This window comes from Fistularia commersonii, chromosome 20 (genome assembly GCF_037954325.1).
Source record: "Fistularia commersonii isolate RoL2024-O1a breed Wild chromosome 20, RoL_Fcom_v1.0, whole genome shotgun sequence".
Taxonomy (NCBI): Eukaryota; Metazoa; Chordata; class Actinopteri; order Syngnathiformes; family Fistulariidae; genus Fistularia; species Fistularia commersonii.
In genome coordinates, this window is record NC_141303.1 from 746,437 (window position 1) to 818,525 (window position 72,089).

At 43.9% G+C, this 72,089-nt stretch overlaps 3 protein-coding genes across 6 annotated transcripts; 2 read left to right on the forward strand and 1 right to left on the reverse strand.

Annotated features, from left to right (window-relative positions):
- Nucleotides 1-27,999: 27,999 nt before the first annotated feature.
- Nucleotides 28,000-46,470, forward strand: agbl5 (AGBL carboxypeptidase 5). 3 transcript variants are annotated; one of them, XM_086166890.1, is made up of 17 exons: nt 28,000-28,495; nt 29,346-29,598; nt 29,749-29,920; nt 29,989-30,155; nt 30,824-31,001; nt 31,093-31,271; nt 32,456-32,984; nt 33,652-33,821; nt 33,905-34,040; nt 36,520-36,737; nt 37,757-37,947; nt 38,623-38,799; nt 42,070-42,212; nt 42,294-42,346; nt 43,181-43,356; nt 44,545-44,684; nt 44,765-46,470. In XM_086166890.1, exons 2-17 carry the CDS (start codon nt 29,399-29,401, stop codon nt 44,840-44,842), a joined length of 2,907 nt encoding a protein of 968 aa, XP_086023016.1. In that variant the 5' UTR covers nt 28,000-28,495; nt 29,346-29,398; the 3' UTR covers nt 44,843-46,470. The 3 variants fall into 3 exon arrangements, with proteins under 3 accessions (XP_086023016.1, XP_086023015.1, XP_086023014.1); XM_086166889.1 differs by having other exon boundaries at nt 28,015-28,333; nt 28,431-28,495; nt 42,070-42,346; XM_086166888.1 differs by having other exon boundaries at nt 28,015-28,315; nt 28,431-28,495; nt 42,070-42,346.
- Nucleotides 46,471-46,526: 56 nt separating this feature from the next.
- Nucleotides 46,527-48,420, reverse strand: ost4 (oligosaccharyltransferase complex subunit 4 (non-catalytic)). Of its 2 annotated transcripts, XR_015107677.1 has the most exons (3): nt 48,292-48,420; nt 47,178-47,329; nt 46,527-46,642 (listed from the first exon to the last, which is right to left on the reverse strand). XR_015107677.1 is itself a non-coding variant. In XM_086166891.1 (2 exons), exon 1 carries the CDS (start codon nt 47,326-47,328, stop codon nt 47,215-47,217), a length of 114 nt encoding a protein of 37 aa, XP_086023017.1. In that variant the 5' UTR covers nt 47,329; the 3' UTR covers nt 46,527-46,642; nt 47,178-47,214. The 2 variants fall into 2 exon arrangements, 1 of the variants encoding a protein (XP_086023017.1); XM_086166891.1 differs by lacking the exon at nt 48,292-48,420.
- Nucleotides 48,421-48,657: 237 nt separating this feature from the next.
- selenoi (selenoprotein I) lies at nt 48,658-57,463 on the forward strand. Its single transcript, XM_086167304.1, has 10 exons — nt 48,658-48,866; nt 50,639-50,707; nt 52,399-52,507; nt 53,104-53,178; nt 53,622-53,884; nt 54,285-54,393; nt 54,479-54,527; nt 54,610-54,790; nt 54,878-55,057; nt 56,232-57,463. Exons 1-10 carry the CDS (start codon nt 48,810-48,812, stop codon nt 56,337-56,339), a joined length of 1,200 nt encoding a protein of 399 aa, XP_086023430.1. The 5' UTR covers nt 48,658-48,809; the 3' UTR covers nt 56,340-57,463.
- Nucleotides 57,464-72,089: the final 14,626 nt, after the last annotated feature.

Consider the following 72,089-nt stretch of genomic DNA (forward strand, 5'->3'; position numbering starts at 1 on the left):
AGTCAACTTGATGGTGCTCAGATGGAGAGAATATTGTCAGAGGAGCTGCATGCAACTAATCAGGACAGGACTCCGCTCCCTGCCTCCCAAACTACATTTTGCTGATTCAAAAGGCCACTGAGACTCCGAGGTAATGGAAAATCGTGATGGGGCCATCAGAGGGAGTCAAGAAATATTGTTACTGATATTGCTTTGGTTTATATCCAATAGGCGCAGCCGAGAAATATCAGCAGAGCCACTGAAAGCCATTACGGGACTGATTTTACAATGTAAACAATTCATTGATCCCACCCTGCTGTCAATAATCGGCAACAAAGCAAGTTACAGATCAAACACGGGTTAGTCATATCTAACCAGCGGGGTCTGTTGTGGCTGTTTGTGCCTCCTGCGACCTATTTAACCGGCTCTATCTTTTCTCACTCCCTCTTCCCCCCTTCTTTCACTCTCTCTGGTCATCCTCTGCCTTGCTCCATGCTTCCTCACACATAAAATGGAGGGCGGTGAGGTTCCAATTCAGAACTCATTTGTGGTGCTGCCGGCCCCCTACCCGCTCAGCAGTTGCCGAGGGGACCCAGGGGAGCCCTATCACAGCTCTATATGCAAATGTCCTTGCACCTGGGCAACAGCATGGGCATGCTGGGACTGGGAGCTTATTTATGCAAATCTCAGGGAGACAGTCAGAGCACAACACAGAGCTGGCCACAGACACTGGTGGCCATATCTCCATGCAAGAGCTCGTAGGAAGAAAAAAAAAATGAGAAAAATCATGAAAAATACGGACGGAGAGGCAAAAAAAAAAAAAAAGGGGGGGGGGGGGAGATAGGAGTGACAAAGTCAAGAAGATAGTTTAAATATAGAGCATATAGTAAAGAAAATGTGAGGGGGTATGATAGGTGCAGCTATACTCCGCTGCATTTTCCTGGATTGTAAGGTTGGCAGGATGTCTAAAACCAATTAGAAGCTTGATTTCTAAGTTTAATTGCTTGCAGAAACCATATAGACACGTATAAACAAGCGTGCACACCACAAAGGTGCTTGTTTACCATCACAACACCAATGAAAAGAGGCAATAACACTGAATGTGTTAACGCGCGGTGGCAAAAGGAGAACAAAAGCAATCTTTGTGTCTCAGCTGGTCCTGCCTCCCGACTGGGCCGCACCACTGCGTGAGACATCACACAGGAAAACACTCCCTCTCTGCATACAACAGGCCACATTAATGTGCAAATGTATGCTAGAAAATTTCAGAAAAAGGCAAAATTACCGAGCCAAATGAGGTAGCGGCACTGAAATTGTTGCGATTATGAATAATTACGGTTCGCTTTCTGGAACTTTCCTCGACTTTCCTGTGAAACAATTAGTTCAGTGGTAAAATTGAGAACAATCCAAACGAGGTATGAAGTTTTATCCGCAATTGGAGACAGAGATGCCCATTTTCAGGTTGAATCAGTGGACTTGGAACAACGCTTGAATTCCGCCTCACTTTGTCAAATACCTGCCTCATCTCAAGAAAAGCCCCGCCAGCTTTACAATACATCCGCGGGAGCAGGTGGATGCGAGAAGTCCCATGATCAAATTGCGACGGACATTATGTCTAATGAACTTTTTTCCAACCGAGCCCATCTGGGAGTAGAGCGGGACATTCTGCGGAGAGTTCACCGGGCGAGCGTGAGCGTGGGATGTTGATATTATGCACATCCAAGAGTGAAGAAGGTTAATTTACAGAAAATCGACAGCTAAGCTCTTTCGTGAAAACTTAAATTAGCAGGCAGAACGACGGCAAGAGCTGGGCAAAATGTCTGTGTCATGTTCAGCATCATCCGCACTCCGTGCAGATGTTATGCTTAAAGCAGTCAGGGCCTTTCCAGCAGGTGAGGATACATCTTGGTGACATCTTGAGCACCTTTCAAACATGCGCGGCTAATGTGAAATTATTCAGGCTCGACACAGATGGGCCGCGCGTGAAAGCAAACAGCTGAATATGTCAGATTAGACAATAAATTGCCTTTAACAAAGAACATCAGTTAGGCAACACTAACACTTTCTAAAGTGGGTTCACAGTCTGTGTTCTATATGCTTATGTATATCATCATATGATCCTGACTGCTTGAAAATGTCTTACACAAAACAAAAAAGAAATGAACTGGAAACAAAACACATTTTGAGCGTAAACACCACAAACGTTCAACTACCGAGAATTCTTGACTCCCTTGAAACTTGAGGTGCAACTACAACCAGATAGAACCGGACCAGGCAGAAAAGCAGTTCCAAATAAACAGGGACAAAGGGTAACCGGGCTAAACATTAGCGTAACGGCTACTGTCGCGTGAATACTTATGCAAGCGCACAGCTTGAAACACACAATCTGTGGAGACAACGACAACACTTCTTCAACACTGGTCCAACTCTCAAAGGTTCGACCGCTTGGATTAGCGGGAAAACAAAATGCTACGGTATTACAGATCAGTGCCAGACAGAGACGTCTACGGGGACAGGTGCTCAGAGTCAAAAAGGGACGCATTTTAAAATACTCTGGTGTCAGGGCTCGATATTGGCTGTGGAAAATGTAATGTGAAGTAACTAATGCACTAACACCATGTTATGACTGATAACAGAAAATGAACAGACACACGCGTAGCTACTAAACAAAGTCATTTCATCCATGCACTGACAAGCACTTGCTGGCAACACATCATGCCCAGTAATTAATACTCACGGCACCAAAGACAGAAAAGAAAAACATCTATATTGTACTTTTGGTCCTCATTTGGCAGCAACAGCAGTAGTTGTGGATGTCTGTGGTTAGCGGTTAGCTAGTGGCCAAAGGCAATTTTGTAAAAACACCAAACACACACGCAATATCACTTCACTTTGTCTTGCAAAACACGGAACAACGTAAAGCAGGCACTTCGTCAGTAATGGGCTCGCCCGCCAAGTAATCCATGTTAATTTGTTGTGATTCATAGTCGGCGTGTTACGAGTCTCTACACCGGATTAAAACAGAATACTGCAACGAGTCAAACAAAGCCTCCAGAACAAGACCGACACATCACTAAACCCCACCCTTTCACGGTCACTGTCCAAACCAAAAATGATCAACCATAACTCAGCTGGAGAGCTCATTTTATGTGACTCTTAAGTGATCCAGTTATGTGAGTCTATTTTGTCAGCCCCTGCACCAATGGAAAACAAAAACAGATGAGAAAGGCGATGCCGTTCCTTAGTTGGTACAAACCCAATGGCATGGAATTTTTGTCAGTTGTCGAACAAATGTAGTAGTACTAATAATAATAATAATGAAACCATTATTTGCTGCTGCTACATTAATAATAAGATGCAATGTAATACTTGTCCAACGACAATAACTGCACGCCAAACACCAGTGTGTTAAATCGCTTGTTCGATGAAACGACTCATCTGAGCCCGCGGTGTTTACGGTTAGTCCGCGAACGCACCTCCGGTCCACAGCGGCAGCAGCCGGAGGATTCAAAAGATCCGGGTTAGCGAATTGCTGATTCGCTACGAAGATTCGAATCATTACAGCGGGTGATTTGGTGGCCGGCTCGCTCTGTTAGCTAGCGGACTTTTCAAACGGAGTAGCGTTACCCCTAAAACGGCGGTCAAATAAAGGCCACGAATGTGCTTTTTGGAGAAAGCAAGAGTCCAGGAGGAAGATAAAATCCCTGCCTCCGACATCTGAAGCCTCACGGCACAGTTTTCTTTACTCATCAGCCGACATGACTAAGGTTAGCCCGCCAAGCCTAGCTAGCTGCTACCTCCGATGTTAGCTTCAAATAGCTTCGTGTATCAAGTCATTTTCCCCCCTCGAAAAAAAAACGCAGCGTCCAATTTCTGTCTCTGCAACCGATATAAACATAATTAATTTCAGCCACTTACAAGTTCATCGACTTCTGGTGGTTTATTCTGGATTCAAGACCCGGCGACCGCTCTCTGCTGGGGGAGTTTAGCAGCTTAGCACAGCACACTCAGGTGAAGGGTCAGACGGTGACATCGCCTGAAAAAGTAGCAATTGATCACAAATTATTATTAATAAGTAATAATGATCAATGTTATTTTGAAAACAAAGCAGAAAGGCCTTCTTGACAAATTAAAAAGAAATAATAAAAAAAAAAATGTGTGGGGAAGTTGGTCTAACCATCAGTCCTCAAAGTAAGTAATGAACAGGTATATTTACACCAGGGTTTAAATGTAATCAGGTAAAAGTGACATCTAGTCGATATCTCGGCAGGGGATGTGCTCTCTCTCAGATGTAAAGAGTGCTTTAAAAAAGTGACATTTAAAGCAACCGATGTCGAGCATAATATTGACACATTTTGGGGTTGATCAGAAAGTGGTTTAATTCCCAGCCTGTGTTAAAATGTCCCAAGCGAAGACACTGAACCCCAAGTCTCTCCTGATGGTGTAGTTTAGCGCAAGTGTGTTTGTGAATGGGTGAATATTGTCCAGTGTAAAGTGCTTTAAAATGGTGGAAGCATTTATAAATTGAGACGATTTAAATGTACGCTATATGGCCAAAAGTATTTGCTCACCTGCCTTGACTCACATATGAACTTAAGGGACAAGCCATTCCTAATCCATAGGGTTTAATATGACATTGGTCCACCCTTTGTTGCTAGAACATCTTCAGCTATTCTGGGAAGGCTGTCCACAAGGTTCAGGAGTGTGTTGATGGCAATTTTTGACCTTCCAGAAGCACATTTGTGAGGTTTGCCAAGAAGGCCTGGCTCTCAGTTGCCACTAATTCATCCCAACGATGTGGGGTTGAGATCAGGAAAGCCATTCTATGAAGCTCTCTGCGCTCTGTTCTTCAGCTACTCTGAAGGCCACGTGAAGTTCGGAGGTCTGTAGTGCTTGACTCTGCAGGAAGTTGAAGACCTCTTTGCACTATGCTGACTGCTCTGTCACCTTAAGTGGCCCACCACTTTGTGGTTTAGTTGCTGTCATTACCAAACACTTCTATGTTCCTATAATATTTGACTGTGGAATATTTAGGAGAGAGGGAATTTTACAACCATATTTGTTGCACAGCTGACAGCCTTTCACAAATGTTTGTTTGAAACAGTCTGCATGCTTAGGTGCTTCATTATATACACCTGTGGCCATGGAAGTGATTGGAACACCTGATTCCAATTATTTGGAAGGGTGAGCGAATACTTCTGGCCAAATAGTGTATATAGCAGTGGTTAGCAGCAAGAAGGCCCCTGGTTCAATCCCAACCGAGGCCTGTCTATGTGGAGTTTGCATGTTCTCCCCATGTCTGCAAGGGTTTCTTCTGGTTTCCTACCTCCGTAGATTATCCAGGGGAGAGTAGTTGTATGTGTCTATATGTTGCCCCGTGATCTTACCGGTTACTGGTCCAGGATAAACCCACCTCATGCCCAATGACAATTTGGATAGGCGTGATCCGAAATTCAGGATAAGTGGTATAGATTGGGGGTCCCCAACCCCCGTTCCGTGGATCATTTGATACCGATCTGCAAAGTAAATCTTTCTTGGTACAAATGATAGTTATTTCATTAGACCTTCCGGATCTTATTTTGAAAAACAACTGTTTCCGCCGTCGCCTTATTGCCGCGCTTAACTCTGTCACGCCATTTCACACATCAGCTACCACAAGATAGGTTTTGAAAAAAATAAGTCAGAAACAAAAGTCACCGGAGAGCTTTTTCGGGAGGAAACGAGCAAACGATGAGACCGCGGAAGCATTGCAGACTGCCAGCAAAAAGAAAGCTGCTATGAAAGAAAATATCGAGATTCCTGCCTAAGTTACGGGTTCGTCGCTACAGGTGATACACGTGATGAACGGCTAGTTAATGACGCTATGAAGCCCTCAAAATCTCATTTTTATTTATTATGTATTATCTTTTATTGTAGTGAGAAATGATTGTAATTGCCCGATATAAAGTGCAATCGTTGTCTTCAGATTAAATACCGTGCACTGACACATTTTTATACATGATGATGTATAGATGATGCCATGGAGTGCCAATGGAGGTGGTACCCGTTGGCTATCATTCACAGAGCTGGGCTATCTGTCAGTGTCAGCACCAAGTGTGTGGCCCAGTTAGCATTGTGTCATCAACACTGGCCTCATAGACCCACAGTCTGGATTTACCTGACTACCATGGGTAAGCACAGGAAATTAGTAGCTGACCCACATTGGCTAAAATGCAGTTTTCCAATCATCTTTTATTTTTGATGAGAAGCTTCATATTTGAACTCAGTTCTTACATCTCCAGTTGCGAATGGGACTGGAACACAAAACCGGCAAATGGAAAAAGCGAGTCCCAGCCCAGGGGCTACAACAGAGGCGCTGAAAAATTGTGTCTGTTGTCCCAAAGGCTATTCATGAAAGCAGATGAGTTCAAAACATCCCTTGCTTGTGGTGGAATGTGTATTAAGTGTATTTGCTTAAGTACTGTACTTAAAGCCGGCCAGAAAAATGTTTTGTTCCTCCAACCGAGTATTTGACGTTCTGTGTTTAAAAATGAATATGCGAGCACATTTTGTATGGAAAATGTACATACCGACGACTGACATAAGTAAACGAGCGGCTGGTTCTACATGACTACCTCTGACCTTTGCACATCGCATTTCGAGTAATTTTCAGAATAAATGTTCCTGATTGTGCTTATACTGTAACATTTCCATTGCAGGGCTGTAAATTCCTTCGCCGCTGCTCACGGAGCTGCAATATTTACGGAGAAGGGTGCGCAGCCCGGGGGCTGACTGCCAGCTTTGATGCTCTGATCATCCGTTTCCTACCTCTCACCTTCTGGTTCAAACCCGGAGCGCAGAAGACGACTCGGGGGTAAGGCGCTTAATGGTGATGCCTCGCGAGTCTTTGCGGCGTGTTTGAGTGTGGCAACGCACCTGAGTGTGACATAAGTTGCTTTAAAAAAAACGTATACGTGTCCATCATGAAAGTCAGATGAAAGCAGTCTTTGGTGATGTCAGAGAAGAAGAAGAAAATACTTAAAGAATGGGGTTGGAAACGGGAGGGGGTGAAGACTGGTGTTGTTCTTGTGTTTGATGTAGCGCTTGACAAGGGAGAGAGTTTAGAAATCCTTGTGTAGTATAACACCGAGGAAGAGAGGTTTAATTTAAATGCACGCTCACTCGAGGCCCATGTGTATTGGTGTCTTCTGAGAATTCATCATGGGCTCGCGATAAAGCCCGGGCCTCTTGGCGAGGGCGAAAGGAGAGACGGATCGCTCTCTTGAGGTGAGATTGCCTGGTGGATGGACACTTGTTATGTAGAAATATACAACACTGATGGATTTTACCGGGGTACTTTTGGACTGGCTAGACCTCCCTGCATCCATCCTTCCATACCATATCCCCAGGTTGAATGCGGAGTGCACCGCTGGAAGCAAAGCCACGTCGATGATTCAGGCGTCACAACGACTAGGCAGGAACATTTGCCTTAAAAAGCATAGAGGAGGCGATTTCCAAAGTGACCGTGGATCTATTTAAAGCATAAAAAGATGCTGCAAACATGCTAACAACCAACTACTTCAGACCGGCAGTTTGTAAAAATATTTGTGAAAATTGCATCACATTCTCAACGTGAACGCAGCGAGAGGATAAGCTGCACGTTAAATCTATATGTGCATTTTCATTAACCAATTTTGTGTTATTTTCTGCCGGACAATAAGCTGTAAACAATGCGACAATAAATACGATGTGAACGCTTCGCAAACGGCAGGTAATTAGCCTTTTCCTCCAGCAGACGCAACATCTTGCCAAGTATAACACAAATATATTGCGGAGTTAAAGAACTATCATTCCATTTATCATGAGACAGAATCACCAAACAAAAATTATCTCAGTGGGGCAAAGAGACTTGTTTTTATTATTTTGGGTTTTGTAGGGTAATCTTTGTCTTATTATGTGTGGGAGCCATATATTTGATTCACGTTTATGGGCTGCTCGGGGCGCACGTTAAGGCTACAAACCACAGGATATTTAAGAATAAAAAAAGTCCGTCATTACGAAACCGACGCGTTATGAATTAAAGAGTCCCCGTGAAGAAGGCTCAGGCAAAAACTTTCATCTGCACCGCTCTCCTTTCTCCTTTTTTCACTGCAATTTTATGTGCAGCCGCCACTCATGTCCACGTGTTTGTGGTGAAACTCAAAGGTAGGCGGGGAGCTTATTGCTCATGTTGATCAGCGGCCTCTCTGTACTTTAGAGATCCTCCACAGAGGCAGGAAATGACATTTAAAGTCATGCAGTGGAACAGCCGAGCCTGATACGAAGGGAAAGTGAGGACTGAATAGATCCTTGCAGCGAGGCGGGGTTTGCATGATAAAGACAGTAATTCCAAGTTAAAGGGCGACCGCGGCTCAGTCGGCAGAGCGGGCCTTCCTCCCGGCAGGAGATCGGTGGTTGGATTGATTCCTGGCGCTTCCGGTCTGCATGCTGAAGAGTCCTAGAGCAACGCACCGAACCCCGAGCCGCTCCTGAAGGCCTGGGTAGCACCGTTCATCACCCAAGAGCGAACTAGAATGGTCCTCGGGCTTGATAACCAAATCTTCGCATTTCCTCGTCTCAGGTCGTCAGTCTTTTGGCGCCGGTGTGTGTTTTTGTGCTAAACTCTGATGCGGGTAAAACGGTGACGGCGCGAACCGTCGGATAGAAGGCTGGCTCGCACGTTGCCCAGCATTCTTGGAAAAGAGAAAATGAAGATAGAATTTTGGTCAAGATGTTCTCGCGTAAACTCCAGGAGCCAGCGTGTCCATTCGGAGGAGTTTGCCCGAATACAATAACAGATTTGATTCGTTGTAAATATTTGGATTATTTCGAGCAGCTTTAATCATATCACGCCATCGAAAGGAGATTAGTAACATCTGCTTTGATTTGAATTTGGGTAAGTCTGGCTCATTACTTCTTTGCACAAAAGGAGATTGCTTTTTATCCCAAACAGATATTTCCCAGCTCTGCCAGGGTTAACACATATCGTTTCAGAAAATTAGATGTTTATTGTGGAATTAATGATGAGGGATAAAAGACTCCTTTCATCTCAGAATACAACAGATGCATTATATAACGTACATACATACGACGGGCTCTCACAGATGGAAATTTGACTCCGGAAACATTTGCGTGGACCAACATCATCTAATGACACGTCGTTTAGCTTTGAGGCGCAATTCGAGCAGATCTGCAAACACAGACACTAGAACAATGGCCTTAGGTGGCTCGTGGCGGTGCTGAGTGCGTGTTTGCAGGGACGACGGCTTTACGTCAGCGTCTTCAATCAGGTGTAGCATTTAAAAACGACAGCTCGAAACCCCAGAAATCCTCGGCGTAGCCCCGTCACATTTGTTTAACCTGTGTCACGTTTAAAAGGTCGACATTCAAATTTCGGTTCTGATGCTTTAAGTCCAGGTTTCTAGCTCGAGGCTAGATAGTATAAACAATATAGTAAGCAAATGTGCCCTGCGATGTGAAATGCCGCTATATTCGGCTGACCGGTGGAGCTCTTATTTTTAAAGCTCGGACAAAAAAGCCGCGTCGGCAAGTCATTTGTTCGTTGCCTCGTAGGAAAAGAGAGACGACTGATAGAGGAGGGGACACTGTACGGAGCAGACCTTGGCGTGGTCATCTGCTCAGAGCCGGTCTTGCTCCACCATACTGCATTTTGAATTTAACAAAAAGAAGAAGAAGCTTTGAATCCGTTTGTTCCACTTTGAACACATGGTTTCATTGCCCAATGCGTGCTTGTGATAAATCATTTAATGTGTAAGACAACTCCATTTGCAAACAGCAAATTGAAATTAATGACTTGGACTGCCCCCGGTCTGTGACGAGCACATTACCGTGCAGGTGAGGTTGTTGCTTATGCTGGATGTGCCGGATGAGACCATTTATTATTTGTTTGTTCATTTCTTTTATTTGTTTGCTTGATCAAGCAATTAGCTTTTTCCCGTCGTTGGACAAAAGTGTCCTGCTTACACTCATCTGCTCCAACGTGCACATTTCCACCACTTATTACAGCACAATTGTTCATTTCTTCCTGTTTTTTCCCGTACTCACCCTCCCATACTCTCATTAAAGTCACTCCAAACTAGACCAAAGACAATAATCCGTCTGTTTCCAACCTGGTGTCCCGCAGGGTTATGGTCTATATGCTATTTTTCTTTTCTCTGAGCTAATAAATGGGGGAAGGTTTTTTTTTTTTTTTCTTCTAAATGCAGGGGATTTTGGGGCTGCCACAGTGGTGCTGGTGGCCACAGTGGTGAAGTAGGCAGCAATTAGTGTGGCGCTAATGAACCGCCTCTCATTATCAGCGAATCAACAGGCCCGCGCTAATTACGGTTAGCAGGACGGACTCGGTGCTCCCGCTGCTACGGGCTTCAAGGTCCCTCCGGAGCTGCGAGGCACCGGATGGTATGCCAGCAGCTACAGGTGCAAAGCACTCATTGGCAATATTAAAAACAGAATACAGCACAAACACACTCGAGCAGACACAGAGGAAGCCCGCCCAGACTGAGCACTCTCCCCGACTGTTTTTTGGACATCTCGTGCAGGTGCCTTTATTTGAATTCAAAGATCTGCCGGTGAAGTCGAGTATTGCACGGCGCAAATATTTGGAGCAGCATGTGGCCTTTACCGTTGCAAAGAACTAGGTCGGGGCTGTAATATGACCATCACAAGAGAGTTTGGCCTTTGGTATTCCACAACCCTGGTCTTTATATACACCGTGGATCTCCAGATAAAAGACGATAAATATTTTCCGTAAATTACGGCACATAAACCGGGCACATGAAACTGTTTCGGCAAATCCGCCGGCGTGTACGATCGTTCTTCAGATCGTCCGTTTTGCGCTCTTTGCACACACCCGCATCATGAAAACGACGCGCAGAAATGCATTTGATGCTGCTTTCGAGTTGAAAGCGATCGGTCCGGTTGTCCAAGAAGGAAATAGAGCTGCTGCACTTGAGTTTGGCATGTGTTCTGAAAAAAAAACATTTGCGTCATGTACCGTTGTAGATGTTACCGTCATTTATTTCATTAAAAGTTTTCCAAAAAAGCTTTCCTGTTACATCCTGCTGCGTTTATATCTCCCGTTTCAACGGGGACACCTGCGGCTTATTTATGTGCAATTTCTCTTTTCTTTTAAAAAACGAGTAGGTTCGGCCTATATCTAGGGTTGCTCTATAGTCCGTAATTCACGGTTAGCGTTTGACACCTTGTGTGTCATGACTGATGACTCGCGAACATTTAGGGATCTCGTGACCTCTCTTGTGGAGTCGTGACCATTTGCCCTGTTGCACAGTTACATCCCACAGCGCATCTGTCAAAGCTGTGACCCAGCTCTGGCCGGATGACCGGCCGACCTCCGCCTCGGCAGATCTCCGCCGTGCTGGCAAACCTCTGCCAACGGCTCAGACAATCGGCAAAGACAACCAGCTCGAAATTTCAGACGTGGCTTCACCGGCGCTCGGTAAACCCCCGGTCGTCGCTTGCATCGGATGCAGATCTAACCATCGCTTAGAAAGTAGCCAAGAACCAAATCTTTCCGACCCGCTTCTCTCTTTCACGTCACCTCCGCTTTCATTTCTGCCAACATCCCCGCCAAGCTGCAAGTCACCGGCCCTTTGGTTTTTTTCAAATGGGTAAAAAAAATTTTTTTAAAATAGAGTGACAACAGCAAAAACTGTGACAGTAGCAACTGATATTGAGATTAAAAGACTTCTGCGGTTCCCCTGCGGTGGAACGAGTTACCAGAGACCATCTGATCAGCGGAGCCCCTCTGAATCTATTATAGATTTAAGGATTTTGTGTGTAAATATTTATTCCTGTTTTGCTTTTAACCTCCCATATTGTCCTGGGTCCGTCAGACTCCGACGGTTGGAAAGGGCCTAAAAAGCGACCCGATACAAGTGTTAAATCTTGCACTTTACAACTGGTACTTCTCGTGCACTGATGATTCTTGTTTGTTTTTATGTGCCCACTTTTAGATGCCTACAAAACAAAGTGATTAACTGACTAAAATGGCTTGTTTACCATCTGTCTTATTGTGCGTAGCTTCTCGCCACCTCCGATGTTAAGTTAATCACGACTGGGGGTGAAAAAAAGCAACTGGCATCGTCACTTAAGCTTTAAACTGTCTGCGTCTTGTGCCGTTTCACTCGCATATCATGGGATCTGTCACATACCTACAAAAAATACACCTCTGTTCCGCAATCAAGCGTTTTTTTGCGACGCACACAGCGAGATCCATTAATCAAATGCCACTTGTAAGCTGGCGGTGGCCCTCGCCCATCAAGCACTCTAAACGCTTAATGAAAGGCACAAGTTCCAACTCCATTGATAAGGAGACTAAAGGCTTCTTTTTTTTTTTTTTTTTTTTTTTTTTTTTTCAATAAGGCACCGAGGCAAGGGAACACAAAAAGGAGCTTCTCGGTGTCAGCCCGCAGCGTGAGCCATAAGATGGGACCTGGGCATATAAAATAGACCCCCTCCTCTCCACCCATAACTTAAGCAGAGATCAGTGGCTAACACTCTTAATCCCAAGGGGGTGCTTTCTGAGCTGTAATTTAAAAATAGCGTTTTAATAACACACCACTGCTACAGTACATTAATCTCAGAATTAATTATCTACCCCACCCCCAGCTTATTTGCTTGAAAGACGCTCCTCGCCGGCATTTCTCGTGTTTTAGTTCTATTTATTCCACCAGCGAGCGGATAAAGAGATGCATGCGGGTACCGTGTTGCGTGTGGAGTGCAGTAATTACGCAGTTGCCGGTATATTACCAGGATGTATATGAGAACGGGTGAATGAGTCAGCTGCGGGCTCTCGACGGCATAACGGTCAGCGAGGTGTGCGCTCTACTTAAACGCCTCGCAATTCAACCCCGGCCGCGCGGCGTAAACGAGAAACAATTGGTTTAGGGGGCGCGTTAGATAAAAAGTGTGAGTGTAATCTAAAGATATTGTGGCAAACAGCCGGGCGACGGAGAGCGACTTCACGTTGGTTTACATTTTTATGCATGAAAATATTTTTAATCAAACGTCACTCCTAGCGATAGAAAATCAATTCCAAAGAGAAATTAAAGAGGATAGCGTTACTGCGAGCCAGGCCTAAAGGCACCGCAAATATTCAAAAACAATATTAAACTGTGATAAATAAAATATGAGCCTTCTTTGGCAATATAACATTCGAGCATCAGGGGAAGTGGGCACTTAATGCAAGTTAATGAAACGCAGGAATCGTGTTCGGAGGCGCCGCGACGGCTGACAAAAAGGTGCGGATTGTGTTGCGGAGCCCTCTGGCAGAAGTTGTAGTCTGACAAGAGATCAAGTTGAACACTGACATTTATTATTAGTCGATGAGCCGGGGATGTTAATAAAAAAGAGGCAAATCGTTCCCTTTCCTTCCCTTTCCCTTGATTGACTGACGGACTGACCTCTATTGTCAGAGCTCGGCGGCTGACAGCGATCTCCACACATACATCACCTTGTATGTTCTCGGCTGAGTAGCTGCGACGTGTGTGAACTCTGCATGAGGCAGGTGCCCCCGGGTCTGTGTATCGCAGATAACCTTTAAGGAGGTGTAGTTCACGCCTCCTGGCCCCCAGCACCTTCCCGCTATCGCATCAAAGGATCTGGATGTGGTTAAATTCAGAAGGTGGAGAGACAGTGGAGCCTTGGCACGTGTGATTGATGCCGGCTCTGCAACATTAGTATCATAAGGTGTAACGCCGGAGATAGGGTGAAGTGTAAGATTGCTTCGCAGCGCGTTAAAGGGAAATAGGAATAGGTGTGTTTCCGTGTTGTCTCTCCGCTCATCTCCCGGATAACTGACCACAAAAGAGGCGCCGGCGGCGATCGGACCCGTGGAATCGGGGATCTCGATCCGCCGCGAACCCGCCCCGCCTTCGCTGTAATCGCACACATAGCTAATCCCTTGCTCCCCTTGTTTCAATTAAGCTTTGATTGAGTTATGAAATATACGAGTCCCGGAACCAAACCGTGACAAAACGACACACATTTTTGTTGTTCTTGACATGACGCTACTCTGATTTCCGTGTCTCCTACATGACATCCTATTAATTTTGTTTATATCAAGGCAGGTGGTTGTCAGTAAAAGTCATTTCGTCAATCAATTTTTTTTTTTTTTTTTTTTCTTCGGACTGACTATTTTTCAAATGAAAAAATAAGTTGCTAATTTTGTCAGTGCTCTTTCTAGACACTGCAGGTTTAATTGCTAATTGTTAACTGGGAATGAATGCATTTGCATATTAATTAGTTAGCCCATTTGCATTTTTAATTTGCTGCCTTCAAAGGGGGTGAGATAAAAGGTCGCACAATTCTGAATAATTTAAATAATTTATGCTCCATTGGTGAAAAGAAGCTGAACAGAAGTGTTCTGCGGATATTAACCCCTGAGAGCTTTTACCGAATAAAGCACTCCAAAAATTGTTTTAACAAATCTAATTAAACGGAAAAAGGTCTGAACACACAACCACCCAGAGCACTAGGAGTTAGAGTGTGTCCTCGGGAACAAAAAAAAAAAAAAAAAAAAAACGCTCAGGAGAGAGTGATGGAGGGTGTATGGATATGGAGGACGAGACTTCCCGTCCTCCATCCGGATATGAAGGCCTCTCTTGGTCTTTTCATCATTCAGATTGATCAAATACCCCTACAGGAATGCTGATGGAGCCAGTACTTGGTAATAGTAATTCTCTCTGAAGTTAAGCTGCTCTTTGCAGTGTGTCGTGCTCCGCAACCAATCAAAGAGATGCATGTACCGTGGTGGATCCTTGAAAATTAGCCAGGACTAATTTCAGCCGCATCTGGGGCGAGGAGCTAATGAATCGACATCACAGAGAGATCCGCGGATAGTGAGTTATCAGACCCGATGCCCGTATTGATTTTTTAGGGTGGAAAAAAAAGAGGATTGGGATACCGAAGTTAATGCGCCCGCGTTCGAAGGACGAGGCTTTCTGGACAAATAAACAACAGAACAAAGTGTTCATCACGCGTACTGCCGCTGCGATGATCTGGAATTCAGGGACAGACTTACAGCAAATGCCATAACATGGACGCCTGAAAATGTCGCATGTACACATTCGTTCATTCGTTCATTCGTGGAGTCGATCCACGATGGAGACATAAAACCGTTGGCTGTTTGAGTCACACATCGGGGCAATTTAGAGTCTCCACTGAAGCTCCTGCATGTTTTGGGGCTGCGAGAGGAACCCCGTGCAAACACAGGGAGAACGTGACCCCACACAGAAAGAACAAGAACAACTTTATTTATTCCGAAGGCAAATTCCTCAACTGAATTGTTACTAAAGGAAAAAGTGTCAGGGGTACCAAGAGATAGAAGAACATCAGCCAGAAGGAAAGGAAAGGTGTACAAGACAGTGGTGAGACCAGTGATGATGTTTGGACCAGAAACTGTTCCAATGACCAAAAGACAGCAGGCAGAACTAGAGGTTGCAGAGATGAAGATGTTGAGGTTCTCTTTGGGAGTGACCAGGATGGAGAGGATCAGGAATGAGTCTATCAGAGGAACGGCACATGTTAGATGTTTTGGAGAGAAGGTCAGAGAAGCCAGACTGAGATGGTTGGGTCATGGACAGAGGAGGGATAGAGAATATATTGGTAGACGGATGCTGGAATTGGAGCTGCCAGGCAAGAGGTCTGGAGGAAGACCAAAGAGAAGATTGATGGACGTCGTGAGAGAAGATATGAAGGTAGTTGGTGAGAGAGAGGAGGATCCAGAGAATAGGGTGAGATGGAGAAAGTGGACTCGCTGTGGCGACACCCGAAGGGAAAAGCCGAAAGAAGAAGAAAAATTGTTACTAAAGGAAGAAGAAGTAAATAGAATAGATAAAAGTAGAAAATTTAGGAATTTAGGTGAGGAGAAGCTCTGGCAGGCAGCCGCCCGAGGCGACGTCCCCGTAATCTAACCCGGGACCTCCTCGCCGCGAGGCGGAAACGCTAAGCGCGGCGTCACCATTTGAGGATTTGATGATGGCTCGAACGTTTCTGGCCCATTACCGACACATCCTCCACGGCTGACGTGAGACATTTTGACATTGGGATCCCGGCCTCCGTTCGACCAAACATCGGCGTTAACGGCGCCGCTGTTTTTTTTTTTTACAGCGATTGTATCCGTCTGACCAGGACATCCGTCACGCTCAGCTACCGTCGGGTGCGCGGCCGTCAGATCCCCGGCGGAAAGTACGGAGTCAGACATTATTCACGCCGTCCTCACTTCCACTTTCCTCCGTTCCTCCTGAATGTCCATCTGCGGGAAAATTTCCATAAATGGGCACGAGGCGCTGATATTTCCTCTCCCCTCTTCTCCAACCAGGTCCCGACTGCATTGTCAGACTGTCTCCTCTCTTTTGTCCCGGTGATCTTAATTACAGGCCCTGGGCCCTGAGCAGAGAAGCCCATTTAAATCAGAACACATCCAACTTCCATTATGGGCTTGGCATTTGGTCTTTGTGCCCATGCTCTTAAATTACACGTTGCCAATCCTAGTGGGCACAGCCGAGACGAGGAGTGGAGGATGGGTGAGAGATGAGGTGAAAGGGGGCCGGGAAGGTGGGAAGGGGGGCTCTGGGACTCGGGCTTGTCGACGGAGAGACCCTCCCTCTCCCCCCCTCGCCCTCTTTATCGGCAGATAACTTATGTAAAGTAGCAGATGAAACCCTTTCCCTTTCACGTCGGCCTGATTGTCAGAATAAGCTCGCATTCCTTTGAAAAGTGATTGACCGCCTGAAAGGGTACAAATTAGGGGCCTGTTCGTCTTTTCTTCTCCGGTCGCGGGGTTTATTTGCGGCAGATTCACCCAGGCCCAAAATTAAGTGAACTCAGGCAGGAATGAATGGGAAAGCTCTGATTGAATAATTGATTTCCTTTGTGTGGCCTGTGTTTAAGAGGGATAACTAGACATCCTTTGGAGTGTAATGATTGTAATTACTGCGATGACTGGTCATGTCAAATATGACACGGGAAAGGACTGTTATTAACCTTTATTCTCCGCACAGAGAAAAAAAAAATACTAACCCGATATCCTCTTGTCTCTCCCATCTGTGTATGGGTTTCACCTCTAGTGGAGGCATGGCTGCCGGAGGTTGAATGCATGGATGAACTCATTCCACGTCTTCTTCTACTGGCCCATGAAAGGTAGATGGGTAATTGACTGTGCAGTCTGAGTCACTGGTGTGTCAATGACTCACTCGGCGAGTGAGCCTTAGGGTACTTCTCAAAGTACAATGCATTACGGCTCTACAATTTAGGTGTAAAAGGCAGGAGTTATAGTCGTGTCCGCCATTCCCGTACGCCTCGACCTCCGGAGCGGAACGGGGCCGTATAGCGCCCGGCGCGTCCGAGGGGCTCGGCGCCGCCGATATTCTCCGCGTATTCATCAAGCCGTTGAGGCGGCCCGACGCTGTGGTGATTTCCCGGGAATAAAAAGAAGTTCAAGGGGCTCCGTGTGTCTTTTCTGATAACAAATATCCTGTCACGGCGCAGAGGCTCAAACATGCAATAAACGGACAAAATGAGAGGCATCGTAGCAAACGTCTCATTTGTCTGGGATTTACGAGAAAACGCGACAGATTCCGCGGCGTAGCCACACAAAGAGTGATAATCATCAACAGGGAGAAAGACACGGGGTCGAGGGCCGGTACCAGCACGACATCATTTCCCTTATAACAATAGGATTCGCCTACTTTCTTTGTTCCATCACAGTTTTCCATGTAAAATTGATTTTCACCGCAGCGGTTAGCGCTTCGGCCTCGAGGCGCTAACGCCCTGGTTCGATTCTGAGAGGGGGAGTTTTTCTGAGTGGAGTTTGCATGCCTGCATGGGTTTCCTACGGGTTCTCCGGTGTCCTATCATGGGCTGATGAGGGAACGGTTATCTGTCTGGTTGTCTGCCAGGGTCAGGGGTACCCTGACTCTCTGCTGGTGATAGGTGGCTGATGGACGGATAAATTGATGGATGGATGGATGGATGGATGGATGGATGGATGGATGGATGGATGGATGGATGGATGGATGGACGGATAAATTGATGGATGGATGGATGGATGGATGGATGGATGGATGGATGGATGGATGGATGGATGGATGGATGAACGGATGGACGGATAAATGGATGGATGGATGGATGGATGGATGGATGGATGGATGGATAAATGGACGGCTGGACGGATAAATTGATGGATGGATGGATGGACGGACGGATGGATGGATGGCAAGAAAGTTGCTCGTTGCCGGAGGTTCATCGGAGACCCAACATCGTCCGGACGTGTGATGAAGGAGTGAACGTCCGTCTGTCTTTGCATAAAATGACCGAGAGGGAGTGAGTGTTTGTATGTCTGTACATAGATTGACCGATGGACCCCTCGATCTCCATCGGCAGCCCTCGCAACCCCTCCGGCAGACTAAACGCCATAGATAAGGAATGAAGGAATGATTGTTTTTGCCTGTAATCGCCTCAGCCTTCTGTTATTGTACTTAAATGATCCTTATACACCTTTGTGGGTAAGTGTCATTACCCCCTAACGCAACTCGACAGGGACATTTGACCTTGATCCGTCGAAGTCAGAGGACGCCGACTCCTCCCGCCCAGCCGAACAAGAGCCGCTAATGTCCTCCGAGGGAGCTCTAATTAGTTCAAGGAAGAAGAGAAAAATGCCACGCTCAATCACCCCCCAGCCCCGCGCCTTTGGCAGTCATACAATAAGGCTCATCAATACAAGTAAACACAATGTACATTTCATCACCGTGTGACGCAAAATGACATTCAACTAGTGAATAATTGTGTGTTACTTTATTGGATTTCGCAATTACCGAACGCGGTTGTCCGCGTCCATCACCTGGCAGACGCCATCGCCGATCCACTGAACCATCACTTTGCCTCGGCGGCGAGAGCGAAAGGTCGAGCTGTCGCCGCGAATCAACAAACTGCCCCTTGAACTGGCCCGGGTCAGATAGCGTGACTTCAATAATTCCAACACAGTCCAGCCTCTCTTTTTTTCTTTCCAAACAATCCAACACTTATTTGTTTGTGTGATTGTGTTTTCGAGAAGCACCAAAGGAGCAGTTTGGTGTCTTGCTGCTGCGACAGGCGAACCAGTGACCTTCGGTTGCCAAGACGACTGCCCTCGCCATTGTAGCTACGCCACCGCGTGCGACCATGATTTTAGATTTTTTGGTGCACTTGGGTTTCTCTAGAGTTCCCTGAAATTCAGGAAACGTATAGCCAAGCAATATCCACTATCATCTATACAGGGATTTGCAGCGGAAAAAGAAAAACAGTAATTTAAAGCGGAGTTGTAAAAATACCTTTTAGAGGTCAGGAGGGTTAACAGGTTTCTCTGCTGCCGTGCTGAAAATAAATTGAGCTACAAATATCATTTAATTATTTTGATACATTTCCAACCAGCATCTTAACTTTTGAAGAAATAAAAACAACTCGGAAATCCGACTCCGTATTTTGGCGCGTGAAATTTGAAGACGTGTGGCCTGTTGCAACAGGGACGGATCCCACGCTGCTTCGCAGAGGAGAAGAAATGACGCGAGAGGTGGCACTTCCAGGAAGTGAGGTTCCAAAACCTCACATTTAATTCCAATTGTCCGTTTTTTTTTTAATGATAAATTTTGCCGATGTCAAATTGGTGTCAAATTGGGGTCAATCCCAGAGCCGCTCATTTTCCTGCGAGGCCCGTTTTATGTTGGGTTCGGACGGCGATATTCCACGCTAGCCTTTCCGGTTCGACGCGATCTCTGGGTTTTCTTCCCGTCAGGAGCCTCCAGCCAGGCCCAGCGGAGGAGTTTCTCCTCACCTTTATTCATTTGGACCCCCCTCGCTCCTGGAGTTAGCGTCGACGGCCATCTCTGACAGCAGAAAGTCTTCATTGGAAGGCTCTTCTTTAATTAGCTACCGCGAGCGCTCACGCAGGGAAAAGTGTAACTGGTAGGCAGAAGACAGATGGCACCCGGGAAAAGCTGATTTATTCTCCCCGTGACCCAAATGAGGCAAATCATATCAATATCTAGTTCAAATTGTTCCTATCCAAGAGCTCAGAGCTTTATTTTTACCCAGGTGTGGCTCCAGGGACGGGAATCTTCATGTATCAGTCAGACGCCCTGACACTTTGAACCGTCATGAAAATATCTCCGCATTCATCAAATGGAGATCGCATTGAGGTTTTGTGGCCAAACCGCAAATCCGCCGCCATCCCCTCGACTCCTCTCGCAGCGCCACCCGCAGGTTAACCGTCCGGATGATTGAGCGAAACGCCGGCGAGGCATCGGTGCGGTCGCTCGCGTCTCCCGAACAATGAATACGTCTGACTTCAGTGAGTTGTGCTTTAACTTCCCCTTCGTTCCACGTGACGTGCTCATCGTCCGTTCTCTCCTTACACTTCCACGGCGTGTCCAAAAGTGAGTCTTTGAATGGCCTGCGCTTCCCGCGGCTCAGACGGAGGACAGCCGTCTACCGCGGCGATGCCATTCCGAAATACCGCGCGGGTAACCCTGCCGCAACTTCCGCTGTGGCCTTCTGAGCTTCAAGCCAACATTTAAAGTCGTCATGACAACCCATTAAAGTTCATGCCGGGGGGCTGAGGAGTTCAAAAACGCAGCTGCCTCACACACACACACACACACACACACGCGCGCGCCGGCTCGAGTGGATTGAATATTGCTAAATTAAACCTACTGTGGACGTAGAAATGTTTGTATTAGGAAATAAAATCCCCCTTTGTCCATAAATGAGGCTCCAGCTTCATCTGGAGACGGTTGCCACAGTGTCATCCAGCTATTTGTGTTGCCTAATGACTTTCTAATTCCTGGGCAGCGGCGCCCCCTCCCCCGGCAGGCAGACGGGGAGCGGTGGCAGGATGCCATCCAGGAACAGGTGCTCCGCCGTGTCACGCTTATGTTGTCCGTAGGCCTCAATTACATCCTTTAGCCGCTTTTAATACGGCCAGCCTTCTAGTTGGTTCCCGGCTGCGCTTTTAGCTGGACTTTTTTTGCGCGTCAGAAGTAGAGCTGCTCCAGGAACGAACATCACGCGGCGTGACTGCTCAGGGGTCGACCGTCCATCATCTGCTCCAAAGTGCTTTTCCTCCAGGCCGCTGGAAAATGTGACCGCGCCGGCGACTATAAAGGAGGACAATTAATTAGGACTAAGGAAAAGAGAATCCCCATCCTGAGGGTTTAATTTGACGACGGACTATAAATGGACGGACTATAAAAGAAATGTATCTACGTTCGTTGCGTGTTTGTTAATTGAGCCACTGAATGAATTACGGTGGGAGCGTTTCGCTTCATCGGCGCTCTGAATTCCAACCAAAAAGGAGGAAATGCCCACCGGCGACCAACCTCCCCCTGCGCCCCCGAGCCGGGTGGCAGAATAAATGTGTGTGTAGTACAAGCAGAAGATTTGAGGCTCTAAATGCACTTCTATCACTGATAATTGACCTTTAAACATCTTGGATTGAACTGGACTTTGAGTCAAGTCAACACAAGGCCAGGATTCCATGCTCACATTTGGCCTGAAAGAAAAACATTTTTAGATAGATAGATAGATAGATAGATAGATAGATAGATAGATAGATAGATAGATAGATAGATAGATAGATAGATAGATAGATAGATAGATAGATAGATAGATAGATAGATAGATAGATTTCAATATAGAATTGAAATTTACACTGTATATATGTATTTATATTTTTGATTTATATTACATATGAAATAATAACAAATATATACATTTAATTGACAGTATTTACAGTACTACAGTGCTTACATGAATATGCCATGTTTTTCTTTTGCTTTACTTAATTTATCTCTTAATGGTGTGTGTCTGTGTGCGCATAGCATGTCTTTACACATGTGTGGTCTTGTTTCAGTATGTCTGGTTCAAAAGATAGTTATGTGTGTGTGTGTGTGTGTGTGTGTGTGTGTGTGTGTGTGATGCTTTGCTGTCCAGAGCTACTTTGTGGTTTGGATAGGAGGAGCTGTTTTTGATGGTTTTAGCCATTTTCCAGCTGCGCTGCCAGACAATGTCAAAATCCTTTTCGATTTTTGTTATTTTTAACAAACAAGGCCCAGTTTTTTGGCTTGAGAACGCTCATTTAAATGATAAGACTTGGACCGGCTTCTAGCAAAAAAGAAAAAGCTTTACATTAGAATTGTCAAGAGTGGTCATTTAACTTACTTTGTCAGGGGCAGCAGCCACCTTCATTTATTTCAAATGTTTAATAATACCCCTGCATATTCCTGATGCTGCGTAAGATATTCCCGCCCCGCCGCAACAACTGGCCCGCCTCGGTATCGACGCCGCCGTTCGCCAAACTGTCGGAAACAGGACGGACCGGGGAGACGGACGCGGGGAGCGAAGCGAAGCCTGAGCTCGGCGGCTTCGTCCGCTTGCCGGGAATTAGAAGTAATTTAGGAAAATGTGAATATCAATAAAGTCAAGAACCGACAGGAAAATGAAAAAGCCTCCACACAGCTGGAAGCCTTCGGCGAGCGGGTGATACAGATTTGTTCAGAAGAAGAGCTGACACACACGTCTCAGAAAGTCAGTCCGCCACGGCACTTCTTCTGCATCGCATTGGTCAGAACGGCAGAACGGCAGAACAGCAGTCATCCAGAAGCCTCCTCTGATCTCACCCGGGAAGGAGACAACACTTTCATATCAATACCCTGTCATCTCACAATGCTTCCCCTTTGAAGGTACAGTAGCATTGTAGCGGCTGCTCACATGTGAAACTTGAAGCTTTTATCATCCTGTTTTGGGCAAGGAGGAGATGAGCGGGAGATGAAGGACAAGATTTCTTTTCAACTCAGACCCACCAAAGTGGGGAGAAGCAGCGCGTTGACAGGTGTTTGAGGAGAGCACCGCCGGGTCAACCGGGGAACTTCACAAACCGCTTCACCAGGCGTCGGCGAGTCTCTGGGAAACCGAACCGGTAATGGGTTCTCTTTCGGAGAACCCGGTAAAAGGTTTGGCTCTGCCGCCGTCGACCAGCACCGAACACCGCCGACCCCCCCGGAGAAGGGCGCCGCTCACGAGCGGATCCTCAGACATCCAGGAAATGTTGGATAAAGATCCAGAACTTCCTTGATAATGACCACTACATACTCAGCATACATACAACATGGCTCGGCCATCGTAGGGACGTGTTCCTCCAATCAGAAAAGTCGGCGGTTCCGTTCCCGCCGGCACGCTCCAGCGTCCTCGGGCTAAACGCTAAACCAGAACTCTGAATGCGGTCCAGAGCAAAGTGCTTTGAAACCGCAAGGTGTTGAAAGTGCTGTACAGTAGACGTGGAGACCATCAACAATAACTCCAACATTCATGTGCTTGATGGGTTGAACTATCTTTTACCAGGAGAGATGGAAATTTGGTAAAGATCAGCGAAACCTCAAAAAATTAAGATATATGTACAGTTATCCGTCTTCTTCTTCTTTTCCCTTCAGGGTCTCCACAGTGAGTCCACCTTCTCCATCTCCCCATGTTCTCTGGATCCTCCTCTCTCACACCAACTACCTTCATATCCTCTCTCACTACGTCCATCAATCTTCTCTTTGGTCTTCTTCTACACCTCCTGCCTGCCAGCATCTGTCTACCAATATGTTAAGATAAGACTTTATTGATCCCCAAAGGGGAAATTCTTTTGTCACTGCAGCTGACAGATTATAAGTGTCAGATGAGTTGAATATAAATATAAATACAGAGACAATATATGTTCATAGATTATATTCATATATTGATAACATTCCCTCTCCCTCCTCTGTCCATGACCCAACCATCTCAGTCTGGCTTCTCTGACCTTCTGTCCCAAACATCTACCATGTGACGTCCCTCTGATGGACTACTTCCTGATCCTCTCCATCCTGGTCGCTCCCAAAGAGAACCTCAACATCTTCATCTCCGCACCTCCAGCTCTGCCTCCGGTCTTTTGGTCATCGTTAGTGTTTGTAGATCATCTCACCGCTGTCGTCTCCACCTCTCCTTCAGGCTGATGTTCTTCTGTCTCTTGGTGCCCCTGAAGCTTTTCTCCAGACGTTCCAACCTGCTTGAACCCGTCTCTTCGCCTCTTTTCCACGCTCTCCTACACTCTGGACCGCTGACCTCGTGCACTTGAAATCCATCAACTTCTTGATCCACCCCTGTTCCTCTCATTCACACACATATACTCTGTCTGGCAGCGACTAACCTTCATTATATATACAGTCATCTGTGAAATTTTGTTAAAAAAAAAAAAAAATGCAAGAAATGATACATTATATTTTGAGAAATTTTCTAAAATGTGCAAATGTGAGAAGTGTTTTTCATCGGCGTCGCCACGGAAACCACGGAGATATGCTCATCGTCCTGAAACAGCAGTCAGCCGCGAACAACAAGTCCCATCCCGCAGCAGGAGGATCACGCATCCCATTAGCGTTGGCAAGGAGCCGACTCCGAACGCGGGACCGGCGGTCGTCGGGAGGCCCGGTCGGGACCAGATCTCCCGTCACTCACTGCCACGCGTGCCACAAAGTCATTGTCTCGCCATCAATCGAGGGACGTAACCACCTCGGCGGCAGATGGAGGCCCAGCGGGTAGACGGGGGGCCGTGCCCCGAGCCTCCGCCCCACACAGAGTGCACGCGGTGGGAGGAAGACGGGCCACAACTACAGAGGAGCCCCAACACCCCCAACTGGACCTCCTGTGGATACAAACCTCTGGATGAAGTCCTAATGTTGTCCGTGATTAATTAGAGATTAATGTAAATATGCCACCGCTGCAGAAGTAGATGTGTTAACTTGTGGAGTCAGCTCACTATTCACTTTGATAAATGGTCTATACATATTTATGACATTTTAATATTTAGGTCAGTTCTTCCGACTGCGAGGTACTTTGCCACTAAATATTCAGGTAATTCAGACATAATTATTGGAAGATCTAATTGTTGATTTTTTTTTTCCCAGTAAGTTTTTTTCATAATTTCTTGATTACTAGTTGATATGTGTGTGTACATATATATATATATATATATGATTTTTTTCTCTTAATGTACTATTGTACAGCATCGTTTACGTGCAATTCCACGTATGGCCACTAGGGGGCTATTCTAAGGACTCTGTGACTAAATGCAACGCTTAGTGTTACAAACCAATGAAGAAAAGAAAGAACGAAGAAAAGAAAAAGAGGTTTATTTTGGATATAAATATGAATATATATATTTCAAGTGTGAAGTCCCTAAGTAGCCCTCCTATGAAGCATCCGCATTTACACCTGCATCCTAAATACATAAATAGAAATAAAATTAGCATTTATTTGAGAATGCGCTGCAATATAGAGTTAGAATTATGGTTGGTCTTTTGGAAAGGATAAAGATGTCTCCCCTCCCTCCATTGGGACGTAATGGTATTCATAAAGAGACCACCTACTGGGGTCAAAACTGTTCCTTAGCAACAACATACACACTCTTGGAAGCTACATCTAGGGAGATTTTGACAGTATCAGGATGCAAACAAGAGGAATACTTAAAGTAGGCCAATGCTGGGAGTCTGTTCCAGGAGTATCCTCCTCCATGAGTGTCTGGGTGTGCGCCCCCCCCCCGCCCCCCCCGCCCTCATGATGTTTGCCATTTATCAAACCACCATAATAATAGTAATCAAATTAAGAAAAGAGTCAAATAATCCACTTATCCAAATCTCCGCCCCTAAAGTTGACTTCTTTTTTTATTTTGCTGATAATTAACAGCAAAATCCATCAAAAGATGGGCGTTTTTTGAAAAATGCAATCCCGCTTTTCATATTTCTGTTTTGAAGAATTGCAAAAGTTAAAGTTAAATTAAAGCAAAGATTTTAGCTATTATCTGAAATTACCGACAAAAATAACAAGATTTGTGGAATCAAAGAGGGCTGATCTCTGTCTTCTGTTTGAAGTCATGGCTTTCGGAGTCGTATCTTTCAGTGTCTTTGTTTATTTCAGATTGTGTTCTTGGAAATGATTGGATCGTTCTGGAGGATTTGGGCTGATTTTCATGAAATATGTTTTGGTTTTGTTGTAGTTTCAGACTCCGGGGTGGTTTATCGCAGCTCCGCCAGACGATGGACGTCCCTCCGGTCTGAAGGTTGGAGGTTCAATCCCCGGCTTCTGCATGTCAATATGATCCTCGGGCAAGACACCATGTAATTAATTATATCTTTACATCTAACGTACATATCGTTCATTAATTATCTATTTATAGTGTAAAAAATGATAATAATGATGAAATAATAAGTGTGAAGAAAGCACTGTATAGGTTGACACCCTTTTGTGTGGATGTCAAGGGAAACTCAAGCATCTTTTGTGAATTACTCCCAGTCAAAGGAAGCATTTTGTTAAAGGTAGAGCCCGGTGAACCGCTGAGGTCATCTGACAAAATGTAATCTTCTCCACCACGGCGGTGAAATCTATCAACACTAGAACAGAGTTCTCCTGCAAATAAAGTTTTAGCCTCTTTTTTGAAGGCAATTCTCGCAGATTCTGCCGCGACGCTCTTATAAACCCACCACGTTGAGGAAGCGGAGGTCCTGAGAAGGTCCCCGGTTGGACCAGTGTGGCGTCTCCGTGTTCTTCCGGTGTGTTCGTGGGGTTGGTCCGGGTCTTCTGGGTTCCTCCCGCAGCCCGAACACATGCGGGAGCTTGACTGGAGACGTGTGAACGGTTGGGTGTCTCCACATGTGGCGGCTCGGGGCGAATCCGCCTCTCACCCCGTGACGGCCGGGACAGACGCCGCCACCCTGACCGCCGCAGGAGCGGTTTAGATAATGAATGGATAAATAATCAGATGAATCCATGAATAAATAAAGCGCTCCATTAGCGTCACCGTGATGCTAGGGGGATGTGAAGGAATTTAAAAAAAACAAACAAAAACATCCTTTTGAATCTTTCCTGTTCTCTGAAGAGCCACCCTGACAGTAGAAGGATGGTTGAAGGTTCGACATCCTCTTCTGGCTCTGCTGGCACCAACACCTGACACCTGACCCGACGGCCCGCTGGATCGAGGAGAAGGTCAGCAGAAAGGCTTCGCTGCCCTCTTGTGGCCTCCTGTGGGAGTGTCGTCTGCAAAAGACGTCGCCTCCTGCTCTGCAGGAGAGATCTTTACTCACAGGACCCGACGTGCGTAAAGGTGTCCGTCAAACGGGCACCAACTTTGCCATTCAATCCGGCTCTCAGACTCTTATTTTACATCTGATGTTGCATTTCAGGGCCTTCAAAGTTAATCTGTCAGCTGCTGAAAGGAGGCCCTCCTCTTCTTTGCGTGTCAAAAAAAAAAAAACACACTTGCGTGGAAGGCTTCTAATTCTCAAACCCAAACAGTTATTCACGTGGGAAAAAAAGAGACAGAATGTAAATAGAGAGCAGAGGAGAACAAATGCTAATGTTTACAGAAACTCTGGTATAAAATCTCTAGCCCTCCTGCATTGTTGAAACAAGTCACGGTGACATTATTAATGTGATAAATCTGAACATGTGCGTTATGGCTCGACAAGTTTACGCAGGGCCATCTCTCATTTCGGAATAAAATCGTTGAGGACGGAGGGAAGGGGGAGGGAGACCTCTAAAGCTGTTAACTTTCGAGCTTTAGGGGATATAATTACAAACACGGGGCCCCGTGTTCATGTTGTTAGGGTTTATGTTCTGTCTAATTGGGTTTTTGTTGTCGTTCTGCATTTACTGCTTATTTCCAGCTTGATTGGCGTGTTTACAACTGGCCCGGATTTTTTACACTTTGCATGAATACGCAAATAACAATAGCAGACTATGTGTTAGAAAATGCATTTTTACAACTTAAAGCAGCAGGATTTGGATAGAGTATTTGTAAAACAAAACATAAAACCCAAATGATATCACCCAGCGGAATTTAGGATCGGTTTAAACGTGACAAAAAGGACATTTGTAGTAAGAGTGCGTTTTTACAGACGCACCTGAACGCATCGTTCACAGATGGATCGAGGGGTTGGGAAGGACGGTGGAAACAAAAATGGACATCGATCGGGAAATAGCTCCTTAAAAGACCGTGCATTTGTCGACACGCGTGGAAGACGTGGCGAAAATAATCCGCAGACGATGTGACGTCGTAAAAACCGCGCACATCCCGACGATACCGACGTTTTTGATCCGCCGCGACCGGCAGTTTGGTAACGTTAGCCAAGTTAGCATCAGTTGCTTGGAAACGCAGGCTGCTGTCAACCGCAACATTCCCGACGTCTCCCGCACACCGCGCACCGCAAGCTGCCCAAGCACCGCAAGATTTTAGGTCACATTTAACTCTTCCGTGCGTCCGTAAGCCTTGCAGACCAGTTTGTTGACATCCGCCTGTTTTTCTCGAAGCTAATTCCTCCGTTGAGCCGCTGTTGTTGTCGCCCCTTTAGCTTCAACTGAAATCGAACAGCAGCCATTGTTGCGCTTCGCTGGACGGGAGCGCAGACATGACACGGTAGGTCATTCAAAAATGTGCATTTTAAACTCATAAATGCCTATTTTTTTCGGTCATGCATGCGAGGAAATGTCTTGTTTTGAACCGGAGCTGTATTCTTTTGGATGACCTCGGGTCGTCGCTGTTCGGTGTCGGCACGGTCTTTGCTAAAAGGGATTTAAACCACATCGATGATTTCACAAACGCAAGAAACGTAAAAATTGTTTTTTTCTAGCTTTATTTTTTGAATATATATTGACAGTGTGCAATGCTTTCCATCAGCTAGTGCAAACGAGTGCATTTGCACTGCACACTTTGCTCAAGTACAAATATCCCCCAGTTCTGTGGGATTGTTTACATGGCTCCTTTGCTTCATTTCACCTCAGAGGGACATATTATGCTTTATTTCTTCAATGCATTCGCGCCACTGTCCTTATTCCGTGTTACTTTGAAGATTGCATTTTGTCTCTCACCCACAGTTCGCCGTCGGTTTCTTTAAAGTGACTTGCAACATGGAAGCAATGCATCCAGCAAAGCCTGGGTTACATCATAGTGGGTTTGTTTGAGAAGTGATGTGGCCTGGTAACCGTCCACTAACATGGCAGCTTGTTGGGACGGGGGTTTCTGAAGCGCCAGTTGAAGTACGCCAATGTCGTCCCTCTCTGTTTCGTCCCGCCCGCACTCAGCGTCTTTCTTGAGTTATTATGAGCCAAGCTGTCACGCCGTTGCACTGTAACAGCCAGGATGAGTCAGGATTTGAAGTGACTGTATCAGATAATTCAATTTGAGCTTATTTCTCTCATCCGCCCTCCGCCCGCCTCACCAATGGTAGCTTTGGATCAGCTTTTTTTGTTTTGTTTTGTCTCGAAAGGTGTTTAACGTCCCGCCGCTAAACACCCGAGGGCCGGAGCGAGGGGAACGGCGATGGAGGCTCGCTTTGGCAACGTGGTGTTCAGCTCCAAGTTCGACTCGGGGAACCTGGCCCGGGTGGAGAAGGCGGAGAAGGGCAACACCAGCCCGTCGGACGCCGCGCCCGGCGCCCTGTCCGCCCCGAGCCCCGACTACGAGTTCAACGTGTGGACGCGGCCGGACTGTGCCGGCACAGAACACGAGAACGGAAACAGGTGACTTCCTTTCTGAGGTGACGGTGGAACTCTCCGGGAGCTCCGTGTCGGGTCGCGCTCACTGACGGGACGCTTAACCGATCTGTAATTTAAATAAAACGCGTCGGATCGCTTTGTTTAGTGACCTGCGACGCTTCTCCTTTGGTTTAGGTCCTGGTTTCACTTCAGTGTCCGCGGGGCCGCGCCTGGAAAGTTACTCAAGATCAATGTGATGAACATGAACAACCAGAGGAAGCTCTACAGCCAAGGCATGGCTCCTCTTGTACGCACTTTACCCGGCAAGAACCGGTGGGAAAGGATCCGGGACCGACCCGCGTCTGAGGTACGAACGCCCGACGGCAGCCGGAGGTCGCGCGGGTCGGAATAGGTCTTTAACTTCTGTCTGTCCAGATTGTAGACAACCAGTTCATCTTGTCTTTCACTCACCGGCTGCTGGAGGTGCGCGGGGCGACCACCTACTTCTCCTTCTGCTACCCCTTCTCCTACGCCGAGTGCCAGGAGATGCTGCGGCGCATCGACGAGAGCTTCCCCGACGCTCCTCAGCTGACTCCCAGCAGGTGAACGCCTAAAAATTCTGGCAAATCCGCCAAACTTTGTTGAAACATTGCGGCACGAGGAGTTCAAATCGCTGATACTGATAGTTTTCCCGATTCCCGGGTTTCGGGATTTGACGCTGATATTACATGTTTGGCCTTTTGTGAAAGCTTTTTGATTTATGCAGTTCGTAGGCACAAGAATAATGTACATTTTGTTTGTGCCTTTTAATCTTTTTTTTTTTTTTCCTTAAATATCCGAGAATATCTCGATCGAGATTTAGGTCGGTCATTTTCCAAACCTTTCGTACGACTGTGGGTTATTTCCTCTTCTTTCCATTTTGGGGTGTTAAATGCACCTTTGCTGATTAACAGCAGTTCTTTTTGCACATTTTGGTAAATTTCGACCTTTTTTTTTCTTCTCGCACTCTCTGTATTAAAAAAGGATCTACAGTGATATTGGTTCAGCTCCTCGTCCTGTTCTTTTCGCACGCCCTCACTATAAATATAGACCTGTCGCTGACATGTTTTACTCCACTGACGAGTTTATTTTCGGCCTGTGCGGGCACTCAGATCTACGGAACAAAGGCTCCTGTGAGCTCTCTGATAACCGGCACCGCCAATTTTCGTTGTGTGGAAGCGTTCTCTAATTCACGTCTTCTCATCCCGCCGTCGCCGCCGTGTGCCTCCAGCGCCCCGGACAGCGTGTACTACCACCGGGAGGTGCTGTGCCGCTCCCTGGACGGCAACAGGGTGGACCTTCTCACTGTGACCAACTGCAGCGGGATGCAAGAGGAGCGAGAGCCTCGCCTGCCGGAGCTCTTCCCCGACACGGACACTCCCAGGCCTCACCGGTTCGCCAACAAAAAGGTCGGTTCGAGCGGCGGTGGGTACGACGGGCACCGTCGGCGGCCTCGGATACCCAATCTGAAGCCGGGCCGCGGTGTTGGTGTCCCCGCAGGTTTTCTTCCTCAGCAGCCGAGTGCACCCGGGGGAGACGCCCTCCTCCTTCGTGTTCAACGGCTTCCTCAACTTCATCCTGAGGAAGGAGGACCCACGTGCGCACGCGCTCCGCTGCATGTTCGTGTTCAAGCTGGTTCCCATGCTCAACCCAGACGGCGTCGTGCGCGGACACTACAGGTCAGAACTCCCGGCCCCCTGCCCACCGGGGACACTCGTGTATTCCGTGAATCTCCGTGTACCGTGACCTGGAGTTTGTTGGTCCTTCGGTATGTTTTACATCACGTGATCGATCAGACCGGCAGCGGGGATTCGTTGCTCGAGCGGCTGGAAAGCACCTCGCCGCTCAGGCACCGCGACAGCGTCCGATTCAACGTCCACGTCAGTCACGCGCGGGTTCAACAACAAGGACGCGGGAGTCTAATCGGTCGGCCGGTCGAAGCGACGGCGCTGTGAGCTTGCCATGGCGATGATGCCGATTAGCGCCCGCCGAGTGACGGCGACGATTCGGCCGAGAATCATCTCTCAAATTCCGAGCGTCGCTCGGAGTCAAAAACTGTCTCGGGTGGGAGAGAGGAGACCCGGCGGGCGGAAAGACGATGGCCTTTAAGGAGTCTTCATGACAGGAGGTGCATTTTTAATGGCAAAAATGAATTTGCCATTCATTTTCAATGAAGCAATTGAGCTGATAGGTGCGAATACACACGTATGTAAAATATATACCCACACAAGTAACTTTTTTTTTGTGAATTCACCTGATTCTTTTCTGTCACATGACCCTCATGACTAAATTGGCCATTTGTAAATCTTTTTGAAATTGCAAACTCGCGTCTAAAAGTCATTCACAAATGATCTGCAAGTCACAATAAATTGGTGTAATAATGTTTAATAATAGTGTTCTTGTATTTGCAAGTGTTATTTGCAGTCCTTGTGTCCTTTATTGTAAGTCGCTTTGGATAAAAGCGTCTGCCAAATGTAATGTAATGTTTAAGAAAATGAGTGAGGACTCGACGGAAAATCTCCAAGAAATCAACTTCGAAGTTTTCATCCCCCTCCGCTATAAAACATCAGTAAGATACGACAGATGAATCAAACAAGTGAATCAAAAAGGAACAGTTTCTGGTAAATATGGGAGATGAAAAACATGGCCACATTTTGACACACCTTTCCAGCAAGTTCCACTGCCATCATTCCAGTAGTTTACATGGAAGCACAATGAGATCCAGCTGAAAGCGCCATGACAGGCAGACCGTTAATTCAGCTGAAAGAGTTGTTGTTTCCAACGCCGGCAGAAACGGTTTGTCACCATCTGTGTGTGTGTGTGTGTGTGTGTGTGTGTGTGTGTGTGTGTGTGTGTTTGCTAGGACCGACTCCAGGGGTGTGAACTTGAACCGACAATACCTGAACCCCAGCCCCGAGCTGCACCCCTCCATCTACGCGGCCAAAACACTGCTGCTCTACCATCACACGCACAACCGGGTGCACAACGTGCACAGCGGCTCCCGCTGTAGAAGCCCGGCGTGCTCTCAGACTCCCCCCCTGGACCTCAGCACCCCGAGCCAGCCTCCTCCGCTGACCGCCCTGGAAATGAGCCTGAACCAACGCAACGCCGAGAAGGCCGCCAAGCCGCGGCCGCGGCCGGAGGTTCCCGTGGAAATGGAGGAAAACGCGCCGGTTCCGACGGAGACGGGGAAGGGAGACGGCAACGGCTCGTCCGGCCCCTCGGAGACGGACGCCGTCGCCTCGGATGAGAGAGCCGCCCCCGAGGAGGAGGAGCCGGAAGTGATCCCGCCGCAGGAGGGCGGCGTGGCGTACTACGTGGACCTGCACGGCCACGCCTCCAAGCGCGGATGCTTCATGTATGGAAATAGCCTTCCTGATGAGGGACAGCAGGTGAACTCACACTCGCTAATCCAGTCACCATTATCTCACGCTAACATTTAGAAGACTTAGAACAACTTTATTTATCCTGAAGGAAATTGTTGTGCCAGAGTTTCAAGTAAAACATAACACTGATAAATAGTAGTAGGAAAGAGGGAAATACAAATAAGAAATACAAATAAAACCATAAAGTGTCAAAGTCAAGGCTATAAAGTGTTTTAAGGTCTTAAAAAGTACAAAGATTTGATGTTACAGCAGGGACTACATACTACAGGATCGAAGCCTGTCTTTATGCCCCGCCAAGGTTTTTTAGCGTTCAGGAAACGTTGACCGAGTGCATCTTCGGACCAAACGTGACTCGGCGTTGCACAGATAAAATTCTTCTTCACTTGAAGGGCACAAGTCATGAAAAATTGCACAAAAATGCGCGAGACAAGTTAATGTATAACCAGAAATGATTTGAGAAATTTCATTCAAAATATCATAAAAAAATAAACAAATTATTCCACAAACTAGCATCAAGCGGAACTCGAAGATCCACGCAATTTATCCTCTGATTGAAAGACGACGTCAGATACTGTGATTTAGATGATCTAATCAAAGGGTCATCCTGACGTTAATGGCGGTATGCGTGGACTGCAGACGTGTCACCGAGGCGTGGGGCTTCCCGTGTCCGCAGGTGGAGAACATGCTGTACCCGCGGCTCATCGCCGTCAACTCGGCGCACTTCGATTTCCTGGGCTGCAACTTCTCTGAGAAAAACATGTACGCTCGCGACAAGAGGGACGGGCAGTCGAAGGAGGGCAGCGGGCGGGTGGCGGTGCACAAGGCCATCGGGCTGCTTCACAGGTTGGACGTGACGCTCGTCGTCCCTCCGGCGGCCGATGTCGTGACGTGGCTAAATGCATCTCTCTGTCGCCGCTCCGCTCCAGCTACACTTTGGAGTGCAACTACAACACAGGGAAGGCGATGAACGCCATCCCCCCCGCCTGCCACGACAATGGACGGGCGACGCCCCCCCCGCCGCCGTCCTTCCCCCCCAAATACACTCCGGAGATATTTGAACAGGTAAGAGGGAAACCCGGCGATGTTTGCCTGCAAGTAATTCTCTCGCCACTCAGATTTGACTCGTCCCTCTAGAACAGGGGTCGGGAACCTTTTTGACTGAGAGACAAAAAACCCACGTATTTTAAAATCTGATCCTAAGAGAGCCATATGTATATTTTAATACCAAAAACAGCTAAATGGAAGAGAAAGACCAACAATTTTAGAGTACAATAAGACTGAATTTATTTTGAACAACATACTTTGAAAAATACTTTGCTGCATTTATATCATTCACCTGTTGTTTCTCCACTTGATTTGACATCATAACGGTACGATCATGTACAGTTCTTGCTGAGAAAGGCGTATCTTTTATCCCTTTGATTATCTTGTCTTGATCCTTAAAGTCGTCAAAAAGCTCGTCGGCCACATCAAGCATGAATGATTTGGCGTCTTCGCCATCTGTAAACGGCTTCCCGCTTCTCACAGTTGTTAAAGAAGCAGCAAAGCTGGCCGGATTGTAATCACCTGGTTTGGCCCAGACACGGAGCTGCCGCTGACTAGCTGCACTCTGGACACGAGTTCTCGACAGGCCTTCTTTCCGTCGTCTCCCGCCGGATATTTCTCTGCAAATGCGGCACGGCGTGTGTCAAAGTGTCGCTTTAGATTTGAACGCGTCATCGATGAAACGTTATCATTGCATAAAAGACACGACCCGCTCTCTCCACGAAGGCGAATTCTTCTGTCCATTCCTGCTGAAACATACGGTAATCCTCATTATTTTTTCTTTTTGTCATCTTCTTGGTTAGAAGGGTTCACTCTGCATAAACAAGCTAACCAAAAACGAGGGAATATTACTTCTTGGCCTCAAAGTGACGTGTGCAGGCTGTTGTAAATTACCCAATAAAATGAGACTTTTAGGGTATGGGACCCTCCCGCACACCGGAGCACAGAAAGGATTGGCTCTTTGTTGCGTGCCAGCGCAAAAAGTTGCAGGTGAAAATATCTTAAGATTAAAATGTGTGTGGATTTTTTTTTTTGTGATGGCTATTCCTGTAATTTTTTTTTCTAAAGTAACATTATTAGTAAAATTATTGATTAATTTTTCTGTTAAGAAATTTTCAAAGAGCCAGAGGCTGGCTCGCGAGCCGTAGGTCCCCGACCCCTGCTCTAGAATATTGATCACTCAATGCTGTGTGTGTGTGTGTGTGTGTGTGTGTGTGTGTGTGTGTGTGTGGACGGAGTGGTGTTGTGATGGAAGCGACCAATCGCCTGTGCACTCATGACTTTGAAAGCAATCAAGAGAATTACCGTCGTTTCCGCACCAGAAGCAGCGACTTTCTCCGCACGCTCTGAGCGCTGCGGCCTAAACAACCATGCGACTAATTTATGGATTTTTTTGGGCTACTGAGCTTCACGCCGCCGAAACATTAAGCCTCGTCATACCGTCACCAACGATATTACTGGAAATTCTTAAGCCATTTAATTCCGATAGCGAAGAAGACGACTTGTATGGTTTTAGTGCGCAGGAGGAGACCGAGATAGCCGTCAGCTGGAGGAGGACAAAGCACGGATAGAAAATGGATGCATGGACGGATGTTTCCTCGGGTTATTTATTATTCATCTTCTTCATCAGCCGTGTTACAGGCACTGTTTTGGAAAAAAAAAAGCATTTCCAGTGTGTATTTGTGAATGTTACCAGTATGTGTTTAATCGAAAGTAAAGTAAATATCTGGTGTTAAAACTAGGGACACCTGCAGCTTCTAGACAAGTGCGACCTATATATGGACACGTAGATTTACTGAGTTATATTTAAGCGCCTTATATTCAGGTGCGCTCATAGTCTGGAAATGAAGGTAATCAGAGAAAAATGTGCCGAGCAAAATGTGATTTTAGCATGAACACATCCAACAGGAGAGATTTAAAGTGTTTAGTATCATATGTACATTGTGGAAACGTGTTTCCCTGTACAATGAAACTCTTACTCTGCTGTCCACAGTGCATTTGGATTTCTTTTGGCAATAAAGAGTTATTGTGAACATGATTCTAAATATAAAGTGTTGGCAGTGCAAGTGAAACATGCAACTTGGTGTGTAACTCAAAACAATACACTATCTTAAGCAGTTAATTCTCTCTATACACAGTAAATTACATTACATTACATTGCATTTGGCAGACGCTTTTATCCAAAGCGACTTACAATAGAGAACATAGGGACTGCAAATACACTTGCAAATACACGATGCACAGGAAATATACAGAACAGTAAGCTTGGGTTAGTCAGGGTTTTTTTTTTTTTTTTTGACAAAGACATACACAAACATACACACACACTGCATAGCCTAACTTGCTGCCAACCTGATCTGGGGCATCAGCGCAGTAAAAGTCAGTAAATATATGTCGCTCAGGTGTCGTCTGTGCCGGTGGCACTTTAAAAGTTAAATGTAAACGTCTGACGCGGCGTGATCCCGGTAGAACACGTTGTGCCTCTGTGCGTCCTCAGGTGGGCCGAGCCGTGGCCGTCTCAGCCCTGGACATGGCGGAGTGCAACCCCTGGCCCCGCCTGGTGCTGTCGGAGCACAGCTGCCTGACCAATCTGCGGGCCTGGATCCTCAAGCACGTGCGCAACGCCAAAGGCCCGAGCGCGCACATCCACGTCCACCCTCCCGCGAGGATCCAAAACAACGGCAGCAAGGCGTCTCCGCCGAAGAGCTTCAACAAGTGAGTTCACACACACCTTGACTCGCGCTCCATGTTAAAGAGGAAATGTTTCTCAGGCTGATTCCCAAAGGCTTCATGTTTCTGGAGGAAACATAGCTGGTGCACGAGGCCCATCTTTTGAGCATCAACATATATATAGGTATATATATATACTGCATACATATGTGTGTGTGTCACATATTATCTGTGTGGAAAATCCCATGACGGCTTGACGAGGCAAGCAAATGATGTGCGTCTTGGTGATTTTTCTATAAAATATTGAAACAATTTGTTTACGATGATGAACTGGTTTGTTCCTTCCTGTCAGAGAGTTTGCACGCCCTCCCTGACCTCATGACCTGTTCGGGTCCTATCCTGCCCACTGTGGTCTCACCATTTTGAGGGAAAAAACCAAAGTGAACATTATTCATTTAGTCTCTCGTTAATATGACTGTTCCAATGACCAAAAGACAGCAGGCAGAACTAGAGGTTGCAGAGATGAAGATGTTGAGGTTCTCTTTGGGAGTGACCAGGATGGAGAGGATCAGGAATGAGTCTATCAGAGGAACGGCACATGTTAGATGTTTTGGAGAGAAGGTCAGAGAAGCCAGACTGAGATGGTTGGGTCATGGACCGAGGAGGGATAGAGAATATATTGGTAGACGGATGCTGGAATTGGAGCTGCCAGGCAAGAGGTCTGGAGGAAGACCAAAGAGAAGATTGATGGACGTAGTGAGAGAAGATATGAAGGTAGTTGGTGAGAGAGGAGGATCCAGAGAATAGGGTTAGATGGAGAAGGTTGACTCGCTGTGGCGACACCTGAAGGGAAAAGCCGAAAGAAGAAGAAGAAGAAGAAGAAGAAGTCTTTTGTTCATGTGACAGCACTAATAGTTACTACTGAAAAACATGATGGTGTGTGACCTGCGTTATGACGACGACAGAGATGTGATTTTTCTCGCCCCGCTGCTTCTTAAATACTGCTGCGTCGTGATCGTCCCGACCAGAACCCGACGCAGGGCTTAACTGTGAACACTTTGCAGCTGCCTGACGGGCTCGGCGTCGGAGAACTCCATCGGCCGGGTTCGCTGCAACAGCCAGAGCAGCAGCAGCCTGACGCCCTCCCCGAAGATGCACGGCTCCCCGAGCTTCACCTTCGGCTGCCCGCCGCCAAGGACGCACACGCAGCACGCCGGCGGACGCGGAGGCAACAAGGCCCTCAGCGCCGTCAGGGGTAAGCTGACCTTCGGTCCTGACGTTTTCGGTCTCCTCTCTCTGGGTCTTCTCCTGCTCCTCCTGCAAAAAAAACGCCGCCGCCGCCGGCGTGTTTGTCTAGGTCACCAGGACGGCGACGCGAAAATCACACCGGAGGTTTGGAATTGGCCTCTTCCTTCAAACGGCAACCGCGCACCCCCAGCATGATCCCTGCCGCCGCCCTCCCGCCTCCTCCACGGCTCTACCAGAGGGACTCCACAGGCCGAGGAGCGAAAAGAAAGGGAAAATCATGATGGAAAAACACGTAGCTGATATACGACGCCAATAAATTAGCCAGGTGTGCAACCAGCAAAGGGATGCTGCATCCAAAGCTTGCCGTGGCTGATATTTCTGTTTATTTTAAGAGCCCTTTTTGAAAACATTTTACTTTAAAAGGTTATTTTCCCGTTATCTTATTACACTGTGGGAATTTTTACCGATTCTAGATTTTCATGACGTTAAACGTCAACCACAATCGGCACGTGTCCCTCGACCTCTGAACGATGAGCACGAGCCTTGAGTCTCCCTGGTAAAGCTGTCATCCCGACATCACGGCATTTTCCTTCCTCTGTGAGGCCCCGCGGTCCCCGCATGTCTCTGAGCTGGTACGCGTGTGTGTGCCTGTGTGTGTGTGTGTGTGTGTTTGTCTCTGTAGAAACTAAAGTTCAGGAGAAGAGACGCCCCCCCCACCACCGCTCCATCCTCCGGTCCCCCGGCAACAGCCACGCCCCCGCCCGCCCTCCGCTCTCACCCCCTTCCTCCTCCTCGTCCTCGTCGTCGTCGGTGTGCGCGTCCGGCTCCTGCCCCCTCCCGGCGTCCGTCAGTATGTCAGGTCTGTACTCCCTGCAGCCCCCCAGCCTCTCCACCCTGCTGCCCTCCCTGCAGGCGCTGCCCCGCCCCGTGCTGCTCTCCAAGCTGAGCCCGCTGCTCCTCCAGGGGCTCCAGGGGCCCGCCGCCTCCGGCACCCCCGCCGGGCCGCCCCAGGACTGAGCCTTGCCCTTCCTCGCGTGAGAGTGGATTCGTGCTCCCGCGTGTGACGCCGAACTCCGCAAACTGCAAACGAAACGGGACGCCGGAGCCGACCGGCCGGCGCTCCCGTGTGTCACGAGTGCAAATCCCTGTGTGTGTGTGTGTGTGTGTGTGCGCGCGCGCGTGTGTGTGCGTGTCATAACCGGTGCTAGCTCAAGGTTTCCCTGATTTCATTTCTTGTTTTTCCTCTGCTTATGACTGTGATTATATATGCGAGCGCAAAACGCTAGTAATATGCTTGACTTAAAAACAACAAAAAAAGAGAAATGTGCCGACAAATGTCCCGTTGATTCCAAAGTGCTTGTCGAGTGTGGCTGTCCTGTGTCATGAGGTCATTTAGACATTCTCCCCTCCAAGGCAAACACACAGGTTGGTATTTTTAAATTGTGCGTCTAAGTCCGTGTCACCTGTATTTTCTCCAGGGACGAGCGGGACGTCCTCTCGCAGATCACGTACAAAAGCCGTTCCGGCCCGTGTCGGAGTGGCCGCTATGAAGATTAACCGTGTTACCGTGCAGATGTTAGAGCTGTGAAACTTTTAACGATTACTGTTTATACTGTTTATACTGTACTGTGTCTGTGGATGATGTGCTCGTTCCATTCGGTGCGTCTCTTTAGGCTTCTGGTCGTTCAAGAGTAACAGGGTCGTTTTGTTTTGGTTCAGTTTCTGTCGACGTCGGACGCGGAGCGTGGCTCAGGCTCTGATTTAAAGCGGCTTTTAATCTTTTAATCTTAAACCTCAACATATAGGGATTCAGAAGCCGCCCTTTTCTTGTTCGCTTGTTGTTTTTCGACGGTAGTCCGGCGGTTCGTCGTGGACGTTCGTATCATTCCGCCGTCGGCCCGACACTCGTGTTCACGGAGTGGCCTGATGCCAAAACCCTCTGGTGGACCGTCACTGGCTTCAAGCACAGTGGATTTTGATGCGTTTGAAATCAAATCATCCAACTAGCAATATAATATAAGACATTATTAGATTGGTTCATTGTCCCAAGAGTCACACAGGGCAAGGTTGGCGTAATGATAATTATTAAGTTATTGTGTAAATAAAGAGTAAAATCTTGTTTTTAATGTTTCCTAAAAGTGGTAAGAGTACTGAAATGATCATATATCCTATGTTGATTATGTTTGTTATTTATTCCAACGTGTTTGTGCGTTTCCTTGCGGAAGGCGGCCGGCTCTGCCGCGGCCCCGAGTGGATATTATCCCGGAAAAAAAACGATCCGTCGTCTCGGTTTTCGTGCGAATATCATGGAGGAACCGTGGCGTCGTCGTCCTTCGCAGCGTGCCAGCTTGCCGGATTGGACGCGAGCGGCGATGTCGGTCACGCCGATGATGCCGTGCAGGAAGAGCCTTCCGACCTCGGCGGGTTTTATGCGCGTCTTCTCGGCCGGATCGCCGTTCGCGCCGCTCGTTCCAGCGTGTGTGACTTATCGGTTATAGCGTGCCTTGCTCTCGTATCTTTTGCAAACACCTGGATTTATGTGGTGTTCCTTCCTACCGTAGCAGGAGATCCACCTCGAAGTCTCATCTACTCGTTCACCGATGTGATAAAACCCACCCTCACTTGAGCTTCACGTAAAGACGGTGTTAAACCGCGACAGGTTATCTGAAGCGGGATTAGCCGAAAGCCGCGGTTCCGGTCGCGCATTCCCGCTCGGGGATGTCGTCCAACCCTCGGAGGAAGCGCCAGACCTGGATTCGCCGCTCGCCGTTTTCATTTCGGCACCCGCGACGCTGTTGCCGTGAGCGCGGCGATCCTCGGGCTCGGGAGCAATAGGTCAGAAACATAAACGTGCTAAAGACTAGCGACGCTGTCACGTGAGACGTGGAGTCGCTTCCACGGGAGTCGCTTCCACGGACTTCTCTGGGACCTTAGATACGACGACTCCGGCATTATCATTTATTCAGTGCCGTATGTGTCGGGGACAATGCACAATAACAGATGGCTCAGCCAAAATAGAAAACAGGCGCTGCTGTACCTGCCTTAAGCTAAGGAGCTCCGGTGGACATTCCTTCAAAACCCGTGGCCGCCTGAGTGGTTTGGGGTCGGGGGTCCTCGGGAGGCTTCAGCCGAGCATCCGGGGTCGGTCGGTGTTTTGACATGCTTTTGTCCAAGAGCGCTTTTATTCAACCCGGACGCCCCGATCTCAAGCCCGCCTGCCGTTTCCTTAACTTGTCCATTAAGAACACAAAGCATTCAGGTTCTTTTCTCCCCGCGACCCTCTCAGAGCTGAAGTCAACCGTGACAGAACCCTCTCCCCGGTGAACTCACAAAGCCCATGCAAAAACAGCGAGCGCCTTTTGAAGACGGAGTTATTATTATTTTTTATTCAACAAAGGGAACAACGTGTGAAAACAGCGTCTGAAACTCCGGCTCCGGATGGGGAAAGGCGATACGAGGTATCGGGAGTGTACGGCGCTTCTCCGGAAACACAAACGCCACTTTTTGTTCCCCGGGGGATTTAGAAAATAAAAACTTGAAAAGTGGATGATTTCCACGTAGCTACACCCTCTAATGTAGTCTGTGTGAAAACTCTTGGCCTGAACATCGCGGCTGCTGCGCCGCAGCTCTACTTTCTCACTGTGAAGTTTGGTGTCCCCTTTCACGGTAGGAGCCTCTTATGCCTTCATCCGGTATGTCAAAAAAAAAAAAAAAAAAAAAAAGAGAGAAAGAAAAGAAAAGAAAAAAAAAGCCCGAGGTGGAGACACGATGTGTGCGCAGCCACGTTCTCGCTGGGTTTCTCCTGAAAATGTCGCTGTTTCCTTCATGTGGTGCTAACCTCCTATACCTTCTAGAACTGCGTGTCTGTGTAGCATCTTACTGAGTGTGCTGCTGTCTTATACCCACTCTGAAATAAAAAGTACCCCTTTGTCACACAACTACCGTGTGTGCGTCCTCCGCTCTATTCCACCCTGTGTGTGTGTGTGTGTGTGTGTGTGTGAGATCTCCAAACTGGCAGCATCTCGCTTGGAAAATCTCATCTGCAACGAATGTACTTTTTGTGAATCCCCACGCCGGGCGTCCTGTGCTTCCTGTTCCCTGTATTTACGTCCCTTCATCTGGTCCACAGGCCTCAGCTGCCCAGACTTTCAGGCCGCTTCGTTCAGATCGGCGGGGTGGTCCAGAATGCCTCCCCCCGCGCAGGCCGGGCGCGGGGGGAGAGCGGGCCGCCATCTTACGGTCAGCCATCACTCGGCGAAAGGCCGGACAGAGGTTAGCTCCCCTCGCACCGAGACGGTTCGCCCCGCGCCGTCTCCAGATAATCCTGACTGTGGTATCTCCCATCTGTGGCAGACGACCAAAGACCCGGGGCCCGAACACATCCTGTCCTCCGTCAAACTGAGCAAGTGAGTCCCGACAGGAAGCCGACGATATATTCCGAGTGTGACGCCGGCACGTGACGAGATTTGCACTCGTGTTGTTTTGCCTCGACGGCTTTTCTCGCGTACGGTCGGCTTTGGGCTCGTTTGACCGCAAAAAACGGACAATCGCATGCTAAAGAAGCACATCTGACAGGACATTTTACGCTAGAATAAGACCAGATAGACTTTATTGATCTCACGACGGGGAAACGGCAGCATTGGCACGTCGAAAAGTGTGCAAACATTAATCATAGAAATAAATGTGCAAATAAAGGATGTAGATACAGACAAATATTGGACTGTGTAAAATAAATGAAAAGAAATGTCTGGTTGTAGAGATAACAGGTGTGCAGAAAGAAATGTGGGTAGTAAAATGAAGTAAGTGAGGAGTCCTGGAGGATGTAGAAATGTAAATATTAAACGGACAAGAGCGCTGTAAGCTGAGATGGAGGCAGTGGTGTCGTGAAAAAAACCACATCAGTGATTCCTGCAATCAGATTTCCATCCCGTGAAAAAGGGCCTGAACTGAGCAACGCAGCCTGTTTCTAGTCAGTTTGCCTTCTCCGCCGGTTCGTCCGGCGGTTCCCCGCAGGGCTGAGGGTCGCCCGAGGGCCCGATCGCCGTTTGATTTTCCAACGTTTTCTTTTTATTTCCATGGCTGCGCGGTGCAGTTGTGTAGGTTCTGTATCCCTGGACCAGGACGTGCATGAATCTCCGTCATGTGGGTGACGAGTTCGGGCAAAAAAACAAAACCATCATGTGTTTCTGTGCTTTGGAGGTCGGCGGAGGCGGACGCTAACCCTTCTGTCACCCGTCCAGGTGCGAGTTACAGCCTCACGTGAGCCGGATTCCCGTTCGGAGGGCCGGGACTACAGAGACCCCCGCCGTGAAACCCACCCCCAAAAAGACGCCGTCGTCCGGAGACCAGACCTCGACCCCCATGAAAGTGTGGAAGCTGCTCAGACCTGGTCTCCAACGACACCTCTCAGTGACAGGTATGAACACACACACACACACACACACACACATACAGTCTGGTTGCATAAAGCCACACAGGTCTGGGGTCTTAAAACACAGATTGTCGTCCCATGGAGGAGCTGCGGCAACATCCAAGTAATTAAAAGATAATCTGAAATTTCACTTCTACAAACATTTGTAACATTTTTAAAAATGGGTATTTAAATGTATTAAAAAATGTGTATTTGTGTGTGTGTGTGTGTATGTATACAGACATATATGTATATAAATGCATATATATATGTGTGTTTGTGTTTGTATACACACATACATGCATGTTTATATATGTATATATACTGTATACATGTGTGCATATATATATGTGTGTGTGTATAAAGAGCAGCCATGTAGTGTGATTTAGACGCCAAGGCGCAAGAGATGAAGATGTTGAGGTTCCTCTCTGTCAGTGAGGAGGAGGGAGAGGAACATGCGTGTGTCCTTCACATGTTAGATGTTGGTGGAGAAGACGTGAGCCTGAGGAGCTTCAGACATGGACCAGGGAGGGATGGTGAAGCTCTGGGTAGAAGGAAGCTGAGGGTGGCAGATCAGAGAGGAGGTTTATGGACGGAGGGAAAGAGGAGGGGAAGGTGTTTGGTGTGAGAGGAGAGGGTTAGAAGGAAGAAGATGAGCAGCTGAGGCTCCTCCTTAAGGGAACGGCTGAAAGTATCAGAAGACGACGACTAGTAGATTCTGCAATGTTTGATGTTCGGGTGATATCTGAAGCGGCGGGTCGATCCTGGCCGACCGCGGCCTTGAAAGAACGCTGATAGAGGCGGGACATTGGAAAGAGTCCTCGCCCGCTTTCAAGGAGCAATAAACGAATGCTCCCGAGCTCCGCGAGTCACGTGAAATGATGGTATTAATGAAGCGTAACCATGGCAACTGAGGCGTGCATTCGCCGTGTTGTGACAGTAATTAGTGTAAAAGCCGGCGTCTGGAAACGTACGCTGAGGAAGAGGCCAGGAGGCTGATTGCCTCAACCCTTCGGTGGCCGTCGGTCAAAACGAAGAAACGAGAAACATTTAAAATGGGACGCTTTATTTTTTTTTCATCCCTCCCTAGAAATAGTCCTAGACCTTTTATTCTTAGTTCCATGAGATAACTAAAGGCGGATTCTTCTTCACGCGTCGCCGATGCTAACATGACTGCATGACTTGGGCAAACAGAGAAGAAGATGGCCCTTCAGCAGCAGCAGCAGCAGCAGCAGCAGGCTGCCAAAGGCCTGAAGAAGAGCACGGACAGGAGCTTCCGCTACAAGGAGACCATTCTGGAAATCACGCCGGCGGCCGACGAACGACTCCAGCAGGTGACGGCGAAACCCCGGGAAGCCGTCGGGTCTCGGAAGATAAAGGAAAATAACTTGAGCGGTCCTTTTCGTTTGCGAAGGTGGAGGAGACGCCGGAGATGCGGCTGCCCGAGCCGGTCAACATGGGCGAGACGGCGCCCCTGTGTGGGGAAGCCTAGGAGCCGCGCCCAGGCGGGAGGCCCCGGAACACACCAACATCTCACCTTCCCATCTCCACGGAGACCATCGAGATCCTTGGATGAGTCGGGGCCATGACATGTGCAATATATCTTCAGAGTTAGTCGTGACTGAGGCTGAGGAGCAGCAGGCCGTGGCCGCTTGGCAAACAAAATGCAAAATATCAGTTTTCCTCTTTATGTGATTTTGCTCTCTAAGGGATTTGCGTTTCCTAAAAGCGCCTGCTGCCCCTCCTCACCTCCACCCAGCACTGTATAACCAGTCCTGCTCTGCACTGATACACTGTATGCTCACCGTCACACTCGCATGGTTACAGTACGCTGTATACTTGGGGTTCAACCCTAAAACATGGGGGTTCACCAAAACCTCGCCATCAAAATGGAAAAACACTTTTCATTGGGAAAAAAAAAACTTGATAATGTAGTTTAACGAAAGGCATTTACTGGCGGCAAGTATATTCTCATTTTTTGTGATTGTTTTTCAATTTTACTTATTTTTCCTGCAAAATGTAGGAAAAGATTCCTTTAAGATTGTCCATTTTTTTTATTTTTTTCCAAGATTTTTTAGATAATACCTCATGCACCGGGGGGTTCCCCGGCCCCCCGGACCAATGCAGCCTGTGGCTTTTAAGCCAAAAGTGGACGTTCATTCGAGGCGCCAAGCACAGCAGCACCTTTTCTAGCCTCCCCGTTTCCGCCGCGGTTTTAGAACGAACCGCGTTGAATCTCACAAATATTCCAGAGGGCAGATAGATACAACTATTCAATTTCGTGCAGGGCATTAAGAAATACTGAGTAGGCAGTACTTATATGCAGTAGAATGACAGGGAGGGGCATTAAAACATTCATTGTACGTAAATAAACATGTGTAACTTAGATACCACAAGGACAGTGTAACCGTGGAAAAACACACACTAGTGAGTCTCGAGTATACAGGATACTTCACTTCCACTTGTATTGAAGTGCCTTTCACAAGCACATACTGTACTTCTGAAATAGCTTAGCTGGCGTGCATATACACAGTATATATACATATATATATATATATACACTCATGTGATGGGATAAAATGGATTTAAAGCAGATTTCTGACACATTCCCTGTAATCGTGAATCTTTTATAGCAACTTCTGATTTGCAAGTGATTTATTTTTATCTTATTGATTTTGAGGGACATTTTCATTTATATATATTATATATAATTGAAGCAACATCTACTTTATTTTCCCTTTCGTTTTGATTCATTAACACAGGGAAAGACTGACAGGGTGTTTTAAGTATGATTTACCAATTTTGGAAGGAAAAGGGAGCTGGGCCCTTGTCGGGACCTTGGATTCCAGACTGTAAATGTGTGGAACGTCTTAAATATCACGGGAAGCTCCGTTTGATCATTTCTGTTGTGCATTTGCAAATATTTTGAGACGGTCAAAGGACGGCTGATTCAGTCGTCACTCCATCTCCTCCTCATCGTGTCCTAAACTAACATGATTTCGATATTTAAATGAAAAATCAACTAAACCCAGTGACCAAAATACTGTTTTTACCAAAATGATTATACTGTGACTGAAATAACACTCCATTGTGACTTGAAATAAATATTTGAAAACAGGACCACTGTGTGGTTTTGTGTGCTGGAACAAAAAAATATGTATAAAGACAAAAAGAAGTGGCATTCAGACATTTTATTAAAAAACATTAATCTGGGATGTCCTCCTCAGGAGGGCAAAGAACCAGAGGCCAGGGAATGTTGTTTCTTGGACGTTGCCGACGAGTCCCATGTCACCTGTGGCCACAAAAACACATACGTTTTAGTTCTGTAACTCAGAATAATAATAATAATAGAATTCTGATCATTTAAAAAAATGCATGACAAAAGTTTAAAGAATAAGAAATTAACAGTGTTTCGTAATAAACTTAAAGAGGATACGTCGACCTCAAGATTTGATTTCGATAAGTTAGCCTTGGCCAGAATATCACACAAAAACAAGGGAAAAAAAATTACCGGCAAATATGACTTTAAAATGAGTAAGAAAGATGTGATATATACTGATTATCTAGATGCACATCTTTTTTCCCATAGTATCAATTCACAGAGCTTCTACTGAACAGATACCACACCTCATGACATCCTAGTGTTTTTCTTTGTGCACACCCGTCACAGGTGAACACCACGGTATGTATTCAGGTCATTCAAGACCTTTGTTAAGACGGCGGCAGATGATTGGAAGCGGCGGCCAAACAAAAGACCATTTTGTGGTCGGTTGCCTCAGCGTCACCCTGCAGTGCCGGTTTATCTGAGCCCAACGGGTCGCACCCACCTCCGCGGTTCCCCTGGACAGGCACGCCAGGGGGAGATTACTCCTGCTTCTTTGGGTTGTTGACAGCAACATAGTGGTACAACACAACCAGCAGGAACAGCGACACACCCAGCATGTTGGCAAATATGGCCAGTTGTACGTCCGTCACCATTCTGAGAGGATAAAAGGAAAAATCTGGATTTACAGTGGCAAATCTTTCCAAAAAAAATTCCAAGACAGTGTTTTTTGAGTTACAATGGACTTTACCCTCCCCGCAGTTTTAACATTCCATAGGACAAGGCACGTCAGACTTAATGCCTGTTCAACTGAAAAGTATAATAAACTTTGCAACAAACAAAGCTGGAGGGCAACGTTCACAACTGGGGCAAACATTTGAACCAGACAACAATCCAAGACTTACAGTTTATACAAATGTTTCTATGTGATCAGTTCAATCACAATTATGGCCTATTATTTTTATATTTTAAACCCCACTGTTTTTCCTTTTACGAATTTGAAGTTTGCTTTAACACTGAAAGGCACTACAATAATTGTTTTTTGGGCTCTGCAAAAGGTCTGTGGGCACCGTGATGTAAACAAGACCTAAAAGCGACGTGCATGGAATTTATGCTAACAGACAGAACGAGTGATTGTTGAATGATGATGGAGATTTTCAGTTTCTTTCTCATATTTCTAATGAGTGTCATACAGAAGGACCCTTCTGCTGCTTTTTCTAAAAGGAAAACAGCTGTTGGGAGTTTTTACAAGACACACAAGCAGCCAAATATTTCTTAGATGCACAGAGCGTCATTGCACCACTTGCACAAGTGGCATGGCTTATTCATGTTTATTTTCAAATGCGAGCAGCTCCCTTAACGTCGTTATAATCCATACCGGTCTACTTAAACAGGTGGAAGTACTGAGCTGTAAATGAGAACCACTAACACTTAAACCTGCCCAATCCAGGTAATCCCGATGACTGCATCGTTAGCCAGCTAGCTAGCTAGCTAGCTAACTAGCCGGGCCAACCTACGCTGGTTGAAGCAGGTAAACAATAAAAGCCCCTCTAATAAATGTGAAGAAAATTACTCGAATAAGCGCATATAAAAGGTTTTGAGGCAATGTTCACACTTACGTTATTCCTTATATTGCCTTTTAGGATAGCAGTCCGCTTATCGTTTGGGCTACTCCAAGGCAAACAGGAAATGCTATCTGACTTCCGGTTCTTCCAGGAAGGCCACGTCACTGTACGGGGATCACAGATATGACAGCGCAAACCCACATTAATTTCCGTAAATATTAAAATGTCGCTGTCAGACGTGGTTCGCTAGACAGTTTATATTTTGACGTTTCGAGAAACAGCTAAGACAACTGACAGTTTATTATTTTGAACGATTCTTTATAAACTAATCGATACCGCTTCCTCGGTCCTCCAGGCCAGAGGTGGCGCTAGCGAGCCGCGGCTCTCTGGTGGTTTGCGCTCCGTAGGAGTGGTCCAAATGTGTCGACATCGCCTCACCCGACCCGGCGTGAACGACGGCGTTGGCTCAGCTAGATGGTAACTCACATCGAGCCGGCGGCTAAGGTTGGGGATTTGCATATTCTGAGGGGGAAACATCCGTTTATCTTATCGTGGAGCCGGACTGTGCGAGCATGGCTCTCTACGAATATGTCACCAAGGAGCAGCTAGCTGGCTTCGACAAATACAAGGTTGGTTAGCCTGCTACCATCTAGCCATCTAGCGGTGTGTGTGTGTGTGTGTGTGTGTGTGTGTGTGTGTGTGTGTGTGTGTGTGTGTGTGTGTGTGTGTGTGTGTGTGTGTGTTCGCGCCGGTGCATGTGTTTCACAACTCGCTGTCACGATCTGCGGGACGCTTCACGGGCAGACGAGGAATGTCAAGTTACCCGGAATGAGCCGGTGTGATACCGGAAGTCAGGTATTTATTTTTTGACTAAATAAAATATCGGTTGCGGTGCCTTTGTGATTTTTCATCGCAATTGAAGACGGTAGGGGTTATATCAACATGGTTATGATATTAACTGCGTCTCGCACGCTATTCAAAGACAGTACGGGACAACACGAGATGGTCATAATCTCGGATTAAGTTTCTTAATTTTTATTTTGAAAGCGTAACCCGGAAATGTCAATGCACGCAATGCATCTGTTGGCGCACAAGCTCTACTAGTTTTCTTGCAAATGCGGCGCCCGCTGTTGTCCCCGCGATGCGAAGCTTTCCTGCGTGCTTTTCCACACATCCGTGGATCTGCGTCTCCTTGCCGTGCATAAAGCTAGCTCAGTCCATTTTCTTGCATTTCGACACCCGGTTGTGAGAGGGAAAAGCACCCAACTGAAACCAGACACACGAGGAATGGCATTTTAAGTCCCACCGGTGACCGAACCGGTGATTATTTCACTGTCATCGCGACATATTGAAAGTGTGCCCGCCGTTTAATGCCTGCCTGTTGTATCTCCGATTTATTAATTCGGAGTATAAACACAGGTGGTTATCAGCGGCGTCGGGGATTTAAGACTGATAAGAGTGTCAACAATTTCATTTATGACAAGGACATATGATCATAGTGATGTTTTGCATGCATCGCCCTGCTGGGTGTCCCCTCCTGCACAAGCGACCCACAACACATCATCAATCCTCACAGTGTGTCTAGAAATGAGCCTTTAGACACATCGTTTGCATACATTTCTGGCTCTGTTAGTTGCTTGTCTTCCTCCCAGGTTATTCAGATCCCCTCCCCGTTTTTAACACCTCTCCACCCTGCCGTTTCCCTGCATGAAATTATTCCCCTGAGCATGAAAGGGCTTTTCCCTGGAATTGCTTGTTAAGTTTCCTCATTCCATGAGGTCGCTGCGGTGCCTCTGCCAGCCATGACAAATGAGCAAGAGCGAAGGCACTGTTGGCCCAGTGATGTATCTGCCTTAAGAGTTCTTAAGAAGGGTGTTTTCACTCAAGTGCACAAGAAGGTGGCGATTGATTGATCGTTTCAACGATCAGTGGTTCTGTTTTGCACACGCCGCCGGCCTCCATCCCATGACTTGACACCTCCTCTGTGTGTGTGTGTGTGTGTGTGTGTGTGTGTGTGTGTGTGTGTGTGTGTGTGTGTGTGTGTGTGTGTGTGTGACACGTGTGTTCCAAGAGGGTCACTGGAAAGTCCCCCCAGAAATGTCATGTCACTTGTAACTTCCTACTTGTTGGAACACCTGATGATCCTTTCAACGTGTGTGGCTGCTGTTGCCATGGTTACTCCACTTAGAACTAAGTCATTCCACATTTGTCTTACTTTAGACGGACATTTATTATCACAATTAATTGCAATTATTCTCAAAAACCGTCTGAACTATCTGACCGTACAAAAAAAAAAAATTCACTCACATGCAAATATAACACACACACACACACACACTGTATACTGTTTAACATATCACTGAAAAGTGTGTGACGCTGACGACTGTGTTTGTCTCTGCAGTACAGCGCCGTGGACTCCAACCCCCTGTCCGTCTATGTGATGCACCCTTTCTGGAACTTTGTTGTCAAGGTGAGACAGTGTGTGTGTTAGTGTGTGTTTGTGTTAGTGTGTGTGTGTGTGTGTGTGTGTGTGTGTGTGTGTGTGTGTGTGTGTGTGTGTGTGTGTGTGTGTGTGTGTAACTTTGGACATGACTCTGACCTCATTAGTGAGGTTTTTCAACAGCCTGCTAAGGAAACCTCAGTCAAAGTGTCAAAAGTTCGGATTGTTTCGTGGAATCAGAACTTGAACCTTGGAAAAATGCAGTCGTGTTCTTGAAAAATTTAATCCGGTTTACGTAATCAAATACAAATAACTAATAAAGAACAAAGGCTGCAAACCCATTTTACAAAAATAAAATATATTTGAAATTTAAGATTAAAAATAAGCCCAGCTATTTGGATTTCTCCTGACAACATCCTGGGAGAGGAGCAGGAACCGTGGGTTACTTAACAAATACATATTTATTCCTCGTCAAGAGGATATAGTGAATAGGTCTCCAGTTTGTTTTAAAATGTATTGAATGCAAGAGTTTCTTTGGACTGGTATAAATGAGCAGCAGTGGGTCTTTGATTGAACAGGCTGACATGGCATGACGGTATGAGGAGGAGGATGAAGGAGACGCTCCATCGACCCAGATGTCACTCATGTGTCCGTTAAAGCCCTCGGACAGCAGAGACGCAGCCCATCAGCAGATCTGCTCCACGAAACTCTCCTCTCTTTTGCCTCTAGAGCTTTTAGCCACCATTTGGCGTTACTCAGCTTTTTCATCCACCGTGTCTGATATTCCCATTTTTTTTATTTTTTTATTATTTTTTATTTATCTATTTATTTATATCCAACTTGTCAGATCCTCATCAAACTGGCAAGTTATGCCTGACAGCATGGGACCATGGTGCTATACCTGCTTATTTTTATTTTTTTTTTTTTTTTACAGAACCAGTACTTAATACAGGGCAAGTGTGTTGGAGAGCCTGTCTGATATCAGAAATAGCAGAACTTGACTTCACGGTGGCCTTGACTATAAATAAAGTCAAAAAAAGTCACAGCTTTATTGCCATTTTCTCTGCATGTGCTGGAAATACAGAGGAATGGAGAAGACGTTCTCCACAATCCCACGATGATATGAGATTAACAAAATAATAATAGAGTGCAAATTAGCAGTAAAGTGCACAAGCAGAAAATACCCTCTCACCTTGGCTTAAAGTCCTTTTAAAAATGAGGTAGTTCCCTGTAGGATCGGCAAGACATGACCTACAAAATAATAGATATATGGGCAGTGCTTAGTGCTTAGCGCCTCCGCTTCACAGCGAGAACATCCCTGGTTGGATTCCCATGATGGGACTTTCTTTATGGAGTCTCCATGTTCCCCATTTGTCTGCGTGGGTTCCTCAAGGTTCCTCCCGCAGACCAACAACATCCATGAGGTTTAGTGGGACACTTTGAATTGTCCAGACGCGTGAATGGTTGCACGTCTCTGTATGTGGCCCTGTGATTGGTCCAGGGTGAACCAGCCTCTCACCCAATCACAGCAGAGATAGGCTCCGGCTTGTTTGCAACCCTGACGGCAGGAGAAGCGACGCAGAAAGTGAATGAATGAATAAACCATATCTTTGATGCAAACGTTTAAATGATAAGATTGTTTGAACCTCTTCATCCTGATGAGGGGATAATCTTGTCGAGTCCGACAACACTCACGGTTTCAATCTTTTTCCTCCCGGCAGTTTCTGCCCAAATGGTTGGCTCCGAACCTCATCACCTTCACTGGCTTCATGTTCCTCGTGTTAAACTTCCTCCTGCTGGCCTTCTACGATTTTGACTTCAACGCCTCGGGTAGGTCCATTTCACTCTTTTATTACCATTTTATACCACTGCATTACCATTATTATCGCATTACACTTTAAAAGTCCTCAAAAAGACAGCGATGTAACCCATCTGCATTGCTCTCGCCATGGATGGGAAAATGTACGGAATCAGTTTAAAAGCTGCCAAAACAGCCGGTCTTATGTGTGAGGAAGACTTTGTTTATGAAAGCCAAAGTTTGATGGTGTCTCAACAAGTTGGAAGTTACAATTGACATGACATTTCAAGGGGGACTTTCCAGTGACCTTCCTGGAACACATGTGTCTCACACACACACACACACACGTATGTAAACATACATATATGTGTGTATACATACACACACACACACATATATACACATTTACGTAATCACTAACCGGTTACAAAATACATAGCGGCTCCATGGTAACACACAGACACACACCCTGATATTTTTGAGTTCTTTATGCTTTTATCTCAAAAAGACCAGGATACTTGTGGACAAAGTGGGGGACTGTCCTCACACACACACACACACACACACACACACACACTCTGTTTTCACACACTGTCCACATTGTGTTTTCACCCTGTTTGTGTTTCAGCTGCGGGACATGAACACGTGCCCAGCTGGGTCTGGGTCACTGCAGGGATCTTCAACTTCTTGGCCTATACACTGGGTGAGTCCCCAGCACCACACACACACACACACACACACACACACACACACACACACATTCATTCATATATAGACTGTGCAGAATGTTCTCTGCAGCACAGATAAACAACTGGATCTTCGGGTTGAGGCCCTAATAAACAGTACGAGAGGAAAGATGCTCCCTATAACAAGACTTTTTTTTTTTTATTTTTCCTTGCTCATACAGAAAAAAATATTTATTTCCCTTTCACACTAACCTTGTTACCTTTTTTTTAAAAATTCCCTTATTTTATTGTGACTTAATATTCATACGGTGTCAGTTATTTTCTGAACGTCTTGGATGTTTACGTCTACACAATTTCTGCACTGGTATAAGGAATGTGACCGCAAAGGTGTGTGTGTGCGTGTGTGTGTGCAGACACAAAGGTTAACCAGCTTGTACTGTGTGTGCGATCAACCGAATAGATGGCGTGGACGGCAAACAGGCACGCCGCACCAACTCCTCCACACCTCTCGGGGAGCTGTTCGACCACGGGTTGGACAGCTGGGCCTGCATCTTCTTCGTGGCCACCGTCTACTCCATATTTGGTCGCGGCGAAAGCGGCGTGGGCGTGGCCACGTTGTACTACATCCTGTGGGTGGTGCTCTTTTCTTTCATCCTGTCCCACTGGGAGAAATACAACACTGGCATCTTGTTCCTGCCCTGGGGATATGACGTCAGCCAAGTGGTGAGTAAACACACACACACACACACACACACACACACACACTGAATCCAGAGATAAAAACATCATTCCTGTTTATCCGTATGGATTTTTCACTCTGAGCGGAAAATACATCCACTGCACCCTCACCGTCTCTGATTGGTGGAGCTACCTAGCTAAACCGACCCCGCTAATGTCAGCTAGCATCTTTTTTCTTTTTAACCGCTTGGGTTCAATTCAACTTCCACGATCATGAAAAATTTTATGTTTAAGTTAAAGTCTTATGACCAAGAACTCTGAAAGGTGACTTTACAACAGATGAGAGTTGTAGTTCTACATGAGATTTATAGTCCTTTCACTGTTATGTAGCCGCTAACCTAGTTTGGACCTCTGAAGTTATTTTTGCGTTTCCGCTCCCCCACAGACCATCTCTGTCGTGTACCTGTTCACGGCGGTGGTCGGCGTGGAAACCTGGTACCAGCCTATCCTGTTCCACTTCCTGTACAGGGACCTTTTCACCGTCATGATCGTCGGTGAGCCGCCGTCGTAAAATTTGCCCCGCGGCGCGGGTAAAAGGTAAAACCGCCCCCCGCTAAACTCACATCTGCTGCCTTCCAGCCTGTTCTTTCGCCGTGACGTTACCCATGAGCCTCTACAACGTTCTCAAGTGAGTCACGTCGCCACGGTATCAGTGAAGCCGTCCACCCCGTCAGCTATCTGACCCCGTCGCCATTTTTTTGCCCCCCCAGGGCTCATCGCGGCAACACTCTGAAGCACAGCAGCCTGTACGAAGCCTTCCTGCCCTTCCTCTCGCCGGTGATCCTCTTCTTTCTGTCCACGACGTGGGTGGTTTACTCGCCATCCAACATCCTGGAGATGCAGCCCAGGATCTACTACCTCATGGTGGGGACGGCCTTCGCCAACGTCACGGTGAGCGTCCGCACGCGGGGAGGGTGTGACGGGGGAAGTTGGAAAACGGCGACGGTGAAAGTGTGTGTGTCCATGTGCGTTTTGCAGTGCAAGCTGATCGTGTGTCAGATGAGTAACACGCGTTGCCAGGCGCTGAGCTGGCTTCTGCTGCCCATGACAGCGGTGGTATTGTTGGCCGTGACCGGGGCGGTGGCCAACGAGGCGCTGCTGCTCGGGCTGTGGACGGCCTTTGTCATACTGGCGCACATACACTACGGCGTGTCTGTGGTAAGAACACACACTCACGGATGAAATGATAATAATTAGAAGGTGCGGGTTTCGCTGAGCACAACCAGACTGAATCAGGGGATTCAGTCTTCAAAATGTCACCAGCTCACATTTCTGGTCATTTTTTTGAATTCACATCAGACATTACTTCTTTCTGGTTTTTTTTCCAAATTAAATAATTGATTAATGTATTTATTTATATATATGTGTGTGTGTATATATACATTTTTTTTTTTTTTAATTATTTTTTTTATTAATTGAAAATTTTTCCCATTATTTTTTAAAATTAATTTTATTAATTCATTTTTTCAAGTCATTCACATTTTTTATTTTTATTATATATATTTATTTATTTTTCAAAATTTCTCACGTTTAAATTTCTTCTATTCAAAAGTAGATCACATCAAAAGATGATGCTTCTTTTTTGTAGTGAAGCCTCTTGGATGCTCAGGTTACGTACGTAAACAGATACATCCAATTCAAACACTGTAAAGCGAGAATGAACGGAATAATGAATAATACTGAAATGACGGCGGGGGACAGACAGGAGCTCCATCGGGAAGAAGATTTAACGTTTATGCAAAAATTAGCTTTGAAAAATAAAACTCCATATTTTTCGGACGATAAGCCGCTACTTTGTTCCCATGCTTTGAACACTGCGGCTTAAACAACGATGCTTTTAAATGATTGATTTCTTTGGGCTATCGAGCTTCACGCCACCAAAACATTTAGCTACGTCACATCCGACCGATGGTATTACTGTGAAATTTTGGGGCCGTTCAATTCCGACTCCGAAGAAGACGACTAACAGTTTTCTAGCGCAGGAGGAAGACGAAGTTAGCAATCAGCTAACAGCTAAAACACATTAACGTTTATTAACACACATATCCGGTAAGTGTATGCGGAAGGGCCTATGTTTTGCTCAAAACGTCACGCATGTGAGAATAGGTTTTTTTGTGTTATATGTAAAATAAATCATCATTCTTTTTGGAGCATTTTTGCGTGCAGATTTTTTCAAACTCAGTCGACTTTTTCGATCCCGCACCCATCGCTAACTGGGCAGCGGATTTGCGTGTGTTTACCTCTTTTTAGCTCTTAAAATCAGCAGAAACAACCAAAAACTAGTTTTAAAACATAAGAAAACAAAGCGAAACCCATTTTTTTTCTTCTGCAGGTGCAGCAGCTCAGCAGCCACTTCAGCATCTACGCCTTCTCGCTGAAGAAGCCGAGCAGCGACTGACAGGAGGAAGAACGAATCGGCCTGACGGGAGCGGAGGTCTAGACCCGCCTCAGTGACACTTCACTCTCATCACCACGGATACCGCATCCCCTCCCGCCTCCCCCTCCATCCGTGAGGACTCCGCAAGTGGAACGGACTCTGGCCCTCCCTCTCCGCCGCCCCGAAGGCGCACACAGACACACACAGACACACATTCCTAACACGACACCGACTGGTGTTGGAGATGGGGTGGGCGTCAGGGGCTCTGGCTTCCCTCACTGGTGATTGGCTGACTTTGAGCCAATGAGGTGCACTTGTTTCCTACGGAAATGTACTTCATTCGCAAAGGACAGGAGCTCCCCCACCCACCCATACACACACACACACACACACACACACACGCAGCTCAAGGAATTGAAACACAGCCGCGCGCACACAGGAAATAGAAATCATAGATAATACACACACAGTATTATGAATGTATAATATGCCTTGGGGAAGCGCCCTTTCAGTTTTAGCCCATTTTGGAGCCTCAAGTAGTGTTATTTCTCAACCTCTGGGGAATTCTGGCCATATGTGACTGACAAACACACACACACACATACACACACACACACACACACATCCAGCCAGAGTTAAAAGGTTCTGTCACCGTTTTATCGCTGATTGATTTTCCTCACCGGAAATCAGTGATTTGTTGTTAATTGCGCAACATATATATATATATATATATATATATATATAGTTGAGGTTTGGGGATTTTCCTTTTTATTTCCTAAACTGAAAGAAGCCTGTAAAGGAGCAGACTACCTAATTGTCAGGATCCCCAGTTACCTTAGCATGACTGAGGCCTTCGGCTGCTGGGATCTGGCCGATCTGCGGGTGTCGCCATGCAGAACTCCATTCCCAAAACAGGCATTTTTAATTCTTAAAAAGAGCCTTAAGAACAGGCTCTTGCAGCCTCTCGATCAGTTCCGATTACACAAGTTGTCGTGGCGCCGTCCCGTCACCTGCTGGCCCCTCGGGGTAGGAAAACAGCCGCGTCGGGCCTGTGGATCCCACAGCCGGCCGTTCATCGTGCTAAGCTAACCGGTTGCCCTCGTGCACAAAGGGTGTCTGTCTCCACGGCCTCAGAGTAGGATCTTTGTTTAAAATTAATGCGGTCCTTCCAAAAAAACAAAGAAAAAGAAGCCCCCACCATCTGTCTTTGGTTATAAAATTCTGCTCCTCCGCTGACAGCCACGACCAGTAATCAGATTACCAATTAACCGGTGACTAAAATTGCCAGTGTGACCTCTGCCTTTTTTAACTAACCCTCCACTTAAACCTTCGTCGAAGCACTTGCATCCCCCGGCTCTCCAAATCCTCCGAGGTGTTGTGTCTTCATGCCGATTCGTTCTTCTTTTTACGTTTGTGTGTTTTTTTTTTAAATACTTCTATTTTAGTGTTATTATTATTGTTATCATATTGTGTTGCCACGGTAAGGCCGTGTGGTCCGCTCGCGCAGCGCTTGAATGAAGAGTGCGTCCAAAAGCCGTCATCGGAGCGGACTCACTCTGAGGGAACAAGCCGTGGCGCAGGACAACACAAACACACACACACATGCCGCGCCGTGGAACCGCACACACTGTTCCTCTCACACCTTTTATACCGTCTTCTTGTGATTCGTAGCTTCTTTCCCCCGATGCTCTCCAAGCAGCTGCTGGACTCCCGCTGATCAGGAAATCGGGCTGCAACTTCAAATTCATTCACCCCCAAAATCTAAATGACTTCAATTCATGAGATTTTTCTATTTAAATCGGCAAAGGAAATTTTGGGTCGGTCGTCTGTGCCGGAAAAGGGGAAAAACTAAAAGCAAGGGCGTTTTTAAGCAGTCATACAGCGGCGGCTGCTTCTCATCCGGCTGTAGTTTTGACTCACCCGCTCAAATGACGGTTTTCAATGGCGACGTTTATCCGTTTGAATATTTCCACGTCAAACCCTTTCAAGCCTGTAGCGGCCCTAAAATCAGAGGTTCGAGAGCCCGACTGGAACCCTAAAGATCAACCCGGAGCCAAATAACCCCCCCCCCCCCGCAGAATGTATGTGAAGTCTGAATGTGACGCCGTTAAGGTCGCTGTCCGAGGCGAGTGTTGAACTGTAAAATGTGAAAAATACGCCCGTCGCTATTCACCCCGTGTTCTTGTCGTCCAAAAGATGCGTTCACAAACAAGATCCAGGGCCGACTTCCAAAAGTCAAGGTCAGACCCTGATGCACAACGTCGGCGTCCATGTTGCTCCAACAAGCTGACATTTCGCACATGGAAGTCACGCATTTTTTTTTTGTTTTTGTTTTTTTTTGTAAATAGTCAACGATTAACATACAGAGCGGCGTCATCGGCGAACGTGGGTATCGGTCAGGGTGTGTTGTCTCTTGGGGCGGCGGGGGAAGCACATCAGCGCCAATCATGTTGAATTCGAACCCCCGACCTCCTTCCCCTCGCCACGGGCGGCGACGCCTGGCGTGATTAGCGTGGCGTTGTGACAGATTTCAGACGTTTATGCACTGTCTGGGTATATGAGTGCGGATATTTGTGTTTATGTACATATAACTTGTTGATTTTTATTTTTTTTAAATGGGATTACTGTCTGGATCACAATCATTGTGCAGGTTAACTTTTACTGCAACACTGCGCCACCTTTTATTTTATTTTTTTCTGCTGGCTGCTGAATTAAACTTTTTTTTTTTTTTTTTCCATTCAACTTGCAAAGAAATTTCTTCAAATTACGGAAAAAGAAAGAAACAGCTGTTTTTTCCTGGTATTTTTAGGCAGCGTGTCCCTCGGCTTCACTCACTCTTTTCTAGCGGAGCTCTTAATTCCCCTCCTCGGTCGATGAACGGAGCCGTTCATTCAATCTGTGACTAAGTTGTCGTGTAACGCCGCCCTGGCACACACACTACTTGTGGCTACTTGTGATGTCGTATTTAAGCGGTTAAAAGGAAGAAACTGTCCGTAAGCAATTAAAAGCTAATTTTCTTTAACCGTTTCCTTGCCTGGGTGATTTGTCTGCAAGACAACAAGTGATGCAGTTCCCATTCCGGCCGCTGAGGGTTGCAGTGGTCAGTTTAGTGCCTGCAGTTTTGACGGATAAATTCAAATTGTACATATATTTATATATATGTGTGTGTGTGTGAGTGTGTGTGTGTGTGTTAATATACTATGTACTGTATAAAGTCAATAATAACTGCTTTCAAATCTTCTAAATTCCATTAATTTGTACAGTAATAATGCTAGGAGATGTGTATTTTAAGAAATTCTATCTTGACATTAAAATGTTTAAGCTATATAATACATAATATATGATAAGAATTCCTGTAAACTTTATTGAAAAAACAAGTATTTGATTACATATCATGACATTACATGTTTTGTAATGTGATTTTAACGAGAAATAGGTATTCAAATATGATTAATCTTAGTTGTATTATTAACCAATAATAAATCTTAAACTTAAATGAACGATAAACATGGTAGATTCTTTATGAAAATAAATGTTATGTAAGCATTATTGTTAATATAATTTACCATGATGTTATACAGATTTTTTTCTATTTAATTATGTTTTTGCTTATATATGTTTATGCTTCTACATGTGTATATATATATATATATATATACATGTGTAACTATATAGATGTATGTATACATATATGTATGTTTACATATATACATGGACATTCACATATTTAATATACAAAATACATGTTTATATACATATATTCATATGTAGGTACATGTATACATCCATGCATGTATATCTATGTTCATGCACAGTCAGTTCTGCTCGCCCTTTACACAAAAAATAAGTGTTGATGACGCTGTTGCTTCAACCAATCAGATTTTGAGTTGGCGACATCAGAGCCTTCTTGCAGGCGACAGCAACGTCAGCGTATCCAAACCCTCTGATTGGATAGTCAGAGAGTGGACAAGTGTGTTAGCGAGGAGAAGCGTACTAGCGAGCTGCGATTGTTTGATATCGGTATTGTCGACCCACAATGGCTGCAAGAGGAGAAGAAACAGATTTAGATACCAATATATTGTTCAAGCAATTTTCTTTTTGAAGAAAGGCTGGATATAGTCAATAAAGGTCTGGCCACTCCTAAGCTAGCAAAACTGTCACAACATGGAAAAGGATTTGTCCAACGTTTTCAAGCCAAGAACTATGACCGGTAGCCCTGGCTCGAAGTATATTAGTATATATATATTGATATTTATTGACACACACACAAACACAAAGATATATATATATATGTGTGTGTGTGTGTGTGTGTGTATATATGTATATATATATATGTGTGTGTGTATTTATATATGTGTATGTATATTTATATATATGTATGTATATGTATATATATGTTGATATATGTATGTACATATACATGTGTATGTATATAAATGTATGTATGTATGTATGTAGATACATGTATGTATATAAATTAATATGTATATAAATATATTTATATCTGTAAATACATACATATGTATACATACACACATGCAAGTATACATTTATATATATGCATAAATGTATTTATGGATTTATATATAAATTCACATGGATACTTTTTTGTACATGCCGATATACATTCATTCATTATTCTTTTGATAAGGTAGATAACCCTATATGTATATTCATACATATAGATGTATATATTTGTAAAAATATATGTATACATATATATTTTATACAATTATACATATGCACATATATGTATTTATGTATGTATATGTATGTATTTACATATATGTATGTGTGTATCTCTGTATATATATATATATATACATATATGTATATGTGTTCTCTGTATGTATATGCATATATATGTATATATATTTAACTATATAGATGTATAAACATATATACATAAACATATATAATTGCCAACGTAAATGTATTTTTTCATATATATACATGCAGATATACATATATATAAATATACATATGTATATACACATTTATAAACAAATATATATTATTATCAATATATATGCACATATAACCATGTTTATATTTATGTAAATGTATCCGTAATACATACATGTACATGAATATATGTATGTAGATACATGAATATGAATACATACTCTATATTGAGAGTGAAATTTCCTTCAAATTTGCTTGATAACTTTTTGATAACTGTAGACTAACTATATGAATATGTACATAAAAAGGTAGACCTATATATGTTTATTTGTATCCGCATTTATAGGTTTGCCTATATGTGTATGTATTTATTTATATGTAGTATATGTCTTCATATATGTATATATGCATAACATATATACTAATTTATATATACATACATATGTATACATACATATGTATACATATGTCTATAGACATTTGTAAATATACAGAAACGAGTATGTACACATATACATTTAATGTATATATGTGTGTATACACATGCATACATATATATGTAAAGATACATGAACATATTTATTTATATATTTATATTTGTATTGTACATATATATGTATGTTTATACATGTATGTATATGTTTATATAAATGTATATATATATGCATATATATATATATACAAATGTGTACATATGTATATGTATGTATACAAGCATGCATACATAAGTACATACATGTGTATATGTACATACAAAAATATGAATACATATCTATATTGTGCATGTACATTTATCAAAAACAAGTAATGACATGGAAAAAATTCTGTATAAAATAGTAAAAATTTTGCTTGCATTTTTATCATGAATTCACAATTTTAACAATTCACTTAATTTTTATTTATTCTTAATACCACAAGTGTATACAACTGTAGATCATATATGTATATTTATGGGTATAATATTGCTATAAATATTGCCCTCATATATCAATGTTTTTAAGAGACAATGTATACCCATGATTAGTCAATTAATCATTCAATTTATGGCTTTTTGCTATTGTATGCTTATATATGTATATATGAAAATAATTGATTTTTTTTTAAAGCTATGAGTAGTAGAATAAGTCTCTGTTTTTTGCGAATTAATTTCATTCATTTAATTTCTAAATGTTATTCTACATATACATATATATACGTCTATATATATGGATACAATATTTCTACATATATATAAAAATAAATGAATGTATATATGTTTTTGTTTATAATATTTATATATTTATTTACATATACATATGTATTTACAATTGTGTGTATCTATGTTTATATACATGTATGAATAAATCTGACATTCATAAATGTATATGTATACACTTATTTCTATATACGTAGATTTATAGTTATACATATTTACGTATATTTGTATATATATATGTATATGTAGCTTTAGATTTATGTAGATATATATATATAAATACACAAATATGTAGACATTTATACATGTTATGCATACATACATATGTATTCATACATATATACACATACATATGAGTACTAATGTATACATATATGTATGTGTATATGTTTATGGATATATACGTCATATATATATTTATATATATACACACACGCATATGTACATATATTTGTATGTATATTTATACACAAATATACATACGTATGAAAGTACATGGATAGATATTTACATACATATGAACATATGCACCCCCTTGGATTTTTTAACCTTTTAGTGCTCGCAAAATCAATCATGGTCAATAAAATTTGGCTATTTTAACACAAAAAATTATTGGAAAAAACTCAAAGTGAAAATCGATGTCTACAAAGTTATGTCAATGAAACAAAATAAGATTGTTTGCTTAAACAATCACCCGCTTACAGTCAGTATTTTGTAGTCGCAGCTTTGGATGCAATCACAGCAGTGAGTAAATGTCTATACAAATATACATACATGTATACATGTATTTACATAAATATGAATATACACATACATATGGATAAACATGTATATATATACATACATATTTACAATTATGTATGTTTGTCTACATTTAAATCTCAATGAAATGGAAAAAAATATTTATAACAGTGAAAAATTCTCTTATAACGATTTTGCTTACACAACATTTTTTTACATTTCATTTACCATTTTTATCATTCATTTAATTTTAAGATGTATTTGTTAATTATACAACTTTATACAAATGCAAACCATAAATATATATATATATTTGTGTGTGTGTGTTCATATCAATAATATTTTAACAAGACAATGTATACCTATGATTTGTCGAATTATGAGTTTTTGGCTTTTGTTTTACCAATATCAAAATATATGATTTACAATTTATATACATATTTATATTCATACACACACACAAATATACATATACTATATAGAATATTTACTTAGTAGTATTGATGTACATGAGTACATGAAGTATGAATGAAGTATATAGTACATGAAGTACATGAAGTTTATAAGTATTTTACAAATATATATATATATATATATATATATATATATATATATATATATATATATACATACTATATAGTTAATACATATCGTGTATACTATATTGCAATGATACAATAAAATTTATTCCAAAACTAATTATTTTAGTGATATTTGGTATAGTTGGTCTTGTTAAAGTATTGGTATAAATATTATTAATATTTATAGGAATATTGTATAACACAAACATAGTCAACATTTGTATACATTTGTAAAATTAACAAATAATAAATCTGAAAAGTAAATGATTGATAAATTCATCATCTGATTGAATGTTATCTAAACAGAATTGTTAACATTATTTATCACTATATTGTACAGATTTTTTTCAATTTGATCAATTATTTGTTTTGATGAATGTAAAGAGCACATATATATGTATGTTCACTGTATATATACATACAGTATATGTACACTTTATACTATATATAGTTATATATACTATATAGTATGTATATATAATTGTATATAAATGTGATTAGCCTATAATAATAATATCATTATATAATATTCATTGCAATAGTAATATTTACTGCGATACAATATAACACACACACACACATTTATAGTAGGTTTACATTTACATGTACCAAAAATTTAATGAAAATAGAATGTACATATATATATATATATATATATAAAATACCTGAAAATATAATATAGTGATAATTTAAATTTTAATAATTATTAAATATAATCAATAGGTTTTGCCTCTTGTTTATTATTATTATCATCAACTACAATATATAAACTCCAATACATTAGCATTGCTGATCGTAAATGTATAAACATAATATACAAATTAGAATTATATTGAACATTTATTATCATATCATCTAAACGCTAAACGCACAAACATATATTTGTAAAATACATGAATATACGATCAAAAATAAATGTGTTGCTTATCAGTTCAACTATATAAGTGTAAGGTAATTAATGTATAATAAGAAGACTTATAATCGTATTCAATAACTATATTATTATTTTGATTATTGTGCACGAGAAATCAAATTTGTTCATGAAAGGTCACAAAAGTCCATGCAGTACAAAAATTTACCACTAGATGGCAGTAGAGGTCAACATATGTGGGTCCTCATTGTATTTCCCATAATACTACAACAACCACAATAATAGAGCTCATTATATCAATTATACCCCCTTATTAACCATGAAAAACAAAGATAGATATTTTACAAATGATGATAATTAAAAGTATGGTAGTAGTTATTTTACTACTGCTGTTATGATCATGATCATAGTAGCATCAAATTTTACTTTTGAATAAATAAATGCCCAAACAACAATATCTTAATCATACATTAATATTGAATATCCTGATAACATATATCTTGTACATTGCAATATAAATATTCATTATGACCTTATACTAATGATAATTATAGTGATTATCATTGCTATGAAAAAATCAGGACTATTTAATTTACAATAATAACAATTCGTTAATTTATTTCATCTATATTTTTCATTATAAATATAGGAAAATTGGATTACAAAAAATTGACTTTTTAAATTTCTCGTAGCAGCATTAGAAATAGTCATTGTAATATTCGCAATGTTTTTGTATGTGATTATAATTTATAAGTTTTACAAGGCAGTTTAAAAAGTAACATCAAAATGAGAAGATCTTTTCACTTGAGGTGATTATTTGTACGTTGAATAACGAACCTTCATTCATCTCCGTCACACCAGCCGATGAAGAGGAGCTGCTCTCCAAGATGCTTTCAGAGCCCCAAAGTGATGGAACCCACTCTAAACCTATATAAATAATACTAATAAAGCAGTTTTAAAAAGAAACAAATACTTCGATAAATACACAAATACATTCATCAAGTAACAATTACAACAACAGTGGTCATAATGATCACAATGACACTCAATTTTGTGATTTCATAAAAAGTAAAATTAAATATAAATGGAAATTTTCATTACAGAAAAGATGATAAAATGTGTGAAATAATAATAAATGTGATTATCAGATAAGACATTACACTGATAACATTGTACAGATTATGAATGCTATGAATATGTAAATGTGATACAACAATTTCAACTTCATCCAGAATGATAAAACGTTATAATTTTGATCAACATATTTATGAAAAATTATTAGTGTTTAAGTTTACTGTTTATTATTACTGCATTATGATTATTCTTACTATTTATTACTATTATTATCATAATTGTTATGATGTTATAATTAACATTTTACATTATATATATATATATATATATATATATATATATATACATTCACAAACATAATAACTACTCCTAATAATAATATATAATAATGATAATACAAATGAATAATGACACTATAATCATGAACTATAGAATACATCTATAGTTTGAATTAAATGGAATTTGGTCAAAAATAAATTAAATTAAAAATATATTAAAATCAAAATATCAAATTATATTTAAAGGCTGGTCTTTCTCTGTAAAATCTCTTTAAAAATACTAAATTAATAAATTAATAAATTATTTGTTAGTTCATTACGAATGTCAATCACAAGTGATACACCACTGCTGAATTCATGAAAATCATAAATAAATCAAGTTTAACGTCAACTTTTCTATATGAAACAACAGAACAACAGAAAAACTAAATGATGCATCAGTGTTATTGGGGATCATCGCATAATAATATAATACAAATAATGAAATGAAAGGAAAATATGACAATATCATTGGATATAATTACCAATATCTTTTACCAACACTAATTATGGGGTCTCACACACACACACACACACACACACACACACACACTTGTGTGGACCAAGAGCTGGCATGTTTTCCGTCGTCCTTCTGAGCTGCTGATCTTCACACGTCTGCTGTGTGTTTCCGTCTTTTATCAGTAATCGATGTTCTCCTCAGTCCGCAGTTTGATTTCTTTCATGGCCCACAATCAGCTCCAACTGGGAATTGTTTTTATTTGCTGCTTGTAATCATGTTTTTTAAAAATATTTTAAAAATATTTGCTCTTTTTTTCATTTTTTATGTCATTTTATTCATTATATTTTAGTTTAGTTTAGTTTAGGTTAATGTAGTTTATTTCTAGTTATTTTAGTTTATTTCATGTTTAAAAAAAAAAACACCATTTAACACAGCAACAGTTTTTTTGTATAAATTTCTATATTTTAAAAGAGAAACCAGCCTTTTAATTTTGTTTTATTTCTTTTTTTTATGTTATTTAATTGTATTTTATTTGTATTTTAGGTTATTGCACTTTATTTTAATTTATTTTAGTTTATTTCCTATTTTTAAAATTGCATTATTTATTTATTTGTGAATCTATTTTTATTTATCCATTAAAGCCCTGAAATTATTCGGCTCGCCTTCATACATTTGTGATCTTATTTTCCTTTTTTTCTTCTTTAATTATATAGAGGTTGGCCTTTATGCAGATAATTTGATTTAATTAATTTAATTTAATTCAATTTAATTTAATTTAATTTAATTTCATTTAATTTAATTTAATTCCCCCACTTTATCTGTAAACAACAGGTTGGTTTTTCATTGTTTAATTGTAATTCTAAAGAATTTGATATTTGCTGATCCTTTACTCCAGGCTGATTTATTTTGGATTTTATCATAATTTTCATAAAATCTGCAGCAAATAAATAGCTGTAATTTGCTCTTATTAGTATTCGTAATAATAGAAGTAATAGTAATTACTGTCATATTTTTTCCAGTTTTATTAGTTGTGCCCTCATTTTGAGATTTTAAAAGAGTGAAATTAAATGGTAAAATAAGAATTTGACTGTACAGGGAAACAATCTGAATTGAATCTTGAATTGAATCTTAGAATCTTTAAATAGCCGGCACTGCGAGAAATTGACATTTTATAATTTATCGAACTGCATATGACCACAAAAAAAAGAGAAAAGGCCTCTTGGTTCTAAAGCGAGACCAGAAAGTTGCTTTCCCTCTTCCAGACCTTCCCCTCCTCGATCGGTGGAAACAAAAGCGTTTTAAAAAATCGATGCAAATCTTTCCTGCAGACGTCCCAAGTTTTTTTTTCCCTTTATCCGCCGACAGCTTACAAGCCGAGTGCTTGCAGGAAACGAGCGCTGAAGCGATGCGTGCGTTTCTGCGGCCTCTGAATCACCGCTTGGACGGCGGTTCGCCGTGGAAACTCGTGTGCTAAAACCGTGCAGGGCAGTCGAAAAGGGAGAAGATGATCTGCTGAAACTCCAGAACACAACTAACTTCTCCATCCATGAACCTCCTCTCGGCCTCCAACCTCAGCATCCTTCTGACGCCGTCCCACTTTATCTCCGGAACGTCCGACATCCTCCTCGAACCTCCGCGTTTTCATCTCTGCCGCCTCCTGTTTCCTCCTCGTCGCCTTGAGTTACTCATTAAAAATACACAGAAAAATAATTTAAAAGATGATTGATCGCCGTTTAAAACCAAGGGACTCGACAGCTGACGAAAGGCTAAGTTCAAATTCAAAGAAAGACGAAACCCAGACTTGAAATCTTGCACGGGCGTGATGGAAAAAAGCTGCAGCATCAGATAAAAATAAACCCAACGTCAAACGTAATTAAACTTCACGATCTGTTGGAAAGTTGGAAGAAGCCGGATTTTTTATTTTATTTATTTTTCTAAAAGAAAAAAAAAAAAACTCGATCAACATCAGCTGTCGCTCGTGTTCTCAATAAATTTGTAAGTTTAGCGTCTCTGTATTATCATGTCTTGCTGTGATTCGGCCTCCATGTGTTAAATCGACCATTTAAATAGGAAATGTTTTTCATTTTTATTGTGTTTTTTTTTTTTTTTTCTCAAAAAGGCAAGCTTTGGGAGCTGGGGTTAAAGAAACATGTCGGCTAACGGCTGCTAGCAGGTTTATGGCTGCAGCCTCTGATTGCTCTTGGGGATTAGGTTTAAAATTCAAAATGTTTTAAAATGTAATTGCTAATTTTTTTTTCAATTTGAAAAAAAAAAAAATCTTCAATTGAAAAACATTTAAACTCATTTTATGTTCATCTAAATAACATGAGTCACAGGTAAACATGCTAAATGCTAATGTTAGCCATTGAGCTTGTAGCGATACCGGTGGCTCAGTTAGCTGTTTGCGTTTATTTATTTTCTGTTTGTTTGTGTTATTTTTGTTAATAATTCACGTTGGACGTCCTTATAAGTGCCAGGCACGCGGCCCGCAGCCTCAGTCATAAAATCAATCATAAAATCGAATTGGGTCTGGCAGTTCATAGTGAACATTTAATAGTGAACAATATGTAATGTATCAAAATAACCTAGATATTTTTAATCTTTTTGTTCAAACTTTTTTTTTCCCCAGACATACTTTTTCCTCATTTTATGTGGTATTCAAATGTGAAAGACAGTGATTCTGGTAAAAACTTTTGATTAGCGCTCCGTGTTAAGACATGAAAAGTATGACATTTGCAATAACAAATGTCACAAAATAGTTAATTTGCATTTAATATTAATGGTTCATTTCCATCAAATATGGCCCTCTTTGAAAAATGATCTATGACATCACCACCTGTGAGGGAAAATAAATAGATCATTAAATAAAATTTTAAAATACAAATAAAAAGACATATGGAGAGATTTTATCAATAAGTAATTTAAATCATTCTAAATAAATAATTTTAAACGCATATTTTGGGGAGCATAAGATGCACAGCATTATAAGGCGCATGATAAAACATACGGTATATAAAGCAAAACTAAACAATCAGTTCAGTCAAACTCATTCATCTCCTTTTGTTCCCTCGGAAACTGTTTGGTTCATGGTTGCCAGCGATGGCGGACACCTGAAGTCAGCGTGAAGTTGGAACAACGTTGTATTCCAGCACGACATCATCGGTTATCTGACGTTGCAACCCATGTTCAACCAAGGATTGACTTCACTACGACGTCCCCAATCATTTCAGCACATGTTTGAGCGCAGTGTGCCGCATAGAATTGGTTGGAGGTCAGTAAGCGCAACAAGGATTCATACATAAGGCGCACTGGATTATAAGGCGCACGGACGATTTTTGAGAAAATGTAAGGATTCTAAGTGCGCCTTATAGTACGAAAAATACGGTACGTTAAAAAAAAAATCATGCCACTTGCAAGTGCGACTGTAAAACAAGACGGCCCGGCATTTGCCGTTACCATTATTACAATTGCAAAACAGTCGTATCTCGGCAATTTCTGACCGTGTACTTTTGAATTATCTTTGCGTTCTGAGCTTCAAGCGTCCTTCTGCCGGGGGAGACGGGCTGCTGGTCTTCAGGCTGCTGGACTTTGGACTGCTGGACTTTGGACTGCTGGACTTTGGCTGCTGGACTGGATCTGCTGCTGTTGCTCCTGAACTGACAGTTAATCAGGGGTGGCATCAATTAAACAGAGTTCGGCTCGGGTTGCTGCTCCTCGACGCTCAGCGTTTTGTGCATGGCTGACCCTGGTGACACACACACACACACACACACACACACACACACACACACAGTCATAGCCGTAACCACTGTGCCTCCTGGACTGCTGCTCCCCCTTCAAGCCAGGTGATTCTCAATTATGGATGACCATCATTAGAAACCAGACACGCAAATGCTGGCCGCCTCGAACACACACACACACACACACACTCACACACACACACACACACACACGCATATACATAATCTTCATGAAGGACACAGCAATTATTCTGAGAGACACCCAAGACTATCCAATAGCTGATGAGTAACACCATCCATTTCATCCCATAATGCTGCTCCACCAGGAGGTCATCTGCAGGATATGGATTTCTCCAACGGTGTCGTTATCAGGGCATTAAATCAGTGTCTAATTTATTGGCCTTAACAAGAACATTCAGGTTGATGCGTTCCTGACAGGGAAAAAAAAGAGGGCATGCTAGCACCTGCTGCTCTGTTAGCATTTTTTTGCCATGAAAGAATAAAAACACAATGAAAGAAGTAGATACGCTGCTTCGGGGGATGGAAACCTCTGGTGGAACCTTCGAGGGGATTTCTTAAAGTGATTGAATCCTGTTAGATGCAGAATCACCACTGGGAACCTGCATCCCCATGCTCTTCTTTAAAATATCTCCCTTCCAGATGGTCGAGGCAGAAGGCCGCCCATGTTGAGATCCGTCCCGTCTTTCTACCTCCTGGTGGGAAACTTGGGGTTTCAGGGGATCATCTTAAAAAGAGTCCTTGACAAACGAGGTTATGCTAGGCTACACTTTGGGCCAGAATTATTAGGCTACCTTACATCTAGCTGATATCTTCTGTGACTGAATCAATATGAATGAAATCTGACTTCACTTGACAAGCTAGGCTATGCTAGGCTACAATTTGGGCCAGAATTATTAGGCTACCCTACATCTAGCTGATAACCTATGTTCCTGCATCAATATGAATGAAATCTGACGTGACGAGCTGGGTTATGCTAGGCTACAATCGGGGTCAAACCAGTAGGCTACGCTATGTCAAACTGAGAACGACTGTTACCTAATCTTAACCAGGAGCATTGAGTAAACTGCCAACTGAAAAGAGAATTCAGGATCTTGTTTCAATCACCCCTGTATGAATTCAAACAGGAACAGGATGTTTTGAGCCACAAACTCTTGGTCCGGCATTATGATGCCCACCAAGAAGCGCACTTTCATGTTCCCAGTCGTGCATGTAAACAGGATGTAACAGCAGCTGTGCTAGCATGTCTATGTGTAACGTGCATTATTGATAGGTGTGTTCCTTGGTGTCCCAGCGGGTCTGATGTACATGCTCTACTCTGATTTGCCCCACGAAGGTCGCTCAGGTTAGCGGCATCGGGTTCTGTGGTTTTAAGAGCCAAATGTTGACACCTCGATTTGACCTGTCCCTGCTCTGATTTTTAGGGGTTTGATCGGTCACACAATCATAAGACTAGTTTCTATCAAACACAGATTTTACGTAAGAACCGAGACACTTTCTGACAGGATGGTTCTTAGAGCAATCCAGCTATAATTTGGTTCCAGGAACTCGCTTCCTCCTTCCTTCAGTCAGGGACCCTGGTAGGCACCTGAAGCTCCACACTCAGAAACAAAGGACTGAAGACGAAGAAAAGCAAGACAACACGCACAGCATGGAGAGCAAAGCTACCACATCGTTCACGTTCTGCATGGCGGGAATAATAACCATGGACTAGCAGATGCGTGAAGTGTTTTTATCTCCTCCCTGCACGGCTTTGACGTGTGAAGAATCCCGTTAGCCAGAATAGCTTGGACTTCTTTGTCTGCCCATTTCTTATTGGTCAGAAGAAACCGTCTGAGCCTTGACCACAATAGTTTTTTTCTTTTTAACAAATGGCACTCACCATTACAGTGCTTGGTAATGGACATGGCT

Bases quoted from the DNA above. Each gene is read 5' to 3' on its own strand.
- agbl5 (XM_086166889.1), top strand. From the start codon at position 29,399: ATGGAGGCTCGCTTTGGCAACGTGGTGTTCAGCTCCAAGTTCGACTCG. The intron at 29,599-29,748 runs GTGACTTCCTTT...CCTTTGGTTTAG, and splicing joins GAACACGAGAACGGAAACAG to GTCCTGGTTTCACTTCAGTG. The intron at 36,738-37,756 runs GTGAGTTCACAC...AACACTTTGCAG, and splicing joins CCGCCGAAGAGCTTCAACAA to CTGCCTGACGGGCTCGGCGT.
- ost4 (XM_086166891.1), bottom strand. From the start codon at position 47,328: ATGGTGACGGACGTACAACTGGCCATATTTGCCAACATGCTGGGTGTG.